The 63217-nt window shown below is 40.9% G+C and overlaps 2 protein-coding genes across 4 annotated transcripts; both read right to left on the minus strand.

Annotated features, from left to right (window-relative positions):
• Positions 1–1199: 1199 nt before the first annotated feature.
• On the minus strand, positions 1200–2575 carry NKX3-2 (NK3 homeobox 2). The gene is made up of 2 exons (XM_027891240.1): positions 2182–2575; positions 1200–1757 (listed from the first exon to the last, which is right to left on the minus strand). The coding sequence occupies exons 1-2, from the start codon at positions 2573–2575 to the stop codon at positions 1282–1284; spliced, it is 870 nt and encodes a 289-aa protein (XP_027747041.1). The 3' UTR covers positions 1200–1281.
• Positions 2576–22339: 19764 nt separating this feature from the next.
• On the minus strand, positions 22340–58912 carry BOD1L1 (biorientation of chromosomes in cell division 1 like 1). 3 transcript variants are annotated; one of them, XM_027891258.1, is made up of 25 exons: positions 58718–58912; positions 58277–58401; positions 56830–57020; positions 54914–55534; positions 54294–54440; positions 52769–52938; positions 51599–51722; positions 51103–51247; positions 50354–50429; positions 43357–49462; positions 41227–41294; positions 39688–39757; positions 37134–37177; positions 36145–36232; positions 35004–35083; positions 34263–34347; positions 33520–33593; positions 32306–32381; positions 32189–32223; positions 30209–30251; positions 27347–27384; positions 27148–27232; positions 26554–26707; positions 24784–24927; positions 22340–23717 (listed from the first exon to the last, which is right to left on the minus strand). In XM_027891258.1, exons 1-25 carry the CDS (start codon positions 58910–58912, stop codon positions 23609–23611), a joined length of 9093 nt encoding a protein of 3030 aa, XP_027747059.1. In that variant the 3' UTR covers positions 22340–23608. The 3 variants fall into 3 exon arrangements, 2 of the variants coding, with proteins under 2 accessions (XP_027747059.1, XP_027747060.1); XM_027891259.1 differs by lacking the exons at positions 39688–39757; positions 41227–41294; XR_003572055.1 differs by lacking the exons at positions 22340–23717; positions 24784–24927; positions 26554–26707; positions 32189–32223 and having other exon boundaries at positions 27163–27232.
• Between the last annotated feature and the right edge of the window lie 4305 nt (positions 58913–63217).

The following is a 63217-nucleotide window of genomic DNA, read 5'->3' on the forward strand; positions in this document are numbered from 1 at the left end:
AAAAAAAAAAAAAAAAAAAAAAAAAAAAAAAAAAAAAAAAAAAAAAAAAAAAAAAAAAAAAAAAAAAAAAAAAAAAAAAAAAAAAAAAAAAAAAAAAAAAAAAAAAAAAAAAAAAAAAAAAAAAAAAAAAAAAAAAAAAAAAAAAAAAAAAAAAAAAAAACCAAAAAAACAAGTACAGCGGGTAGCTTACAAACATTCACAATTCATTTGAAGTAAATAATCTAGTTGAGTGCACAGTGCCATTGAAAGAGAAAGGGAAAAGGAAAAAAAAGAAGGGGAAAAAAAGCAAAGAGTTACCTTGAAAAAATAGACTGGAATTATATTGCTGGGCAGATCAGAAATCCTCATCCCTGGAGGAAAGGTCTGCAGAAGAACTGTAAAAGGCACTGGTGGTATTAAAGTTTCCCATTACATCGATTTCTTAAAGAGCCTGACTAGAAATATTCACATTGAATATAAAAATAATAATAATAATAATAACAACTTTAATACATCTGGAAAGTGCGAAAAATCCGTAACTCCTCCCTCCCCGAACACGGAAAGATCTCAGGAAAAAAAGGAAAAGAAGAAGTCAGGAATTTCAATATAAGTCTCACCCTTTTGTGACATATTTATCCTTTGCCAGGGATCATGGAGTACAGGAATAACATGGGCAACAAGAGCAGGGGGGATCTGAAAGAAGCTTCCTTACATTCAGCACCATACAAGGCACACTCAGTTCGCAAGGAGTTGGAAGACCAAGGACTCAGACGACAAAAATAATCTTCCTTACAATCCACCAAGGGAGTCCTTGATCTCCTCTTTTGAGCTGCATTTGGTTTTGCAGGTTGTACATTTTTTTCTTCTTTTTTTTTTCCTCTCTTTCTCTCTCTTCACACAAGATCGAGTCTCTACCAATCCAAAGCGAAATAAAACAAACAAACAAGAAGTCTACACCAAATACAATGACAGCATGGATACCATGAACAAGTTGTGCCGAATCATGAGAGTCCTCAGCTGGTGGGGTGGGGATGGGGTGAGGGTCAGGTTGGGGTTGGCCGAGAAGTCCTATGTTGAAAGAGGAGAGGGTGAGGAGCCATCCAAAAATATTAATAATAAAAATAACAATAAAATTATAATAAATACTGTCCGAGGCACTGAGAGCTGCAGCTGGGGCTCTGGATTGGAGAAGCTGAATGGATGGATTGATGGATGGGGGGGTGGCAGAGGGTAGATGGGTTTTCTGGCTGCCAGTGTGTATGGAACGGGGGTCAGGGGCAGCGGGGTATGTATGTGTGCCCCTCACTGGGTGCCAGTGGCTGCAGCGCAGGTGGACAGAGCCCACCCGGGCAGGCAGTAGTAGGGGTAGTAGTAGGACGGCTGGAGGGAGAGCAGAGAGGGCGGCCGCAGCACCTCGCCGGGGTGGTACTGTCTCTGGTCGTCGCGCACCAGCACCTTCACGGCCACCTTCTTGGCGGCGGGGGCGGCAGCCAGGAGGTCGGCGGCCATCTGCCGCCGCTTGGTCTTGTAGCGCCGGTTCTGAAACCAGATCTTCACCTGCGTCTCTGTGAGCTTCAGCGAGGCGGCCAGGTCGGCCCGCTCGGGCCCCGACAAGTAGCGCTGGTGGTTGAAGCGCCGCTCCAGCTCGAAGACCTGCGCGTGGGAAAAGGCTGCGCGGGAGCGCTTCTTCCGCGGCTTCGGCGCTGCCGCCTCCTCCTCCCCCGGTATCAGATTCCCGCACTTGCCCGCTCCGTCCTCCTCGTCCGGGGGGCTGCGATCTGCGGGCAGGGCGAGAGCACGGCGGTGAGGGCAAGCAGGCACCGGGACAGCCGCATCCCCGCTTCTCTCGGGGCCCACACCCGCGGCCAGTCCGCAGCGACGAGGCGAGCGGGGATCCCGCCGAGCCGCTGCCCGCCCCGACAGCCCCCGTGGGGCAGCCGGGGCTCCTCGCTCTCCTTTAAGCGCTGGGCGCCCTGGCTGGCTGCGGGCTCAAGCTGGCCAAGGGCCCTCCCCGATCCGCCCTCCCTCGCCCCGCGGGACACGCTTCGGGGGCTTTTCTCCCCCGCTCGGTACATCCCGAGCCCGTCGCACAACCCCCGCGGGGCCAGCGGAAAGCCACGACCACCTCCCGCTCCCGGCCCTCCGGGACCCTCCCGCCCTCCCCACGCTGGTGCGGAGGGGCCGCACCGGAGCCGCCCCTACCTGAGACGGTGGCCGACATCTCGCTGTCGCTGAGGCCGGCGGCGTCCCGCTCCGCCGCCTCGTGGGGCTGCGCCTCCTCTGCCGGCCGCCCCCCGACCGTGGCTTCCGCGGGGCGGGCGCTGCCACCGGCGCCCTCCTCCTCGGAGCGCCGCTCGCCCTCGGGGTCCTCGCTGAGCGCCGAGTCCGAGTCCCAGCCCGCCGCCGTCCGCGGGGCCGGGGCGCGGGCGGCGGGCGCGGGGAGCGGCGGGTCCTCGGCGGCGCCGCACAGCCGCCAGCCACCGGCAGCCTCCGGGGGCGGCGGCCGCCCCGCCGCGTGGCGGGCGCGCTCCTCCTTCTTGTTGAGGATGGCCTGGATGGAGAAAGGCGTCAGGGCGTTGCCGCCGCGAACGGCCATGGCCCGGCGGCGGGGCGGCCCCGCGGGTGAGCAGCGGAGCGCTCCGCGCTTTCAGCTGGGCGACCGCATCGCCGGCCGCCGCCGCCGCGCCGGTGCCGGGCCCTGTTCTGCCGCCGGGAGGGCGGGCGCCAGCGGGGGCAGCCTCTCTGCGCCACTGCCGGCCCGCCCGCCCATAGGGCCGGGGCCGCCGGGGCCGCCGCGCTGCGCCGGGCGCCGCCGCGGGTCCCTGGCGGCGCGGGCGCTGCCTCCGCCCCGCTCTGTCCCGCCCCTGCCCGCCCTCCGCTTTTTCTGCCGGCGGCGCCGCCATCCCTCACGGCCGCCTGACAGCGCCGGCCCCGCGCCTCCCCATTGGGCAGCGCCCGCGCGGCCCGCCCGCCCATTGGCTCCCCGCCGCGCGGCGATGCGGCCCCGCGGGGCGCGCACCGCCCCTTAACCCCTTTGAGCCCGCGGCCCGGCCCGGGCGGGCCTGGGGGGCACCGACCCGCTCCGGGCACAGAGCGGCGGCCTCCGCCTGGAGGGAGTGGGAGCGGAGTTCCAGCGTGTTCCCCTCTCGCCACGCGGCTGGAGCCGCTCGAGCCGAGCCGGGCAGCGAGCCCTAAAGCCCAGCGGCGGGGAAGGGTCCGGTCCCAGCGGGGAAAGTCGCGGGGACGGGACCAACGCCACGGGCTTGCGGGCGTTGCTGCGTCCTGCCGGGGAAGGGCCCCGGGAAACCCCTTCTTTGGGGTCTGTGGCGGACCGCGGCGCCAGGCCGATGTGGGGCTCTGCGCGCTGCGAGGAGAGCGCCCAAGCCCCAGCCGCTCTCAGTGTTGGGGTGAACGTAAAACAGCCTCGGCCGGTTTTGGAAAATGGGCTTTTCACCACTGCGTTTGTTTAAAAACATGGTCGGGTTTATATTAGGGACGGTCTTCTGTCCATGGGGCTTTTAAAGCCCGTATTAGGATAACAATTTCTCTCTTAATAAAGACTCCTTTCCCTGAAACGATGCTTTCCCTGAAAGAAAACGGCCCTACACAAGAAGCTTTTTGAAACTATTATACGCATGTGAATTGTATGTGTGCGACTCGTTGCCAAAACAACAATATGCCCCCAAGCATCACGCTTTTCTTTATTTCAAATATTATTGGCATTCTCGGAACTAACAGAAAAATACCGGCAAGGGTATCAAGCAGGTACACGAGAAATTAAACTCCTGCGCTTCGCGATCCGGGGGTTTTGGTGCTGGGAGAGCCCGGCAACGTAAGGAGCTAGAGCATATAAAAAAGATTCCCGAAAAATTCGGCTTTGCTTCATGAGCCAAATTCCCAGGGTGTCATTGGGCTTCTAAACAGGCGTGTGGCCACCGCCAACACCTCCCTACTTAATGCCGCAGAGATGAGCGTCTATTTGCAGTAGACTACGAAGCGACGGTAATTGATTATCAACGACTCTGGCACGAATTAAACGTTTTCAATCATAATTCTTACCCAAAAAATAAATTAATAAAATAAACAATCCCTATTTCATACACAGCACGAAGCCAGAGAGCCCCTTTGCGGGACTGAGCGAGAACAGGCTTTGTCCTCCTGAACAAATTCAGACTGTTTTAATAACTTTGCTTGGTGTCACTCATTATCCCTTTTTACCTACGTGTTTCCAAAGAAAGCCATCGCTTCGATACCCAAGATTTCGGTGTCACGATACACTCAGAAAATATCCAAAAGGGATTTTTTTAAGAAGTGGAGGAAAACAAGGGACGTCTAGGGAAGCTGCGAGAAATCCGCTTACGAGAAGATGCGTAAGCGTGTAGGAAGGGTGCTCTGTACGGGCATTTCAAGGGGTTCTTAACAGCCAAGAGATGAAATTTGGGGTATCAGAAGAGATGCGTGGCCGCAGACATGGGGACAGAGGAAGGACTTCCAAGGGGAGAGGCTGGAGGTACGGATCGCGGCAGCGGTGGTTTGGGTTGACGGCTGGAGAGGAGCTCGGGGCACGGCAGAGATGGGGAACTCCGGGCAGGGCTGGCCGGGGCAACGTCCCGTCGTGCGTGTCTTTTTTTGGGCTGTGCTCAGGTGCGGCAGAGCGCCGAGCTGGAGGCAGAGCGGGGGGCTGCGGGGGCCGGGGAGCGGCGGGAAGGAGGACGAGGCGCTCTCTCGATGCAACCGAGCTCCGAGCTCCGGCACAGGCAGTTTCCAGCCCGCGAAGACCCTGGTTTACAAGGCTTCGTGCCCAAGCCGTTGAAAATACCTGCAGTTAGTTTACAGCGTCTGAAACTGTTTGCTAATTTATTTAGCTCTTCCTCCACCACTTCATTTTCTTTTTTTATTTCTCATTTTTTTTTTCCTCTCCTGTCTCCCAATCTATCTCTACGCCCTCTTTCCGATCAGAAAACCGCTGTTTGGGAGAGGAAATGCCTGGGAAGAGGCCGGGAGGAGAGGAGAGCGAGCGGCAGCGTGGGTAAGGCGCAGGGGATCGGTGGAGGGAGGCCGGGCAGGGCCGGCGGGCCGGAGCCGCGGCAGTCGGGGGCCAGCTGGGTGGTCCCGCCTCGCCCGGCCCCCAGCCCCGCGGAGGAGACGGGCAGCAGGAGGGAGGGAGGAAGGGAGGGAAGGATGGGGGGAGAGCGGCGGCCCGGCGCTGCTCCACGCTGGCCGCCCCGGTGGAGGAGCGCTGGCAGCCGGCTCCGGGCTGCCCTCCGCGGGGGCAGCAACCACAGGGCAGGGTCTGCCCGGCCGCGGCGTGCGGGGGGCATAGGGTCCTCTCCGAACCTGTGCGAGAGAAACTGTGTGCAAACTCTCCTCGCTGAAAAGGCTGCGAGGGGACGTAAGGAGGCAGCGGTGTAGGCAGCCGAAAGGCATGGTAGCGCCTGAAACGGAGATGTCTACTGGGGCACGATTCCCAGCTTGCCTCCACCCCTAACAAGGGCTCCGCATTTCCCGTGTCTCGCCGTTTGGAAGCGGCCAAAGGCTGTAATATACCTTGTGGGATCCGCCGTTTCACAGTCGTGTGTTACACTGAAGCGGGGAAAGCCCGAATCTCGCTGTGCCCCGTAAGTGCCTCTCCCCGCGCCCACGGAAGACCCCCGGCTCGCTGCCCCTCGCCCTCCCGCTTCCCACCGGCGGAGCCGGCCCGGCCCTGCCGGCGGCCGGGCTGCCCCACCTAGAGGCGGCCCCGCCGCACTGCCCGGGCCGGGGCTGCCCTGGGGCTGGGGCTCGGTCCCCACACTGTCGGGGGAGCCCGTCGGGTCCGTGGTGACATGGGGGCTGGGGTGGCCGCGCCGTGTGGAGACACAGGTGCAGAGGCACAGCCCTGTCCCAGTACCCAGTGATAAAGCATGGTGTGAGCCGGACAGCGGGAGCAGAGCCTGCCTGGATGCAGCGTGAGGTGGCTTCTCGCAGCCACCTGAGCCGTTTTGCTGGCCAGGTGTGAGGGAGCTCACCCACAGAAGCACTGCATCTGGCATATGGGGTGATGAAACGGGGAAGGATGTGTCCCGCTCATGGGCAGCTTATGAAAGCCTCTTTATCACATGTAAAAGTGCAAACTTAAAAAAGCCATTCTGAAGAGCACACACTTTTTACACAATATATAGCGTTGTATAAAAAGACCCAGATGTTCCCCTGGGTGGGAATGGATTGCACTGGGAAAAGGAAATGTTATAAACTTTCCTTCAGGGTAGGATTTGCCCAGTATGGGAAATTAATTAGTGGTGTAGCCTCTATGTGCCAGCTCTCCAGCAGAGCCAGGCTAGCTTTGCCCTCCAAGCTCTTCTCAGTTCTGAGGCAGGCCAAGAAGTTTCATGACCAGGGGCTACTGCCCTCTTGGCAGCACTTCCCAAAGCCTGCATGGTGGTAGGTAATACTTTTGCCATACCGCATTAGAGGTGATCTTTTTTCTCCTAGACAGAAGCTGCGTCCCCAGACTTGTTCCTAGTCTGCCTCCTAAAATACTCAGAGCAAAGCAAATCATTACTGAGTTTCCCGTGGGTCTTCCAAGGGCTTAGGTGGAAGACGGCAGTGTTACAAACAGTGCTTCCTTCTACAAGGAATTTTAATCCCCTGTGACTCTGTTGGTGATGGGGAAGATTTCGTTCATGGTTTTTACCTTGGCTGTGCTGCTCTCTGGCACCAAAGGCACATAAAAGTGTCCTGGACAACTTGCCAGTTTTGCTGGAAAATCTGTTTTTTGAACAGGCTTTGACTCTACTTCTTAAATAACAACAATTTATTTCCAACCAAATGTAACTGTAACTACAGAGTAGGTGACAGCTGTACATATCTAAACCACATTCCTACCAGGATTTCTCTGTGTATTTTGTGAGGGACCTCATGTAAGTAACTGCTGCAACACTCAGTCTTCAAACTGCTTTTTACAATTGATGTCAGGATCCTGTGTTGCTGCTGAGTTGTCAGCTGTAAGATGCTTCTGGACTTCAGTGAGAGAAGGATATACTTTCTACAATTAAGAGAAAAACTGAAATGATGTTTAGAATCCAACTGAACATGTGTAAATATAATGCTGACAATGAGAACTTTAATCTCACTACATTGACAACCTTTTAGCAAATTGGCTCAGTAGGTTTTAATAGCTGCTTTACAATCCCCTTTTCTGCTCATACTCCTTATATGGGGAAAAGCCCACGTCCTTTAAGGCTGGGAGGCTCAAACACAAACACTCCTATAGGAGTTTACAACCAAACTGAAAGGAATGCTTGAATCTTGCTGGTTGCATATATACAGTGACAAAATTTCTTCCAGTTTGATTGCTCAGAGATGCTGTTTCTGGGAAAGCCAACCCAAATCTCCCTCTTGCTGCTTCATCTTTACACTGAAAACTGAAGTGTTGGCATGCAGAATACCAAGCATGAAAACAAACCACCAACATTTCATTTTACTACACGGCAGTTTCTTCTGAATTATTCTGCCTTACAGACCCTGAAAAGGAAAAGACATACAGCCTGTCTCGCAGGAAGAAGTGAAACTGTATGGTTGTGTCTGATGCTTATTCTGCCTTACAGACCCTGAAAAGGAAAAGACATACAGACTGTCTCGCAGGAAGAAGTGAAACTGTATGGTTGTGTCTGATGCTTAGTACCAGGAGGCAATGAGCTCTGTGCTCACTGAGACCCCTATCCCACAGCCACCTTCAGGCACGACCAGCTTTTGAAATAAATCTTCTCTTTGACTCTCTCCTTATTTTTATGCTAGGTTTCCTACTACTCCAGTAATTGGCTGTATATTCCTCATTTTCTGACGTGTTTATCTGGAATAATATCTGCAATAAAACCTGGACAAGATTAGCTTGTTTACTAACAAAAAGCAAACCAGCATATCCAAATGGCTAGGTGCTTCTTATTGTAATTAATTAAAGCTTTTGTAGCTCCTGTATTTCACTTTTTATCTTTTTCATGCAATTTTAAAAGGAGGGAGCAGTCTATTTATTTGCAGTCCCTGATAGAAAAATGAAGTAGAAACAGATCAAATTACTTATGTCAGAGTAATGTATATATTAATCTTCCATGCAGTATCTGCTACATCTACTGGTTTTGAACTTTCCCTAATTATTTACTAGAACATGTTGATGACTATTCACTGTAATACAGTAGATGCATTTACTGTGTGCAAGTCTTTAGGCTTTTAAGAACACTCCTAGCATAGATTAATCATTTGATGTTTATTTGGTACAACATCATATGAGCTCCAGGTTTCCTTTACCATTGCTCTTCAACCTATATGCAAGTAATGACGTTAACTATTTTGTTTGAAATAGTTGAGCTCACTTTTAATGTATGATGGACTAACTCGATAATTAAATCAATGACTACATTGGCTTAACATTCAAATATTTTTATTGCTTCTGATGTTTAGGTAAATCATGTAAGCCTGACAGCCTCTCAGTATACTGGAACTGCTTACGTTTCTAGAATGATTTCACATCTTTGTCTAAGAGTCACCTCTTTACTGCCAGCAAATTGATAAAATTTTATATTAACTTTTCTATCTTTTTATTATTCATATCAGGAGTAGACAGCTATCAAAGGTAAAGTCTGGAAGTGTTTTGGGACTTATCAGGTATAAATTTACACAGATCACCAATTACTCAAAAATTTCAGAATCTGAGATTAGGAATCATTTGTTTCACATCCTCCTCGCACTGAGTAGGAAGCCTAACCTGTGGAGATAGAATGTGGCATTTCTGTGCCTGTCTAGAGCAGCCTCCTGCCTGCAGTGCTGGATGTTGGGCTGGTGCTCAGAGAAGCAGATCTGGCTCAGGAGCTCCAATACTGACACAGGTGTCTTAAACACAATGTGTTTCAGAGATGAGAATTGTGGAACAACCATCCTGTTTTGGATCCAGGCTGATGTGATTGAGTGCATGAGCCTAAGGGGAAATCAGAGGCGTGAGTGCACCAGGCAGTGGCAGAGGGTGATGGGTCTGGTCCCTGGGAGCACCCATCCTGCTGTTGAGAAGAGAAGGAAGACAGGCAATTTAGACCAAGCATCTCACTCTGTGGAAGCTCTGTTCTTTGAAGGGACCCCAGCCTCTCTGACAGCTCTGTTGGAAAACGAGTCCCTCAGCTCTACATGCGTTGTGACAGGGGGTCCATGCCTGTCTGCCTTGCAAGCTCAGTGTTGACTTGCCACGATCCACGCCTGATAACCTCTGGTGGAGCAGCCAAGCCAAGCAGTCTAAGTGTGGAGACCTTGGATCCAGCACTGAGTTTATGAAGTTAGGGCAATTAGCAGGTTCACTATGTGAGTTGTTTCCACTGGCAATGATTTTGTATGTACAGTGACTGTACATTTCATCTGAACACAGCTTTTACATTAAATCACTAATTCTTTTGGCTTGCCCAGTCAGAATACAAATACTTACATAAACTTCACAAATAAATTAGTGGCTCTGTTTTGTTCAGTACACCTGCAGATTTAATTGGCTGCCTGAAAATAAGTAAATGATGCAAATTGTCTGCAGGCAGTACAAGTATTTTTCATATTTTCTGTGTTCCTTAAAGAAAAGAGACTTTGAGCATGTCAGTTGTGGATGACTGCAAACAAGAACTTTATCTTGTCTTTATGATGCTCAGTTCTCTCCTCTCAGAATTTCTGTCTCCATTAGTGTTGCCTTTGCCTAAATTTAGACATTCTGAGTTAGGTTGTCTCAGGTTGTCTCCTGAGTAGGTTCTCAAGGTATTCCTGTCATAGAAGTAGGTATTTCTTGAATTTATTCTAGGCACATTTTGGGATTTACCTAATAGAAAAAAAAATTATTAAGGTAGGTGCCAGATGACAAATAAAAATGTGTAATATGAAAAAAGCAGTTTGCACCTTACCTTACATGAAGGATTAAAAATGAGATGGTTGAAGAAGTCTCCAGTAGGAAAGGATTCCTGTGACTTAGTTAAAAACTCTTGTGATGTGAGATGGACCAGCAGAAATGCAGGTAGACAAAATATCAGTTATAGATCCCTTGAAAGACCAAAAAAATCCTTTTATTTATTTAGATTTGTCACAATAAAAGAATGCAGAAATCTGCCTGCAAGTAAAACAGGGAAGTAGAGTTCTGTCTGGAAGGACATTTTGGTAATACTTCCAAGATGGAAAGTTGTGATATCCTGCACTATGACTGAGGTTATTTTTATCAGGACAAATGAGAGGTTTCTGCTCTCCCTGCTTTGGAAAGTGGTTAGTGTGTGGTGTAGCCTTCTGGTGCTTCATAATATTGTCTGCATTTTACAAGAACTGATTAACAACCCCATGCTTTTCTCCAAGTACTCTTAGTGTTCCAGCCCTGTACAAGACCATGACAAACTGCTGCCTGTAGGAATCATTAAAATACAGTGTTCAGTCAAAAATGTTGGTATCAACTGTCCTTTCATATCTCTGGGGGACTCCTGATGTGGCTATACTCCTTTCACACAATGTACACTTTTTGCAACACTCTCTGTCAAAGGCTGTTTTGCATCAGATAAGCTCCCTCATGAGAAAATACAACTCAAAAAAACGAAGTGTCCTTCTTCATAACTCCAAAACGATGTTTGCAGTACAGTTTTCTGCAAAATAAGCAACAAAGCCATTGTAGTCCAACATCCTTGTACTGTTGTGATGATAGTCTTGGTAACCGAACATCCCAGACATGGATGATGTATATGCCTATGGATCAGTCATGCCCATATTGATACTCATATCTCTGACTGTGCCCATAGTTGTCATTATGGGGACAAAAATTTACCAAAGGCAAAGGACCTTCATATACAGTAATAATTCATTGTCAGGGTTTAATTTAGCTGTATTAGTGTGTCCTCAACAGGTAACTGCTGCCATAAGATGTGTTGACCCTGAAGTCCTATGAACTGTTGGCAGGCTCTGGAAGAGCAATAGCCTGTTGACACCCTGCTGTCTATGGAGGCTATGGAAGAACTTCAACCTTTCAACCCCAAATGCCGTGCTCCTTGGTCTGCATATGGCCAAGTGCACTACTACAGCTCCTAGGGCTGATTTCTAATACACAGTGACTTCAGAAGCAGGCCTGGGCAGCTTGTGTAAGTGTTTTGGTATAAGGTAACAGTTGCTTTTACAGAGAGTATATTAAATGTCAGAACACCTGGATAACGAGATAGAGAGATCCTTTCAGTGAGGAGAAGAGAAGACTAGCAGCTACAGAACTGAGAAGTAGTTTGTCATCTACAAATCACTGCCATGACAGGGATCTGTGTATTGCTTTGTTCCAATAGCCCTCGCCCTTTGGACATGGTGTGTGGTACTGGTACTTCTAGTGAGTATCACAGTGCTATTCCACTTAATAAACTCCTTTTTAAGAAGTGTTTATTCTGAGACTCATGATAAGACCAGCCCATGAATATATTGGGATGTTATTGGCTGTAGCTCGCTTAGATACGTATCCTTTATCATGTGACTTAGCATCTGGGCTCCAGCAAACACAGAGAATTCCCCCATGCATTTTCTCCAACAGGAAGAGAATTTAATAATTTCTTAAAAGGACAGGCTTTATTTTCCCACCTGCTGGCTCAGCAGGTGTCTGATGTTGGGTCTGTCCCACTTCTTGTTTGTTGGGTCCTGGAAGCCTGGAAGGTAATTCCAGTCACATCAGAGTCATCTGCAAGGAATGAGGAATAAGGATGGCTGATGAAAAGGGGATTATGATTGTTCTAGTTGATTTTTTCACAACTTTATTCATCTTTACTCACAGAGGGTGGTACAATTAAAGGCCCCCTAAGCAGAGTCTAACCTGGTTCGATGTCAGTACCTCCATGTACTTTTGTCATCCACAAAAGTTCTTGGTAATGGCAAGAAGACTGAGAGGACGGAAGAATGGAGATGAAGAAAGGACTTTTTAAGAAATAAAAAGGAGGACAAAGGCAGGAGAGGTCATATATGTCTGAGTATGCAGCAAACTGAGGAGGGAAAGAGGAGTGGGAACAAAGAGAGGTCTGAAAGGGACCCTGTGAGAGAACTGAAGTGCATGGGAGGGGAACAAATGGACATCAAGCAGTGAAAGATGGGCCAGATGAAAAGTGAAGATAGAGGGAATTAGACTGGAAAAGTGCTAAAAAACAGGAGGATGGAAAAATGAGGGAAATGAAGGATCTAAGCAAGGAAACCAAATGGAATGGAATAGATGACTTCTATTAAACCACAAAATGTAACTTATTACACTTGAGAAAAAATGTTCCTCGGAAGTTTGGAGTGCCTATGAACATAGACCCACATTCCCAGATGGAATTTAATATTGTATCTGTAAACATAACACTAGGTTGATTTAGACCTATGAATGCTATGCTACACAGCATACTCATGGATACAGAGTTGAAAAAAGGTGCTCCTGCTGGAAGTGGTGAATCCTGCCTGTGCTGTGCAGTGCAGGAGCTCGGGAGGAGCTGCTGAATGGGCAGCTCAGGGTGCCCGAGAGCAGTGGCCCCAGGACGATCGCACGCCAGCCGCACCTTGCTCCTCTCTCGAGCCCTTGTGAATCTTGTCTAACCTCCCCCCCCGGCTCTGGGTGTTCCGGGGACAGGAGGGGGATCCTGCCCGTGCCTGCCTGTGTGCACCGTGCCCGCTGTGCTACCTGGCAGGCACCCGTTGCCATCTAGTGGCTATTGTAGGACTATCTGTGCCTGGAAAACAAGTTTTTTTCCAACCAAACTGCAACCTAGAGAAGATTCAGACGACTTGCCCCCGAGGCCTCCCGAGTGACTTGCACAGAAGCACAGGGTTTGAGATGGGGCACACCTTTCTGTAGCACACAGGGTTTGGCCTTGCTTTGCAATCAGGCAGTTACTCACCTGCCATCTACGTGTGGATTTTACATGAGGAGAAGGCTGGGAAAGTCTCAGAAACAAAGAAGACCTCAGCCCTGCTGAGCTGGCTCCCTTACAGGCAAACAGGAGCTCAGCAGCACCAGGATCTTCACCTCTCACTTTTAATGATTCTGGTCAGATTATTGTAATAAGATGAAAGTTTACTCCTATCATATTTTAGTATATTCACCCTTGCCAGATCCTAACCAGACCAAGACAAAATACTCTACTTGATGGGCAAGCACAGAGCAAATACTGGTCCAATGGATATATTTCCTGGCTTCAGATCACCCCTCTCCCCTGGTCCATGAGAATAGAAGAGATGATGCAGAAGGACAGTTTAAGACTGATGCTCTTGAGCAAAACCAAAAGTAACTGGACCTGTTTACCCTTTTAGAGACCTGCCAGTCACCTTCCCACTTTTTTTTTTTTTTTCTCAGAAGAAAAGAGTTGATAAAAGTTGAGAAAATTTGATAAAGATGTAAAAAGAGGGAGAGAAGTGAAGGAGTGGGATCTATGAAGTGTTCCCTGTGTTCACGGGTGTCTTTGAACAATCCCATCATCTCAAGAAACCAAATGGACACATCTTAAGAGAAGAATTAGGTGAACATAGTTGGAAAACTGAAATACTGCTCCCCTCCCCCCCCCATTATTTTTTTAGAAGGGAGAGAACTATGAAAGAATGGAAGACTCTTCCTTCTCTGTCTCATGGAATGCCTCAATACAGAACAACCCCACACGCATTACTGTGGTAGCATTTACTTGTCTTTATGTTCAATTGTGATGGATTATTCCATTTTGGATTATTGCCACTGTGGTATATAATGATAGTAGCAAATATTATCCAATTGTATTTTAAGTACTTAGCACTTATACCCTGAGCCTATTGCTGTTTTCAGATGAAAAGCTTCCCTAATTTTGAAAATACAACAAAACTGCATGAACATTTATTACGAGGTTGTAGTGGTAACTGGACAGTGTTTTGTTCGTGCAAGAAAAATGAAGGTCACTGTAAGTCTGTAACTGCAAAGCTTTGTGCATGTTTTATATGGCACAGCTGCCTTTCACTTTCTTGGATGCATTTGAAGAGGCTCCTTGTGTCTGCTAGCTCCAGGCTAAGGCAAACTAATGTATACATGCAAAGCATGACTGCAGGGCAAAAAATCTGAAGTCTTTGTATGAAAAAAAAATAATAGATGTTTCAACAATGGACCCTACCCTTTTATTTTAATGCAGAATTATTTCCTTGTTTTATATATTTATTTCAAAACTTAAGAAAACTTTGCTTTATGGTTTTTTTTTTCTAAATTGAGGCTTTCATGTTGTTCTTTTTTTTTTTTTCCCCCCCCCCACTGGGGAAGGAGAATATAGGAGACACTGAAAGCTGAGAACAAAAATGGATTTGACTTTTGAAAACAGAAAAGTAACAAAACTGGATCAAGAAAAATGCAAACCTTCAGGAGGTAGGACCCTGCCATAAAGAGATACGGTCATAACAGGGAAACAAAGGTACAAATTACATCAGAGAATTTCAGGTTAGGAAAAAATTTGTTTAAATCTAATCAGCAACAAGAGTTAGGTGACATGGGGACGGTGTGTGTGTATGTGTGTGTTTTGCCATCACTGGAGACGTGTAGGATCTGGTTAGACGTCACATATTTGGAACAACCTGGAGCAACCTGCCCACTGGATCAGTCAGTCTTTACCTCCTCCCATGAGAGTGGATATTGTGCAGGTGACTGGCAGAGGTGCTGGTGCCAGACCTTCCCAAGGAAATGAACTAACTCATTACAGCCTCCAGTCCCCTCTCTGGTAGTTCCACTCCACCTAGTGCTGTTGGCAAGCAGGGTATGGGAAGGGCACGATCTCCACTGCCTCCCTGGGCTCAGCAGACCTTCATACTTAAATTTGGAGGCTCCTCTTGTCCACTTTCATGCCAGTCTTTGTCCACTAGCTCTCCTCTGATCCAGAAAAGGAGCTGGCATCTCACTGGGAGTGCACGAATCCCATTTTACTTTGATTAGAGCTTCCCCAAAAGAGTATTTCTTGTGCTTGAGGGCTGCATAGAGTTCTAAGTTCAAAATTAGCTGAAAGAAGTTTTATCATCAGTTTAATTTTTTTTTTAAGTGGCTTTATGTCGTCTATTTACTTAGCCAGAAAAATCCTGGATAAATAGAGTTAAATAAGCACTTTATTACTGAGCAATTCTTAGCTCTTGTTTATATAAAAAGAGCAGAGTGAACCTATCATTGTCTGAAAGGAAAGTCACATTCCAGACCTCTGCTTGTTTTGGGCACCAAAGCGAGAATGACTATTTAATTTTAACATTTTTAAGTTTATATACTGGAACTGATATTGGAGCATCATGAATGTGATCACAGAGCATTTTTCTTTTATGTATTCCTCTTTATTCATTCATCTTATATGTGATGTTGACTTACATAAATCATTGCATACAGTGTGCGACATGTTACAACAAAATCTAGAAGAGGAAAGGACATCATTAGACTGCTGAGTTGTCCAGTCCAGTAGGACTGATAGCTTTGGTACTCCTCTGTTATTCTCAGTTACATCCTCAGTACCTGCGCAGAGGCACATCCAGTGCCTATGTTGTCTGGCTGTGTGATCAGCAAAGGTACTGAGTTTAAAAATATGTCTCAATTTTGGTCTCTTCATGTGGTTTACTAGTGAGAAAGGGTCCAAATTATTCTGAAATATATTGTAGAGCTTTTTCTACTTTAGCTGTATTCCCACCAGCCAGGTTAAGAGCTGACCTTTGTGTATGGCTTAGCTGGAGCCACATATGAACACTGTCCTTCCGTGAGGAAAAAGCCCTGAGCTGGGCTCACTGGGACTGCAGCAGGTACCTGATCTCCAAACCGAACTCATGACTGACAGAAAGTCATATTTCCCCTGTGGAAATCGTAGTGATTTTCAGTGTATTTGCTGACATTATGGATCAGGGCTCTGAGACAACTTTTCTGTGTTACAGGGTAGCTTAGTTGCTGATACAAGGCGTTGATAGTGAGGGCAGAGATGCACACCCACAGTACACCTACATCTGACATTCATTGTTAACTCTCAGCAGTTATGCATAACAATAAATAAAAGCTAAGCTAAGCTAAGCGAACAGCAAGCATGGGCATGACATTATAGTCACCAGTCCTAGCAAAGTAATTCTAGCAATTCTTCAGTACTTGCTTTTCACCTCTGCTTTCTAGTGTGTGTCTGCTATGCCCATAGCATCCTGTAAACATAATTATATTGTACTAATAAAGATCTAGATCTCAGTGCTATCAGGGACCAGCAAAGTAGCCCTCCTGCACAGCCTAGGACATTGGTTGCCTCTTTTGTAATTTCTACATCACATCCACACTGAAGTTGCAAATTTCACGAGTGATGGTTGAGAGATGTTGAAAAAAATGCTACACCAAAAGCCAGTAACATCTCCTCTCCTGGCTCCTCCTTTGCCTTTCAAGTGCCAGTATACCTTGTTGTCAACCCTAAACAAATACCCAAAATAAAACCTCATTGTTGGTGATGCTTTTTCCTTTCTATAAAGGTTTCCTTTTGAGTAACTTTCACTTAAGCTGTTTCCCAGCTAATCTAGTTGAAGATGTCCCTGCTCATTGCTGACCTTCAAAGGTCCCTTCCAACCCAAAGTAAGGTTTTCTGATTCTATGAAAACTGAGCTTCCCTGGCCTAGACTGAATCTCTAGAAAGCAGCAAGGGGAGAATTTCCACAACACTGAGGCCGCCCAGAAACAAGAGGCCTGTGATTATAAAAGGATTTACATTAATAATAATTAATATTGTGATATCTTCCTAGGAGGTAGATATGCATTGTGTGTCACACCACATCAGCAGGAATCCTTCATGGTGCCCAGGGAAGCAGTGAGGCCAACCAGGTGACTGGTGAAAGGTCTGAGCTGGACAAACAAGCCTTCAAAGTCTGTTTAACACCTAATTTGGGGTGGAAGGGGACGCCCGCTCCTGTTCAGGAGCCACAGACATGAAGTCTACCTTGACATGGAATGAGGTGGTGGTACATGTATGACCCCAACATCCATTTCCTCAATATGCTATGGAGTGGAACAGTCATCTGCAAAGTGACAGTGAGACCTTGTCCTGCTTCAGCAAGTAGGGCATGCCATGGGATATGAAATATGCTAAGAGAAGAGAAAGTAGCACCTACCTTTGGATACTGCACAGCCTCACCTTCCTGAGATGTAAGTCCTCCCATGCTCTAACCACAGCATAAAATAAGCCTTCTTCCTTTGTGTCTTTGCAAAAAAGGCCAACAAGGTTCCATCCTTGGTGAAACCTAAGCAGATAGATATCATCCTCCAGCACCACATGCTTGTCCTTGAGGAGCTGATCCTAGATGTTTCCTTCAGGCCAGTGCTGTCAACTTCCAGGACAGCTTTGTGGATTCCATCCGAGAAGCTACGCTTTGGTGCTTCATTTGGATTCCTAACTTCTTTAGGGAGCCAATTGGCCTAAATTCAGATGTTTCAACATTAGGTCTGGTTTAAACTTTAGCACAACCTCAACATATGTATCAGTTTTAGAAATGGGGCTCTGGTTTCTAAAGGAGCTTGAAAAGTCTTATCCCATATCAGAATTTAAGGCATCCCTCTAGGGATGCTTTAGGGAGGAGCTGTCACACCGTTTCAATTCATTCCACTGTTAAACCACCTGAACAGCTGAGAAGTGACACAGAATAGTATAATTAGTTTAAATTTCTCTGGCTTCACCTTGCGAAAACTGCATGACCTCTTCTTGGTACATGGTAGATGTCAAGGATCCCTGAACAGTTGGATAATTCACCCTTCTTGCAAGAAGCCTCCTTATTTTGTCACTAGAAAAGATAAACCCCACAAATCACCTCATTGTCCATTTATACACCAAAACTTGATACAGAGGTACCATAAATGAACGGGAGAGCTAATGGTGCACCTGGATGATCAACATAAGGGCACTCCAATCCATGGTACAAGGGTAGGGTGATTTCACAGCCCCTCTCTGCCACATGGCCATCTTCTTTTTGCAGGCAGTAGTATTTGCACAGCCCTATAGGCAGCTAGTTTAGTTTTTAACGTGGTCAGTTTACTAATCTACAGTTTTGTTTTGTAGAGGTAATTTCAAGATTCCTGGTCCAGCAGTCAACTCAGTATTGGCATGAAGGAAGGCACTGGCCAAGAGGTAGAAGAGGGAAGGTGAAAAGTGCCTTGCAGTCACAGCTTGATCATGAAACCCCACCCTAGGCTAATTAATTGCACAGTCAGTGCCAAAAATCTATTCCTGCCCTACTAAGTTACGGCCATTTCAAACCATATTTTTCTTCCCTGGTTGTTTGGCAAGAGTGTTATGTTCCTAGCTTTAAATACAGCTATCTAGGGACTCCCAGAGAGACATTTATTTTTATTATGTTTTTCTTTTGGACTTTATTTGCAAAGCCAAGGATAAGAACTAAAAAGCTGAGATTTGAAAGAGAAAGGGGGCTTAAATCAGAAATATCCTTTCAAGGAATTCTAGTGAAACATCAGAATCTTGAAATAAAGACTAGAATGTAGATAAGATTTTCCTTGGTGTTTAAACTTTCGTGTTTTAGTAGAAAAAACCCCACTCTGTTTGAAACAGGCCCCAGATTTTTGAGAAGCTGATGGAAGTAATGAAGTGTGATGTACATAGCTGGGACAAGGAATACACAGGAAGAAGCGAGCACAGTATCTTTAAGAAGCTGCCAAGACCTGCAGAAGGCTGACATGGGCAATTTCCTCTGAATGAAGCTACAAGCAAATGAAACAGATGGAAGGCTGTTGAAATTGAAGGTATGAGGCTTCTGAGCTACAGATGAAATGAACAAGCAGGCAATGTTGAGAATAGCAGAGTTACCAAGAGTTTGAGGTAGGTGTGTGCTATCTGCATGTTCACATCACATGTTCACACTGAAAATTGTAATGGGAAGTGAACAAAAACATACCAGCTACGTTCACTCTTTAAAATATAAACTGGTAGCTTTAAGAAAATAAAACACTGCTTTGGAAGTCACTCTGCATTCCAGCTTCAGGGCAGCAACTCTCTTCAGACCAGTGACTCTCAACATCACAGACACACACCATCTCTTCCAAAAACAAGGGAGTGACAGAAGTCTTTGGTAGCAAATGACCTTTTCCTAATGCAGAACTTGATACAGACTTTGGCCACTTTTAGTGCAGACATCTAAGCTGGTGTTGGACTTGCATCACAGTGAATACCCTGTTCATTGTCACTGAACAGGAGCACTTGCTGCTCACAGTTGCCAAGTTTTATGGGACAAATTTTTACTGATTTTCTGTACAGATGAAGGCAGCTCACAACAGTGAGTAGCCTCTGAGAAATCGGGGCCAGAGGTTGTCCTGTACAGGATGGTCTTGGAACATAGGTTAAGAGAGAAGAAACAGTAGATTTGTGTTTGGGATGGATGCCAGAAATTAACCCTTGCCTCCCCTGAGAACTAGGTGCGTTACTAGAGAAGCTGTTGGGGTAGAAAACTGAGGTATTCAGAGATCTGCCAGCATCAGCAAAAACCTTTCCCCAGTTGCTGAGTGCCCTTACTGACTTTGGATTAGGTTCTAGAGGGAAATTTCACCAGTTGCAAGAGTTACAAGCTTGCCAGACCCCATCAAAAAATGAAAACTGCAAATGAACTTTTACTGGTGACTCTTTACTGGTTTAAAAAAACGCCACCACGAAGAAAAACAGCTGAACAAAATCCATTTGTGTGATTTAATATCTATATAGTACATAACCCCATAGTATTTTAGGTTGATAAATGTAAAGATGTGTAAATAGCACTAGAAATATGAAGAGATACTGAGAGGTGGCCAACAGTCAGCTGGTAACATGGGTGGCTGAGGTATGGTAAGCAGGACTCAAATTCCTAGTCTGTAAACTCAGCAGTTCAACTCCATCTCTCCCAAACCGCTTTCAGGACATTCTGTTTCATCGCGGTGCAGGATGATTTTTTTCCTGACCTCTCTAAATTTGCACAGGTTAGGAAAGTATCATTGCTTTATACATGTATCAAGATTCAAGCTGGATTAGGAGCCTAACTTCCAAATAAGAGGCATGTGCGTGACTGTGGGGAAAGACTGGAGTCTTCCCATGTGTCCTCCTGCCCTCCCCCTCCTTGCAATTGTCTTTGATGGGCCTACATATGGGCCTATATGATGGGCATTTGATATAATTTGCCCTAAGATAAGAACACCAGGTGGGAATTGCAGGAGGAACTGTCTGGATGTTCACATAATGAAGGCATTCCAGAGACAAGGGAGCTATGATGACTGTCATTGACTTTGGTAAACCTGGGCTGCAAAAGGGCAGAAAATGCTGCCAGAGATGGACGTCCTGGTTCTGGCCACGAGAGTTAATTTTTTGCAATAGTCTTGAGGGGACATGGCTATGACCCACTGGTTATTCTATATCACGTCAAATCATTGCCAGGGCATGGGAAATGGACTCCAGTCTGGGGAGAAGGGACTCTTGCTGGTCATGGTGTAACATCAAACCTGAATACAGGGAACAATCACTTTTGGATGTGTGCACAGGTAAAAGCACTGAGATCCAGTCACATATGGAAATAAAATCCTAAAGTAGCTCCCACAGGTGTTTTGTTACTTTGCCATTGTGCATTTGGCAAGGACAAAGAGTGTAAACCTCTACATTTCTAGTTGGACCTGCTTACATTATAACATTTTAGACCAGTTTATCTTATACACTGCATGGGCAATATTTACATACTATCTTGGCAATAAATTTATTCATAATCATCCACATAATCAGCATCATAGTTCTCATGCCTGACTGAGAATCTTCTCTCTACTACTCTGCCACAATGTGACTCCTGCTGTATCCAAGGGAAAGACAATTCTTCTCCCCCTCCCTGTTTTCTGATCAGGAAGGACTTGGAGAGACAGAAGGTACTGAAAGACCTAGAAAACTGTTAACATTCAATCATAGAATCATTAAGGTTGGAAAAGATCTCCAAGATCATTGAGTCCGACCTATGACCAACCACTACGTGAACTAAACCATCGAGGCATTTCTGGAGTGCTTCCTGCTACAGTGACTCCACCACCTCCCTGGGCAGCCCATTCCAATGCCCAACCACACTTTCAGCGAAGGAATTCTTCCTGATACCCAGACTGAACCTCCCAAGTTATGCTTAATTACAGTAGACAACAACTGCCGCTGCAAAGTATAAGTATAGTAGTAATTTAGATGACCCTTAGAAAGTACTTGTAATTTGAGACTACTATGCAAAAAAAAAAAAAAAAAAAAAATTACAAATAGGGATTGACAGTGATTGTGGCCTGGCAGAAATGTCTATTTTGCTGATGAGGAAGAAGCTGCCAGTGAATAAAATATGTGAAAGCTGAAAATTTATGGAACTGGCAGTTTTTACCCTCCCTTTAAGGAAAAGCGGCTCTCCTGCTGAAAGATAATTCCTTTAATGCCTTTGTATTATGGAATAATTTAATCAGATACACTGCCTAAACAAGATGTTCCTAAACGTTATCCATCACTAAGGGGAAGGACAGTAGATCTTCCAGGAGCTTAGCTTAAAGAGACTGGCACTGATCTTCAGAGCTGTATTTCTCTACTGAAATCATTAGACAGTAGCCAGTCAAAAGGATCTGCCACAAAGCTGGAGCTTGCCTTGTCAATCACTATAATCCATCAGCAGAGCTGTGCCTGTGGAAGAGGCAACCACAAACTGTACCACGGCAGGAGAGGTACTACCAGCAGAGAGAAGAATAAATGATAACAACTTATAGTGTGCAATGGGGGGCTTCCTTAGGAACCTCCTGAGCAACGTCAGTACTGAATTCAGGTTTAAGGAAACAAATGGAACAGATGCAGGGAAGGACTCCAAATCCAACCTACAAGACTGTATATGCACCCTTTGCAAAACAAGCAGTTCTTGTTGAGCCTCACAGAACAAAGGCTGAGATGACATCTACAGCTTTGGTCTATACATACTGCAGGGGGTGAAGGGAAAGAAAAAACAGGAAAGAAAAAAAAGACTCAACTTATCCTACAACTGCACACAAAGAAGTGCATACACATTAGTATCAGTAATATATAGGAATTTATCAAGCAGTATGTTAACAAGGTATGTATTAGTATGGCAGCAGAGTTAAGGTAGAAAGCAAAACGAGTTACTATTCAGAGCAAAGATATCTTTCTAGACTAATTTGCTTAGAAAAATATTATGTGTGCAGTTGCTTTTAACAGAGTGCTAAGCCAGGTAAACAGTTACACACTTTCCCTACCATTAATACACCTAAAATATAAGCACCTGTAAACATTTTTTAAAGACCCTAACCAGGTAAAACTTATAGACTCCAACCACACACATTGATAAAAACAAGTTCCACAACCAAACAATTAAAGGAAAATAAAATATGGCAACTCAGTTTTTTTGGCAAACATTTTATAATTTTTATATAAAAATCTCAGTAAGAAACCTAGCAGAATATCTGACGGAAACATCTGCCTTACAACAAGTTCAAAAAAACCTCACAAAAAAATAAAGAGAAATAAAGAAAAAAAAAAGTAAAATTCCACCCCCCAAAATATTTTTTAATTATAAACCAGAATATCAACAAAACACTTAAAATAATCTCAGATTGTTTGGCAATTCATCACATCATAACAAGAGACACATTTGATCATAAGAAAAGTTTAACTTTATATACAACTTCACTTGAACATTTGCTCTTACCAGAGTTAATATACATTAAAAAAAGATTCTGGCAATAATACCAGCTTCTATTTTTAATACCTGTGTATAAAATGTAACATAAAATGCTGAAGCTCTATAGTTAGGAGAAGTGACATTTGATTTCAATGGGTCCCTCTTTGTTGAAAAAGAGAAATACTGAAAGAACAAGTGTTTAGTTGCAAAATAAAACTGTTTCATTTTAGGGTGGTGTTGGCTGTGAATAAATCTAACCTAACACTATTTATCTCTTGAGGTCGGTAGTAAATTTACAAATGAAAATATAATCTAGTTAGATTACATTTTAAATTTCATACTTTGTCACAAATGTGAACAGAAAGGAGCCAAGTCCCTTTCACTATGCTAAACTACTTTAATGCATGCGAGAAAAATACTTTACCAACTGTCTGAGCATGTTTTAGAGAACTTCAGACTTTAGACAGTCCTGGGGGAGCAGAGGGGAAGTTTCCTACTGACATCTGCATAGAATGTAAAATATATAATTAAAAAACCCTAAGGTATATACTAAAGTTTACAGACCAATGCTTTCCATATAATAAATAAAATGTCCATCATTGATTAGATTCATACACAGTAAAATACAACCTATTTTTACAAGTTTATGTACAAAGTGTATTAGTAGGCACATGGGTGCCTTATGGGTTGGAAGCATTTGCATTAGCATGTCACATTGGGAAACTCCAACTTTCCAAGTCAGTGATAAAATATATAACTACTTTGTTTTTCATTCAGATACAAAGTAAACTTATTTTTCATCTGAAATAAATGTACATAATATTCTGTATAAACAATAGTTTATAAAGCTGTTTAAAATGTAACTTAAAAGTACTGCATTGTTTAACTTAGAGCTCTGAAACAAGCACGTGCAAATCCCTTTGCTTTAAAAAAAAATAGAAGCACAGATGTTTTTTTTCCTTTTGACTTTTCCAGGAAGAGTACTAGCTGGTAGAGACTATCGTTTTGCTTTCTTTACTGGTGTTTCTTCTGTTTTCTGCTGGCCTTTTCTCCGTACCACTGTTGGGCTGTCCTCCCTTTTACGCTTTGCAGACTGCACCTTTAACCTGAAAAGCATTATTAACAATTATTTTAACAATGCTAGGGTCTGTAAAACAAAAAGAGTGGTCAGGCACAATTCTCTTTAGAGGATTGAACTCAACTGTCCATCTCTGATGAACTACAAGGATACATTATTTAAAAGTTTACTACTAAAACACTCACATGCTCCCATCACATCCTAACAGGACACTGTGTACTAACAATTCTGTATTTTGAAGAGTGCTCCATATGTAAAATTTGGGGCTAGAACTCTCCTTCCTTCTCTTTCTTTGGAAAGATTTGTGGGTTATAGCAGAATATAATGGACTGCATTACCTTGTACCCTGTCTCACAAAGACATAACAGTGGCAACAGCAGCTCAAGTCTTGCATACACAAGAGGGAGTAAAAGGCAGAGGTCATGTTCCCTTACCTCTATTTAAGCACCCACCTCTAAGCTCACCACATTTCAGATGCAACTGGCTTAAACTCTTGGCCATTCTAACCATTCAAAGAAATGAACATGAGGTGAACTTTGACAGCCCATCAGTGAACGATACACATGTCCCAGGTTCAGTTTGAAGACACTGATACATTTCCCAGAGGACGACAGATACATCTGGCATATAACACATTAAAAAGTGTACCAGGAATGGAGGGAAAGGGAGGTATACTCAAAACTTGATATGAGGACTCTCAGAGTTTCTCCTCTTTTTATCTGCTAAATTTAGGATTTTTTTTTTAAGCATTAGAATCATGTCATCATATTTGGTTTTAGCCTCTGAACTACTGATGTTCTACCCCCCACCTGGGAAGGAATCACAGCTGAAGTTAAAATAGTGAATAACACCATTTTCAGATTCTACCAAGAGGTTTCTGAAGATGTAAAGAAGAAAAAAATCTAGTCTTCCAAATGTTAAAGAAAGGAAGAAAAAGAAAAAACATAAACAGAAGAAAATCCTTTAAAAGCTTTTATGTATCACAAAACTGGACTGCTGTTCAGATTTTGAAACAGTGTACTACATATAAGGAAAGGATCAATGTAGTGGCTTCCAAAACAAATACTTGAAGTGGATTCAACTTTAATACTTACTGTGTCAATGGAGGAGATTTATTAACTTTTGTATCACTTGGAGATCTTTTTTTAGCTGCTAGTTTCTGTTGTTTTCTAGGAGAAACTGAACTTGGACTGCTGCCTTTAGAAGTTGCACGTGTGGTTGGCTTGCTGGGCTGTTTTCTGTAATACAAAAGAATGATGAATGCATATATAACAAAATACTTTTACTAAGTCACTTTCTTCTTGCATTCCAAGTGCAGAAAATTTAGACTGTGCAGCATTTGCAACAAGTATATAAAAGTTGCCAAAAGAACAGTGAAAAAACCGTATTTGCTGCTTCAAGACAAACTTCAATGCCAAGCTTCAAATGGTTATTTTACTGACAATATTTAGCAATTAACTAAATAAAAATACTCATTCTGAGTCTGCAATAATTTTGGAACATAAGTGTCCATACTTAAAAAAACAACTTGTTATGAATTCACTCGTATGAGCTTTGGTATCCACTACTTCAGAAACACAAAAAACTTGTTACTGACAATTAACTTCATAGTTTGGAAAACAGGTTACTTAAGTCAGAGAAACTGTTAATCAAGCAATGCTGAAAATGAAGCATCATCCCCTTTTACAGAATTATTCCCAAATGCTACTTATAAAATGCAGACTGTATGTAGCACCTTAAGGTAGAGATGCTTTGTTACAACTGGAGCTAGAAAGGCAGCACTGGAAATCTGAGACACAACCCCAAATCTATAAAAAGTAGATGTTTCCATAAGCAATCAGAATAAAACCACTAGTATCTAAACCTTTATTACAATTATAGAGTTAACAATTATGTGAGACTAATGGAAGTTCCTCTGCCTTTACCAAAACAAAACTATTGTTTACTAAATGGTAAACTTTCAGAGTTTTTATTTTAATGAAGATCATGTAACTGCTTTCTGATTTAGCTCCGAAATTATCAGTTCAAGAACATAGTGCAAACTGTGCTTCAAGGCCCAAGGGCAAATGTATAATATAACATAAAACATATCTTCAAGAGTGAAGTAAATCTGGTCAATTTAAAGAAACCTCACACTAACATAAAAAAATAGCCTGCACTTCAATTCTGTTCTGGAAGGCAGCAACTTAAAGCAGAACTTTCCAAAACTGCTATCTTTCATTGATTCCCAAATAAAATCAAGAGGATGAGCTTTGCTAGAATTGAGTTTGCCTACAAAAAGGGTAGACCTGTGCCAAGGGAGATGAGAACAGCTTCATAGAAACAGAACTCTTGCTACCACACCAGCCTTTTACAGTAAGATTGCTCTCCAAGTTTGCATATAACCACACTAGTATTTAAATCCTCCAGCACTGCAGATTCATGTATTTAAAAAACAGAAGCTTACATGGATAATTGTATTTTCACATTGTTCCAACTCCAAATACTAAATGGTGAATTGCAGAGTCAAGTCAGATGTCCTACTTTTACCTATCAGAACTAAGTCTCCTTAGACTCAGCTTCTGAGGCACCACTAGGATGAAGACTGCAAACAAGACCAACTCTTACCTTCTTACATACTCAAGTATGCCTTTTTGAGACCCTACAGTTTCCCCCCACCGCTTGCCTTTTGTCTCTTCATCCCTAGGAAAGCCATACTAGAAGTAGAATCAAAATTATTTGGGAAGCTCTCATTTAAATTTAAATTTACAGTAAATAAAAAAAAGACAAAAAAGGAAAGTAACAACCTCTTCCCTGAAACAAACCCCACAACAACTAAGAACAATGTAGAAAAAAGCTTGCTATTGGTGTCTCTACACAGTTACCTTTGAGCCTCTAACCTTGTGGCTGATCTAGTTGTGGCCCTGGAATGTGCATCATCATCTTCCTCAACACCTTCTTCCTCAGCTTCCTCTTGCTCTTTCAGTTCATCTTCGGAAGATGTTAATTTCCGACGTTTTTTCTCTGACTCCAGTGTTTCTGTCCAGGCAAAAGTTTACACATGTGCTATAATTTTCCAAAAGCCCTCCAAAACGACACGAACACTTAACTTAGAAAAGGTATTCTAGTCACAAATCCCATTTTCAGTAATTTTCCATTTCCTTTATGCTTCAACATTTTTAATTCACACTTGTTTGACTTAATCTAGCTAACACATTCACCATAGTTTACTTACACAGCTCATAGCCAGAATTCATAGAAAATTCATGAGGCTTTATAGAAGCATCTGGGATGTAGCAATTCTGACATGAGATTACAGCAATTTACACATATTTACATAATATTTACCCTAGCTGTAACTCAATGATTTTTCCTCAAGAAAGGAAAACTGAATAAAGCTTATCTTGTTGCTTTAATAAACAGATAGGCACAGTAATATCTTCTCATTCTTATGGAGTAGCACAGTTTCATGCTTTTACCAGTTTCCTCTGACTGAACCAGAGAATGCCTGGACTTTCTTCCCCTTTTACGCACAGCCATTTCTGCCTTCTCAGCTTCATCTTCCTGAAAAAACAAAATGGAAGCAAGTAAGTCAAGAACAATTTACTTTACATAGAAGATAGACATTTTTCATTACATACTGCTTATAGATTTACAAATTAAAATGGTTGCACTTACATTTGTTGTTTCTCTCTTATCGGATACGTCTGTACCTAAAAAGAAAGGAAAGAACAAAACTTAATCCTGAACTTCAAATCTTTCACCCATCAATTTAAATGGGAATTCTTTCACAGTCTGTCAACTTTGCATAAACATCACTGAAGATCAGAAAACATTTAAAGTCTCTTTTTTTAATATAGAATATGGCTTTCTTGTATTTTTTTTTATATACAGAGACTGGGACAATGATTAAGTTTTTTTTTAGTACTAAGGTTTTATATGACTGACAGTTTTTACTGCTTCATTGCATATGCTGTTTTGTTTTCATGGAAGAGCAAAGGTTACTCACCCCCTTTTAATTACTGTCAACCAATTACAGAATCAAAGAAAAATTTGGAAGGGGTCTCTAGAGGTCATCTAGTCCAACCTCCTGTTCAAAGCACGGCTAAATTAATTTATCTGATCAAGATCTTGTTCAGTCCAATTTTGAAAGTCTCCAAGTACGTGGTTCCTCCAGGCAATCTGTTCTAGTGCTCAACTGTGCCCATGGTGAAGCACCAAGATGGCTGTAGCTCAAGAAGACACTATTTAAAACCTGTCTAATAGCTGGTATGCAAATTACACGACTCTCTGTTGAAGTACTTCTTATTTACAATTCAGTAATTTTTACTGACTGGCCTGTGTATGTTAAAACACATTTATAACTCTGCAACTCATGTCTCAACTTGGCCTCTCTATGTGGTTAACATTTCAACTCTATGATAAGATACAGATTATTTTACAAAGCTTTTGAGCTTTGTCAAATGGAATTATGTCTAACACTGCAAGGTTAAAAATCCTTAGCAACAGAAGGAAAGAAGCAACTGAAATAAAAGAAAGTTTTTATATGTTTTTCCCTCTCATGAAATTGCTGTGTTTTTGTGAAAAGCTATGCAAAAGATGACACAAACTCTAAACCTGTCACCAATTAGACTGATAGAAAAACAAAACGGCATCAATGCAACGGATCTAAAATAGATCTCAAAGAGCAGAACTGTATTCTTAAGTTCAAACAAAAGCTTTCTAGCACTCCTTTGGTAAGTTACAGGGAAAAACATTTCCACAAAAGCAAATTAAATAAAACACAAATATGTTTAGGTATTTAGTAAGTGCAATAAAACACAGTACTGTCCAGTGTATTAAGCTCTTCACACAATGTAACTACATTCCTAACACAACCAGCAATTATTAGTTCTGTTGTGTTCAAAAGACAGAGACTTCAATATTCTGGTACAGTTTGGCAAATTTGTAGCAAGTGGGTGTTTGACTGAAGAATACTCCATCTAGGTCCAAGACATGCCTTTCTTAACAGACACAACCCTAAGATGTGAAATGTAGTACTTTTGCCTACAGATAAGCATAAAAATAATAAGATGTAGTATTTAAAAATCTTACTAATTTTAGAGCAGCTACTGCTGATTAGTGCTAATTTAATTAGTTTCAAGTTCAGTGTCCATGTTATGGGAGAATGCTGCCTTCAGAAAACAGATGTCTCTTGACTTCATCTGCTGTACTGACCAAAAAGAAACTCTCTGCACCCCACTTCAAAGGCGGGACTGTCCCTGTCACAAACACCCAGAAATCACCAGATTAAGTGACCCGCACAGAGGGATTCTACTTTGCTTTCTCTTCACTGCCAGCAGTTTTCAAATGTTTTTGTCATATGATTGCTAACAGAGGATGAAAAGTTTAACAGTGTATTTAATCTACTTTATACACTCTTTTTAACATCACTGTGACATCAACACCCTTTTACCTGGAAAATGGAATTAAGGAGAGACACAGTCAAGTGTCTCTCCTTTTGAATAAAAAGCAAACCAGAATGCAGGTTGACTCCTTTGTTACATTCTTGTTTTTTCTCTTTGCATTGATAAAAGCCAAGTACCACCCAACCAGCTAATCCTTCAGAGACAATTCTGAATCATATGGATTAAAGCTGACATTTGAACACATGTGGAGAAAATAGGAAATAGTTCATATATGCAGTGCAGCCAGATTAATATCTCTGTAGAAACAAACTTTTGGAAACTCTAGATTTGTTTTCCAAGTTTATTGCATGTTTATATTTATTTACAAACCATTTTTTAACCTGCCTTTCACGTTCATCTGCTTCCTGCAATGAGTTTTAAAGTCTTTTTTATGAATGGCCATAATTAAAACAATATGTTTGAACAACCAGTGCAGTTCAGACTCTATACATAAGAAAAATTAGGAAAGCAATAGAAAAGTATTTCACTTATTTGATTTTAATTTGAAGTGCCAAAAGTACATTTCTGAGTCAAGCTAAGTAATCATCTTCTAATGATCTCACAGCAGTTGTGAAAGCGGAAAGACATCCCCTCAAGATACCACTAAGTTCTTTAGACACACATCCACAGCCACAGATAGGCCAATTAACTGCACAAAATTTTAAAATTTTAAGAGTTAATGTAGTGTGATTAATAGTCACTGTATGAAAGAAAACCAGCAGAAATGGAAAACAGTCACTAGAAACAAGTCTGACGGGGTAGCTACCTTTCTCTGAAGCTCTGCCATGTGGCTAACCACACAAGTTAGTTTTTTGGTATATTCTTCTATGCATCAATCAGCACTTAACAGTGCTCTGCATCTTTGAACTAAGTTCTTATCAAACTGCTCTTTTTCAAAATTTAAAACTTGGTAGCAATTAAGGACAAGTCTTCAATTCCTCTGTTTACTCAGATGTTTTCGTTCATGAATAACACTGACTGCCAGAGATGATGTTTAGGAACGACACACATGATTTTCTTTTTCTTGAAAACCCTCTTCTATTTCTTCCATCTTTTGTTTTATATGGTAAAGCACATATCATTTTCTTACCAGTTTGAGGTGTTTTCCCTCTATTTGCAAAGGTAGAAAACTGCAGCTGAAAATAAAAAAAGTGGGTGTCTTAATTTAAAGAAAATCAGAAAAATCCAGCATTGTATTACGTAATCACAGAAACTTGCTTACATGCATTGCAGAACTTATCTGTCAATCTAGAAAACGTGAACACTCTAATGAGCACCACAAAGATTGTACTGACTTAAACAGTAGGATACATTTTTCCATTTCTGATAAAAATCAGAAACAAGTCATCCCATAAACAAATCACAACAGTTTCAGTAACCTAATTGACACTAAAGTCATTGCAGTAAAAGACACAAAACGTAAAAGCACTTTCAGTCAAATACATTTCTGAAAATTTAATTATCATCAATACAGAAAAGTTTAGTACAGTCACTTGATGTAATCACACCAAGAGATTTACGGAATTACAAATCACAAGAATTTTTAATTTACTCAGAATGCAAAAACACTATGTATAATTACACAATCTCCTGTGATGGCTGTCCAAAAATCCTATTCTTTCATCACTTAACAACTCTACTAGGATGCCTGTTCTTCCTCTGAAGTAGCACCACGTTCCCAAAGCAGCCCTGAGGAAACTGGCATGCAAAGGCAGTATCTCACCTTACACAACCCTTATCACAGGTGGGGGCTCAGACGTGCTCCTCCCAGAGCCAGCCTGTAACTGACTGACACCAATCACTCATCACTAAGAGGTACGTGACCTTTAAAATAGTTAAACCAGAACAAGATGGTTCTGTTCCAGTACTGAGGGTGCCAAGGTATGTCTGAGTGTGATTTAAAAATTAGTTTTAATTCTTAACTGAACAAAAAACCCCCCGAAAAACAACCAAGCAAAAGCCAATCCAAAACATCAAAACAGAAAAACCAAATACCAAAGCCCACATCAGTTCAAATTACATTTCATTAAATTAATATTGGGGGGGGGGGAGGGCAGAATCAATTAGGAAACATTAGGAATTTTGAAACAAAACTCCAGCAGTCCTGTAGAATGGACAGGACTCAAAGGGCTGCCTGAAATGCTGTGAGGACAGAGCAAGCAGTGACAAAAACCGCTGCTATCCATATCCCAGATGAATTTCCAAGATTTCCAACAGCCATGCCAGCCGGTGCTTCATCAGGCAAGCAGGTAGAAAACACAAATTGCAAGACAATTTTGTTTTTAAAATCATCCCTTTTCTACCCAAGAACGCTGATCCTGATATACAGGAATTCCCAAGGGAGAAGCCTTCCACTAGAATAAATCCAACTAGTTGTACTCCACAAATATGCCTGATCCATTGCTACCCTGTGTTGTAATCCAGTGGGATTGCAGAAACAATACCAACTGAACACTTTCTTAGCAGTGAATGTACTTCACAAGGGTTAAGAAATTAAACTCCTGCTGAGCTTTAAAAGACAGAGGTATGTTTCATGAGCTCTTAAGTTACCAACCAACATGTTTCTGTCTCTTGAATGAACTGTAATGTTGCAACAAAGGTAACACAACTGCTTTACATAATATTTTGTTTTACAGCTATTAAGAGACTGTTATGAGCTATTATTATGATACGTTCATTAGAGGGAAAAAAAAATCAAGTTTTTGAAACAAAGTCACCCTTTCTCTTCAGGACAAAATTAACTCTCAGCACAAATTAAAAGACGTGTGCACACAATCAAAATTTCACCCTGCCCACAGGTATACATTGCCAGACAGTGTAACAGTTGAGATTTGTATTAAGTGAAAGAAGCTTGAAGCTGATAGGTTTTTTGCTACATCTGACTTAATACTATATGTTGTTTAAAAAGCTCAGCTATATTAGGAGATGCTACTAATAGTTTTTGCTTGCTTAGACTGAACTCAATTACCAAGTTTTTCGTAAGATGTTTCTCAACTGCTGTTAACTGTTAAACAGATAAATGGCTCTTGAATTACTGTGTTTAAATGCACCCAAACAAAATAAAGGCACTTACATTCCCAGTGCTCATATCAGCTTTTGACTCCCCACCTGAGGGAAGAAATATGAGTTCAGAACTTGAATGTGTCACTAATTTCCTTGTTTTTCCACACAGGTGTTATGAACTACTTACCACCAGGTTGTACTGCTTCAAGAGGGTATTTACGAGGCCGTCCCCTTTTCCTTTTCACTATTACAGGCTGATTTTCCTATTAAAAGTAAAGGACAAACATATTTTAGTTACTGAAATTGACGTTTAGCATTTGAGCAATACAATGCAAAGACTGCTGATAACTGAATTCTTAATGTGATGGGGCAGAAGTGCTGCTTGTCACTTAAAAAATACAGATGAGGCAGCTTTCACAGGAAGAGACACAGCCTTTTGTGAAATCAACTAATATAGCTGAACAGAAACAAAACAACTCCCAATTATGCGAAATTCTCTGTGGCTGAGCTCAGGCACAAAGCATGCCTGAGAATGAAGTGCCTTCTCCCTTCCCCGCAATGCTCTCACAAATGCTGCTGCCTTGCCCTATACAAGAACTCCAAATTTTGTATCTTGTCAGCCCCTTTCCTCAGTGCCACACAGCACAGGCTACACCCTGTAACAGTTGAGCAGGAGCTATAGTTTAAGCTTTGAAAGACAACTTGAAGTAACAAATATGGTCAGATGTTTAGACTGCAAAATCCCCAATAACAGACTATTACATTTACGAAGATTAAATGCCTCATTCAGCATTTACTGAGGTGTAGCAGTATCTCCCCCCAAAGGGTTCCTAGTGACTCAAGCCTTGAGTGAACAAACAAAACCATATTCTTTTTCTTCCCCTTCCAAATCTGAGGCAAAAAAACCCAAATTATGAAACCCAACACATTTATAAGATCAGCATCGATTTTCATCTCTAGGGTTCAGACACTTGTCTACAACCATCACTGCAGATTACCAAGTGATAATGTATATTAAAACAGCTAAAAGATCATATTTTTGTAAAGCCAAGTCATATTTGTTAGTGATTAAACTGTTCACATTAATTACAAGATTCTCAGAGAACATGATCACTATACAATACAACTCTACAGAACTGCTTTTTAGACAATTTTAAGTACTATTAAGTGTATGAAGGGAGTTACACTTCAATAATCAGCCACTGATGCTTTATGGTCTGTCAGTTTATACTTTGTGACAAAGAGCTACATGAGTCTTTGGTACTTGAGAGTACTGAAAAATTTCCACAACTATTTCTATGGAGGTGAAGTCATAGTTTTAATATTGCTGTCAACAAAATTTAAAGTAGTTATTGTCAGTGTGAACCTGCACTATCTCAGTTAGTCGATAAAACCACTCACCTCTGGAGAATTTTCATTTAGTTCTAGACAGCGCTTTTTATTTTCAGACATCTCCTGTTCGATGGTAAATTCATCTTCACACATGCAAACAGAAAAAGTTGTATACCTTTGCTTTATTAGGTAAAGAAAAAGGTACAAGCCAAAACCTCTGCACTGAAAACAATTTCATTCTCTAGCCTGAAACTCCCTAAAACCACTCATCAGATACCAATACTGTAGATACACCATCTTTTATTATTTATTTTAGTGCAATTCATAAGTCAACTACAACAGTGCAATTTGCATGCTCTTTCCTAGTTGTTTTCTCAATAGAAACGAACAGGATTGATGACGGTGAATTTTGATGGTGAATATATAACAGATTTTTACACAAAAGGACAACTCCTGCTTGTGTTCAGAGCTAGGAGAAGTTCTTGTCACATAATCCTGACTGTGCTATTTTTCCATCTACCTGTTTTTTTCCAGGTTTATTTCCAATTAGCTTTCCTACCCAAGGTACATACTGAAACAATAATGGCGTGAATGGGTGACAGCACAGCAGAAACTTCAAAACTTCTCTCACCATTAAAGAACTAAGATTAATGCATTACTTGATAGCAGTAGTAGAACAGACATCAACTAGAGAATATATGCAAGTGTTTGCTGGGATCAAGTTCGTAATTTCTCTCAAAATCATTCAAATGAAAAGAAATTAGCCTTTAGTATGGGTTCAGAAAATCTACCACAGTGGGCAGTTTCATTACCTTTTTCTTCTGCAGTACTTTTAGGAGGTGTACTCATTACATCAATTTCTTTGGACGCTTCTGCTGTATCTCCTGAAATAACGTCCTACATTATTTTGAAACAAAAAAGGAAAGAGAATCTTACCATAAATTAATGATCTTTGTCAGCTACTTACACTAAAAAAACACCACAGCCCAATATACGAGTATTTTACTCACCAAGATTTTGTCTCTAAAACACTTTGATGCTGAGAAGCTTTATCAAAAATCAGTGGCTATGCCAGTCCCAAAAATTCTCCATGTACTCTTTAAAAAGACATCTATTTTGTCCTGAATTCCTGTTTTGACTTAGCAGGGATCAGTGCAAACCCAGAACTCAGGAGAAGTCCAACACCCTCTTGAGGATCTCAGATCAGTATGATCGCGTAGATGCTGAACTGACCGCACAGCTGGGATCCAGCAAAGCTCCATGGTACTCTAAGCTCCAAACTATTGTGCAAATCAGCCCACCACAGCTCAAAGGGATACAACAGACCCCTGCCTTTTTTTTTTGTTTGTTTGGTTTGGCTTTTTTACAGTCTCCCCCTTGAAAAAGTAACATTTTCTATTCAGTTATTTTGTATTCAAGATAACGTAAAAGTAGTTTACAGATAATAATGAAAACATCTCCCAAAATAAACTCCTATAGAAATAAATACTTAGATTTTAATCTTATTTACATTGCAGTTGCAGAACATTAAAAAAAAAAATTCTTGAAAATACCTTCACGTTATCAGGTTTTGTTTTGGAACACTGACTTTGTTCATCATCTTTTCTGACATCCTGAGCAATCAGCTGGTTGCCTGCAAAACCAAGTAACAACTGAAGTGTCAAAAAAAGTGTCTTCAGCATTTGTCATATTTTCATGCTGCTTTTATATCAGCTCATTATTACTGAGATTCAAAAGTCTGAAGAGCAGCATCTCACAGAAATAGGAACATGAGTTACTCTAACCACTCTTCGAAAAGAGAAGACAAAACAATTCCAAAAGAGAATTCCATCTTTCTTGTATGTTACAGGTGTGGTTTGTTAGTTTGTTTTTAAAGATAAGCTCAAAATCGAAATTTGAAAGGTACCACACCAAGAAACAGAGTATCAGCTTCAACTTCAACTCACCCAGAGACAGAGAAAGCAGTTAATGCTATGGGGGACACTAATGAATACATGACTAATTACTCGCTCATCTAATCAAAATTCTTAAAAGAATAAAAACTGTTATAAAAAAATAATACTAATAACTTTACTGGCTTTTTTTCCTCTTAAATTGTTCTGATGGTGAAAAGACAAAAGCAGTTAAAGCCAGAGTTTAAATAGATATTACACAGTCTCAATTACTATGACAGCAAAGTGCTTAACTTATTTCTAAGTTAACTTCATCTAAATTTAACTTAAAAATGTTTATGCCATTCAGTGGACTGAATTCCTTCTCACTTTTTGCTTCTAGACAAATAAAAGGTTACACTAAAACTCAGCTCTTTTTAAACTAAGAGAAGGAAGCATCCAGTCCCAAAATCTATTGAGTGTTTAGATTTTCCTCTAATGATCAGCTTCCTTCCCTTTGTTTTATTTTAGAAGGATAAAATCAGTAATTATTTTAAAGACAATACAAAAATTCTTGTTCCCTTACAATTGAAAAAGTTATAATATTCTTCTGTGCAGTAATTAAATTTGTTAGAATATTTTTATCAAATATATAAAGTGTAATATTAAAAAACTGTTTTGAGAGGATAAATTGCTTTGAAGTTTGGAATTCCTCATATTCCATTCTTTCCTCCAAAATATCATTTTATGGCCTAACAGCAGTAGAACTTCATTTTGCAGCAGAGAAGCTCTGCACAAATTCATGTAGTTCTGTATCACTTACATTTTTCTTTACCCACTGCTTCTGAAGATTTACATTGTGTTCCTCTAGATCTATGTTCTTCAGTTATCTGGGTATCCAAGTTTTCCACCTACACATAAACCACAAGAAAGGTAACTCCTTAACTTCTTTTTTCCCCATAAAATTTATAAACAGACTGGAGAAACATTTTCCTTCATGCTACTTTAAAGAACAACATGCATTAAAATGGAAAACAGCAGTTTACAAAAGGAATTTATTCCTAGAGCTCTAGTTACATTACTTCTACAGAACAGCACCACGAAAGAATTTCTAACTTGTAGTATTTTCAGAATTTGATCAATATTTTTACTGAAAAAAAGTCCCAGAATTAATTAAGCACCCTACTAAGTGTTTTAAATGCAGTTTATCGTGGCAAATCACTCAAAATATTTCTGAATTTTAAAGGACACTCTCCTAGGTGCAGGAACAATAGAAGTATCTCACTAGCAGCAAAAATGTGGCTAACCAGCATTACAATACAGTAATAAACAAATTTACTACTCAAGTTTAAGAAACCACAAATACATTTTCAGTTTCCTAGCTGCATTAAATATCTTGTTTCTGCTCCATAACTAACTTTGCAACTTTCCCAGTTATCCCTTTTATACTTGTGAGTTCCTCCGAAATCACAGCAGACTGTACTAAAACAGCATGTTTCTAGTTGTGACCAAAAGTTCCAAGAATAATCCCAACTTTTTTCCCCTCCATGCTCATGGAGGACAAGCAAGCTTATCTTTTCTGCCAGTTAACAGTCTTGAAATAGTCACAGACTGTGGAACAACAATACAAGATTTATTTACTGGCAAATTTGAAAGAATAATTAGACATCAACCTACACAGCTGCACAGTCTCAATATACATAGCATATACAAAAATATTATTTTCCTTTAGAGAATATATAATGTAAATAGAAGTAAATGCAAGTACGAAAAAAGCAGCACAGAGAGTAAATTTAAAAAACAAGAACTTACATGTGAAGCTTCTCTTTCTAAAGCAACATTCCTTTGCAGCAAATCTATTAAAAAACAATTACAACACAATCAGAAAGGTTAAGCAAGAGCAAAGCATCACAGTTATCTTCCACTTCACCTCTCTGACAGGATTCCAGAGAACCTGAAACTATATAAAGCTTACTTTCAATGTTGGAAATAAGAGACATCCAATCATCTTCTCTTTAACAAATGCACAAACAAAACAAGAGTGTGTATTTCTAATGCACAGGATAACTGATACATAATCACTTTATGACTGAAATACAGGCAATCAAGGGGCTTTCATCTTTGAAATGTATGATGATTTTGACATTTCAAATACAGTTCTACCATTTGAATGAATCAGAATTTCATCCATCAGAACCTTAGATGCTGGATCATGGGATGAAGTAAAATATGACCAAAACTATGCTCTAACATGCTTCCAGAGAAGTAAAGTTTGCATAATTGTACTGATGAGACATGTGGTTGATCGAGTGCACATAATGAAATTGTCCAACTGCTAGACTGTACTATAACTCTGACAAACTGGAGCCTTAGCCTTCCATATCACAAAAATAGGGAAAATAACTATGAGTGCTGATTAATGGTCTGGACTTCTGAAAAAATTCCACAACTTCCAATGCCTAAAGAGTACCATAAAGAAGCTGCTCTATTGAGCCTTCTTAAAATCTGATTAATAAAAGCACTAAATTAATAATTTAAAAAAGCTGCTAAAGCATTCCAAGCAGCTTTCCTTTCAGCTGTAGTAAGAACATAAACCTATAATCCAATAAAAAACTCTTTTTTATATACAGTTTCATACAATTCGTAGGTTATTTCTTCAATCTACATGTTTTAGCAACAATTCTTCCACAGCTATACTGCTGAGTTGCACATCCTTCAATTTTTAAGGCAATGTCAAATGAAGAGCTAGTTCCTACCCACTCAAACAGCAGTGATTAGTTTACATTCCAAAGAATCTTGGACTACTAAACTACTGTGTCTGCTGTTCATACTCCTGACAGGACACACATTTGTCTTTTAAACAACTTCCTTTTACGTACGTTGAGCTGTATGTATATATGCATGCATATATACATGTAAGAGAGATTATTGTGGAGGAGAAAAAGAACAAACTCTCTACCAAGAGCTACAAAGCATTATTCTTCAGTCTGTGTCATATCCAACATGATTTACACAACAAATGGATTTTTGTGAAACATTTTACAAGAAACAAGATTATCACAGCTAGTTCAATCTGTACATTTTAAATCTTAAGTACTGTCTGTCTGGGAGACTGAGTGATGGAAAGTGGCACAGTATTACAGGCACTTCAAAGAAACCTCAGAGTACAGAAAAAACTGGTTCAAATTTTAGATTTGCTGTCCTGAAGTCCACATTCTTCTAACCCAGTCTCAGGTTTACATTTTCTTTCTTGTGAATAGAGTCTCTTATCACCCAGACAAATATACACCACCATGAAACCAGTTATGTGAATCTGACCTACCCTGAGAATAAAAAAGAATTACAGAGTTTTATACCCATGCTCATATGTCAACTTACTCTTATTTTCATCTTCTATTTAGTAAATGCTTATTTTGGTTTGCATGTCTAAAAATTTAGTAATGAAATTAACAGTGTTTCCTTTCATAGCATTTAGGCTGTCAGCTGCAACTTTCCATAAGAGGAGATGCATCTTTCACCTCCCTGGACAATATATGCAGCAGTAATGCTGGTACCTCTTGGGATTCATTTTAGTTCTGCTTGTTACTCCAATAACTGAGGATTAACTCTCACCAGGTAGTGTTGTAAACGTATCTGTAGCCCATCTGGAACACAAAATCCATCAAAATGGACATAAAGCAGGTATTTGTTTCTGCTTTAACAGGAAAGCCAAATAAATGCAGCACAATGTGGTTTTGGGACAAATGGATTCTTGTTTTCCTTTGGTCCTGCTTAAGATTAGTTTAATACATGGAAAAGGAATTACTGAGTTGACTAATTGAGATTTCTAGCTAGATGATTACCTATAACTGCTCTTCAAATTTCAGTGGATGGCCACAAAGATTTCAAACTTTGGAGAGGAAAAAAGAAAAAAAAAACCCAAAACTTTCTGTAAAGCCTCTGTGAACTGTCATACAGTACTTAATATTGTCATATCGTTACAGGGCTTGTCACAACACCCAAAAAAACAGGATATTCTAAATCCATAAGGAAGAAAGCCATTCTTTGGGGAACATTCTGTATCTTTCCTGGGCAAATGTTTTTCAGTATTTATTGATTTTAAATAGAATGTTAGCAGCCTACTTTTTTAAAATCCTAAATGCTCTCCACCTTTCTTTCACCATATTATTGGAAGAAAAGTCTGACCCTCCTTCTTTATCACAAACCAAATTCAAAGCCAACTGAATGCCTAGAAACATTTCAAGAAGATTCCTGAAGGCTTTCTTCACTTTCACTACACATAGTATATAACAAATCTGCAACCCTCCCATCACAACCAATAGTATTTTCAGCATGAAAAGTAAGTTACTATCAGTATAAAAATCACCTTTTTGCAATTCTTTAGTAGGAAGATCCACGCATCCCTCTTCACTTCTTGCACTTTCGGGCTGTTGTGACTAAATACAAAAATTAAAAGAGACAAGTATAGCAGACATTCAGAACAAGCACATCTCACTCCCCTCCCTCATGCCATGATGAACATTGTCTTATGATCTACAGAAGTCTTCAAAAGCTTTATTAAGACATCAGTACAAATATTAATAAGGAACACTGTCACAGCTAAGTCACATTACTGTTCAACAGTGGCCTTTAAGAGTTAACATTAGTACCAGAGATCAGTTTAAAAAAGCAGATCTCAAGAGAAATCTCAGGAAATCCAGGTGCAATATGAGTTCCAAATACAAACAATATTCTAGAAATGTTCACATAGAAAAAAAGAAAGAATCTGCAGTGTATAACAAGGTACAATTAACTCTTCTCAACTCATGTTTTGGGTAGATTGGTTTGCTTGTTTAAAAAAAACCCAAAACAATCAGGTTGCAGATCACCTCTGAGTTACTGCTGCATGGATAATGCTGTATGGAGCTAAATGTATTTAAGTCTGATCTGGACACCGTAAATTCAGCTACAGTTCCATATTACTTGGCTGTACTGACTCTAGAACCATGTTATGCTGGTAAACAGTATAGCTGTTTGCAGGTGGAACTCAAGTCTAATCAATAAATCCCACCAGACTGAAGTTAACTGGGATTTTCCTGAAGTGCATTCCAGGCATCAAAACCGTGGTTCAGAAATACTCAGCTGGTTTAACGAGAACCTGCTGCCGGAAGCCCTGTGGAGACTCACCCTTTCATAGATGCTTGGGAGTCTCTGAACCATGTTATGCCTCAAAAAGCATATTTTTAGAGTTTGGCAAGATATGAATATATGGAGACACTTCTGTATCTTCACGCAGAATTAACCCTTGTGGAATCCTGGCTATTATGGATCACAGCCCAGACAAACAGACTCAGTTTTGGTCTTACAGAAGCTGTAGGTGACCACGAGCCCCAACACCCTGATTATGCAGGGTGATTATGCACTCTTCTGTAACAGCAGATAACGGGACTGTAGTTATCAGAAAGGAACAGCACCAAGTGATCCTCAAACACGGAGAATGGCAAGGAACTGATGCAATGAGATGAAATGAACAGCAGTGTGTGTTTACTGCTTCAAAGAACTAAACTAATACCTCCCAGCTGTAAGAGCCTGGGCGTGTATGACTGTTTTACAAGCACTATCACAGCCAACATGCACACAGTACAATCAATTTTTAAAAAAGTAAGCTTGGATGTTGTGGTCACAGAAGGAGCATGGCTGAGGGAGGGAATTAGTTCTAACACAGAAGAACATGGACAGCCCACGATTTAAACGCCAGCTGCCTAGAAAAGTACAGTGGAATAATTTGAAAAATGGTTCCTTCGAAGTTTTGCACTTCAAATGCCATTTTTGCTGCACAAAAATCAAAAGGTACAGTAAGAAACCATAGAAAGATGTATAATAATACAAGAAACAGAAGAGTAAAAATTTTCAAAATAATAAATACCTTGTCAGTTCTTAAGTTATTTTCAAATTCTAGTTCTTCTGCCAACTTTGGTAAAGCTGCATTATTGCCTAATGAAATACAAAATATGTTAAAATTATCAGGTTACATTATGCTGTGTTTATCTCATGCTACAGTAGAATGCTATTTCTCAGTACCACCTCATGAATACACCACATGAATTTAAACCCTTCCTGTAGACAGTGGAAACAATAGCAAGTCTGTTTGCAGGAAAACAGCTCAATAAAACTCCAAACCGGCATCTGCAAGAACACAAGTACTTCTATGTTTTCCTTAAATACAAAAGGCTTGGAAAATATGGGCTATTCAGGATTTACCACAACGTGCTTGTGAATTCTGACTTTGGCTTTTTTTTCTTGCTTTTCCTTTAAAAAGAAACTGTCAACAGCTTTGTCAGATCAAATAATAAATAGTAAACTACCTCTGTCTTCATGAATGAAGACCTAAGAGTTAATACTAAGGACAATATTTTGCTGTGACAGTTAGATCGAAATCCATAAGCCCTAGAACCATAACCTCTGAAATCCTCCAATTTCTATAGAGACTGAAAACTTGGTAGCTCTTGTTAGTATCAACATAATTTCAGAAATATCTTAACCCCCCACCCATTTCATTCCCCAGGGGAACAGTTGTATGCTTATAACATCTGAAACACAGGCCACGGCAGACAGTATCTCCACATGACTTCTACAGCCTTTTTTGAAACCTACTTCAGAAGCCTGTTTATACAGCTTTTCCTAAACAAAAAGAAACAGTTATAACGTGACAATTCACCAGCGATGCACGTGAAGTCATTAAGCTGTGGTTTCAATACACAGAATGAGTACCATTACCCCTGGTACCTACAGAGGCTACATCAATGGACAACAAGGATTGAGGGAAGCACCGAGACAGAAATACTTCACTGTGTGGCAGTTTACACTGTCAGGGGTCACACTTGTGTGAACACCAAAAAGCATTTTTTAAACTTACTAGATTAGCCTCTTTCCCCAACAAATTCATAAGATCCCAAAATCTGCAGAGAGAGCTTTCTCAAACCCAACATCATTAAAACTACAGAAAAAAAGCCAATTTTTGAGAAACTGGACCTAAACTCAAGTTATAAAATGGTTTTGAAATAATAGCAATGACAGATATGAGAAGGAAAAGGCTTTACATGTAGAACTTGATCAGCACCATTCCACCTCCTATAGTAGAAACAGATTCTTCTAGTATTTTTCTATGGTTTAATTTCTCCAAAATTTATAATGAAGTCATAATCATGACTGTGGCATCTACAGAATTTATTAATTTTCATAAACTTGGTGCTTCAGCTACTCTGGAGAGTTAAAGAGGAGAAAAGTTGAAAATAGCAGGATGTTTATTACACGGTATTTTAGGAACTAGCAACCATGCAAGTTCATTTCAAATGTTAGCTTCCGGAAAAATGGATCTGGATAGACAACATAATATCCTTAATGCCATATGCTACAGTAAGTTTTCTGTTTAAAATAGACATCTATTATCATTGTTCACTTAAAGTACTTGCTTAGGATAACTGCCTGATTCCTTTGTAACCTGAAGGAAGTGTATTAAAAAGACAAAGTTCAGTGTAAGACAATGAATTTGAACATGACCGTTAAATAACCACTCAGAGAAAATCTGCAGTTATCATTATGGATGGTCGCTATTAACCTTCAAAATTGCTACAAAGTTACATTTCTAAAATGAACATACATCTAAGTGAAATGCATCCTCTTTCCTAAAAAACATTTTTGAATTTCACAACACATTAGTAACAAACCCACCTGTAGCTCCACAAAAATTACCTCTTGCAAACTACTTCATATATTAGCTTACAATTTTAAGTTGATGTATTTTAGTAATTTCTTTGCACTCTAATAATGTTTTCCAACACAACTCAGATAATTGTGCTCAGTCTATACTTCCAGAATCATGTGCTTATTTAAATATTTGTCACTAATTCTTATATATATTATTATTAATAGCTATTTTGTAAACAAGAAAGCAATGAGGTATACTTGAACAGTGCAAGTTACTTCTAACTATAATAATGGTAAAATGCATCTACTTATGACAGCTTTAAGAATGTAAAAAAAAAATAATCCTCACCTGCATTACTTTTTTGAAAAGTAATTTCAGTGCCAGTACCATCTAATTTGACCAAGTTCGTTTTATCACCACCGCCACATGGCTCTTCTACATGTAACAAAGGGAGGCCACTTTTTTGCCCTAATTCTGCTTCTATTACTTCACCACGGTTGGTGTTTACAGTCACTTCATTTGCAGGAACTAAGGAAAGAGCCTGTGCCTTAGGCAGGGAAGTCCTTATTTCAGAAAAGTCACTTTCTAAAAGCAAGTTTGAGTTCAATTTACAGTTTACATTCTTTAGAGTTTCACTCTCTACCACTGTTTCGGAAATCACAGAAGAGAGTTCTGATGTAACATCCCCGTGCAAAACATCTTCAGCTTGCTCGCCATCCTCACGTGCCTCTGAGGAAGGACTCTCAGCAGTCTCTGTACTAATCTCCACGCAAAGGGCTTCATCTACACTCATGAGGTTCACTGAATTTTCATCAGTTTCTGTGATTTCACTCTCTACTGTGGTCTGAGGTGCTGTTGACTCCGCACCCACACCACTCTCACTTGTCTCACTCTCCCCACCAATGGCAAGCAAAGAATTCCTGCTGGGAATTCTACAGGCCTCCTCTGGGGCTGTAGTTGATAGGATGCATTCAATCTGGTTAGCAGTATTAAAAATTTCTTCACTTTTGTCTTTTACTTCTGTACTCTCACCAGCAAGCTGACTTTCTTCTATGACTGTAAAAGTGAAGAGACTATCACATTCTTCCATTGTGCTCAGGGTGATCACTGCCCCCTCCTCCTTATCTCCTTCACTTGAAGCAGTGTGTTGATCTTCATTGTCGGTGGTGACCCTTAGCACAGGAGCTCCACATTCTCCCACAAAAATCACAGAACCTTTGTTTTTCCCCTCTGCATCAAAAGCAGCTAGTCCAAACTGTTCATCTACAGTTGCAGTGGTCTCCACAATCTTACATTCCTCTGATGCATTTGGAGAAAGAATGGCATCTTCATCTCCTTCTGCTACAATGAGCTGACTTTCAGCTTGTGGTGCTGCACTGATCAGGACTATCTCACATTCTTCTGTCATGCTTGTAGTGATCATTGCAGCTTCGTACCTTCCTTCTGTTTCTGAAGTAGCGAGTTTGTTTTCATCTTGCATAGCTGCACTTGACATAGGAGCTTCATAACATTCTGCTGTACTTGTAGAGATGATTACTGTTTCATTTTTTGACTCTGTGTCTGACAGGTGTTGAATCGCCTCTTCTGTGACTTCACCTGACATAACGATTACCTGTTCTTCCATAACACTTGTGGAAATCATAGCACACTCATCTTTTTCTTCCTTGCCACTAGCAGTTGGATGACTTTCATCATCATCATCTCCTCCTGTACTGGATTCACTAGGCATGGGAACCTCATACATTTCCGTATCTACAGAAACCACAGCATTCTCATTTATTTCTTCTGTTTTCCCAGAGGGGAGTTGACCATCATATTCAATAGCTGCACTTGACATAGGAGCCTCAAATTCCTCCACAATACTGGTGGAAATCATAGTGCACTCATCTTTCTCCTGCTTACTGCTAAAAGTATGCACGCACTCTCTAAGCTCTGTAGCTGTACTAGGCATAGGCACTTCTGTGTCTTCAGGGTCTATTAAGATCATAGAGCTTTCCCCACTTTCATTTGCTCTTGCAATAGCAAGGGGACCTTCTTCAGCATCTACTCCTGAATGTAAGGGAGCATCTTCCACTGTACTAGTAGAGATGATATCACCTTTTACTTTTACTTCTCTGTCACCAGAAATAACAGAAGTCTCATCTTCCTTTGGACCTGCACTACTTATAGACGCATCAAGCCCTCTGCTGTCAAAGGAAGCCATGGCAGTCTCACGTTTGTCTTCAGCACCAAACTGGGCCTTATCTTGCATGGCCATAGCACTCGTCATGGGACCCTCATATTCCTCAGCAACTAAGGGAAGCAAGGTACCTTCATGCTTTGCTGTATGCGCTGCCAAGGCACCCTCATCTGCAGCACCTGCACTTGTTACACTGCTTTCAACAATCCCCTTATCATTTTTACAGTTCGTGCCAGAATTGGCTTCTTTCTCTGCACTTGTCATGCTGTCAACAGTCAGTTTATTTGTATTTGTGCCAGCCACTCCAGATTCAGCTTCCATTTGTTCAGCAGCTACGCAGATAATGGAACTTTCACCTTCATCTGCACCTATACAAACCAGTGCATTTTCACTTTCCATTCCTGTACAAGTAGAAGCATGCTCATTTTCTTCATTTCCTCTTCCCGTACTGGTCACAATGTCCTCACCCTCCTCATCCTCTTCTTTTGAGCCTGTACTAGTCACAAAACCCTCATCATCACATAGACCTACACTAGCTGTAGTGATATTGGCTTCTTCCTTTGCCCTTAAGCTGTCCATTAGACTTTCACATTTTTCAGCTTCTAAACAAACTGCAAATCCCTCATTGCTGTCTTCTAGCCCTGTGCAGACTACTGAAATTTCAGCATCATCTTCTGGAGTTATGCCTGTGCTGGTCACTGTGCTTTCACCATTTACAGTATCCTCCAATTTGTCACCACTAGTTCCAGTAGTGGCACTGTTATTCATGATCACTGGAATACTTGCACCAGTTACAGCACTTTCTCCTTGGGTATCTGTACCACTCACAGAGCAGATGATGAAGTTATGACCTCTTTCTTCTGCACCTGTGCAAGTCACAGTACCTTCGTGTTCTTTCACTTGGCCAGCTGTCACACTGCCCCTAAATTCACCTGAACTGTCACCACTGGTTGACCCTTCACCTGCTTCTGTCCCTGCACTAGTTACAGCCCCATCGCTCTCCACTTCACCTAAGCAGGATACAGAACTTTCAAGTTTGCCTGTATCTACACAAGTCGAGGTCTTACGCTCTTCTTCAGAGCCTGCACTAGTCACAGCATCATCTTTTTCTTCTGCTCCAGCACTATTCACAGTGTCTTCGATTTCTACTCCACTTGCATTGACTGAATCCTTATCACTTTCTTCTGCATCAACCATGGTACAGTCACCATTTTCTTCTCCTTCTGTGCTTGTTAGAAAACTTTCACTTTCTGCTAATCCTTCAGTGACAACACTGCCACCGCCTTCTTCAGCTGCTGCAACAGTACAGTCACCAGCATCTGTTCCTGTGATGAAACTGCAGCCCTCACTACTTTTTACCCATATGCCTGTTGTAAAACCTTCATCAGCCTCTATGCTTGTGCAGATTTCTGCCACCTCACTTTCCCCTGAGCAAGTGATTGTAGCATCACTGCCCTTTTCAGAATGTGATGCACCCTCAGTTCTTTCTTCTGTACTGGTCGCCATTGCAGTGCTCTCAATGATCTTTTCTGTGCTAGTTCCTATCACAGTAGCTGGAGTTGTTTGTAGGCTGCTAGGTTTACTACTTCCAGCACTGGTACCTACTCCATTGCTTTCATTTTTGTCTTCCCTGCCAACCAGACTATTCCCTTCCTGTCCATTGGCTGTAACAGAGTCTTTGACAGTTTCCTCAGGAACTCCTTCAGGCACAAACACAGAAGAAGACTGTATCAGACCATCACTGTCATGCACCTCATTATTTTCCACATTATTCACCATTGCGCTTCTTTCTCCCTTTGTGGAAGGATTTCTATTCAAGCGCTCTCTTTCTTTTCTTCTGAGGGGAAGTACTTTTGTTGTTACATCTCTACAATCTTCAGTTATATTAGACATCAAGTTTTCTTCTTTAATTTTCAACTCCCTGTCCTGAGAGCTTTCTGACTTCGCTGCTTCATTATAGTCTTCTTGACTAAGTAACCCAGCTGTACTGTCTTCCATTGCCTCTTCATCAGGCTGGGGTACCTTGTTATCTTTTCCTGTTCTGTTTGTCATGGTGTTGTCACCATCATCTATCATGACAGAACTTGGCACGGCACTATCTTGCTCCATGCACACAACCTGTGCTCCATCATTTTTCAAAGTGTAAGTGTCTTTCAATAAAGAAGTCCCACCAGAATTATGGCATTCTTTAGACATACTACCTAAGGAATCTGTAAAATCTGAGATATCCATATCCATGGACTTTGCATCAGCAGCATCTTCTCTGGAAGAATTAATTGCTAAAGGAACATCATCTGAATTAGAATTTAGCACAGTTTTTGAATTCTTTGGTCTTTTGCTATCTTTTGAAGCTTGATCTTTACTGGGCACATTGCGCAAGATTCTACCACTTGTTTCATACACAACACTCCTTTTAGAAGCCCCTTTTTTACTGGGTCCTTGATCCATGGAAGCTTGTTTGGACAAAGTTTCTAAGGCACCAACTTGTTTATTAGTAATAGCTTCTTGTTCAGTAGTTTTTTCAGCTGCGGGCAGAAATTGTGATTCACGGGTTTCAGGATCTGCCAAGCTGTGTTTTATTCCCTTATTTGAAGTAGAGCGAGATACTCTTTCTTTTGCTGCATTCTTGACATCTGCGGCTTGGACCGAGTTTTGAATGTTTTTTCCTTCGATGTTGGATGTTTGCTGTACTTTTGTTTGTTTCAAATCCAGTTCCATCAGCTCTTCTGCATGACCAGAATCATTATTCATAGTTGCCTTTTGAGAGGCTGGAGCCTGGCTGCTTTCAGTTGTGCTGGTCGACTGCATTTCCTCCTTAAGTGAATCTTGGTTTGATGTACTGCCTTTTCTGTTTTCACAGGATATCTTCCTGCTTTGTTTTTTATCCATCGCCACAGTGACATTCAATACCTTTTCATGCCCACTGTCCACTTCTTTAGTACCTTTATCTTCTGATTTGATGCTCTCTTCCTTCTTCTTTATTTCCTTGTTGCTGTGCTTTAAGTTTCTGCTTTTGTGACCTTCAGCAGAGAACCTTCTTTCTAGCTTGGAATTACTTACATCTTTATCACCTCTAGATTTTTCTTTTATGGAACCCTTTTCTCCAGAATGTAGCTTAACTCTGTGACTTAAGTCTTTTTGTGATCCCTGAGTTGACTGTGTGCCACTCACAAGCTCAGACTCGGCACCACTCTCCTCAAACCCTTTGTCTTCATTCTTGGATTTGTGTTGTTTATCCGAATCACCGTCTTCCAGGTTCTTATCTTTGTCTACTTTCTGTCCAGTCTCTTGTTTTGTTAAATTTTCCTGTAATTCTGTTTCAGACACTTTGACCTGTTTACTATGACTCTTTGACTTTGACTTAAACAAAATCTTGTCTTCTGCAAGGCTCTTGGATCTTCGTCTATCTTTATGAACGCCATCCTCATGTTTTAAATTACAATCAGAGTTAGTTGCTTCTACGTCATGTTTATCTTCTGAGTAGCTTTCGCTCCTTCTGTGTGATGCAGAAGCAAGTTGCTTTGAGGCACTTAGGGAATCCTTTTGTGGTTTAGAATCACTCAGGGACCTTTTGGTCTTGCATTCTGCTCTTGATTTTTCTGTTGAGAGATGTCTGTCTTTTTTATTTTCTTTCCGCAGCAATTCTTCAGCTTTTAGGGTTGATTCAGAAGTGGTTTTCCCATCTTTTCCTGTTACTGATATTTTCCGTTCACTTCGGTGTTTACTTTTCCTTTCAGATTTGTCATCTGAGGAAATCTTTACTTGTTGATTATGTTTCTGGCCACTATCCTCTCCTTTCAAATTTCTTTCAGATGAATGGAGTTCAACATCTTCATTTGATTTATGGATACCATCTCCTTTATGTTTGTGCTTTAAAGAAAGTTTATCTTCTAAACCAGTTCTTTCCTTTTCATTTTTCTCTCTGTAAGACTTGGCTTCTTTTTTGGCAGCATTTCTTGTATGTTGAATTTCTGTGTCGGTATCTTTTTTGGGGTGTTTTTCATTTTTAGATATGGATTTCTGCTTCTGTGGTTCTTCACTATTGACTTCTGCTCTATCTGACTGTCTTTTTGGATCCCTTGTTTCACTGTCCTGCTGGGCTCCTTCGGCCTGAAGAGAAGTGGAGGGTTTTCTTCTATGTTCTTTTTCTGCTTTAGAATCACTTTTGCTTTCCTCAGTTGAATGCCCCCACTCTGAAAGTCTTCTAAGTTGTTTAGGTGTTTCACTTTTCCCATGATTATGCTTCAGTTCTTTGGAAGAATTTTTTTCACAAGTCTGCAAAAGATATTTTTTTATATATATAAGTAAATGTTACACAGTTCCTTCACTACGTGACTGAACAGAACTGCTAAGGACTCTATAAAAACTGTACACTAGAGGATACACTTAACAGTGTAATAAAAAAATCACCTAAAATATAGTTAGTAAAAAATTGAATCTTGCCATTTTCATTTCAACTATCTGTCATTGTGGAAAAATCCAAAGGAAGAGAAGTTAACCCTAAGCAGACTGTCTGAACTTTACTATTTTTTCTGTATAAGATGATTTTTCTTTCTAAAATGATTTAAACAGATTTTTAAATGGACAATCACAATTTCAAGTACTCTGTAATTTACTTCAAGCAGCCATTATGCTGTTAAAACAAAACCATAACTAAAAAAACCAAAACTAAAAAACACACCAAAACCTACAAAAGACAAATCTAGACTTCTGTTTGAACTTCCAAATGCTACCTGTTTTTTATTTAAATAATGTTGTAAATAACAATTCTTGCCATAAAAATTCTTTCCTTTAGCATTTGGACCACATTCAGTTTAACTTTCCAGTGAGAAGTTTAAATTGATCAAGCTCCTGCTCTTTTTTTAAAACCCAACCTACGTTACAGATTAGGGCTTAAAACTCATCTTGTGTTCTACTACAACATGCATCAGCACTGAATCACAGACCATGTATTTCAGTGGGTACCGGAATTCAGAAAGCACTACTACAGCAATGTCAGACCACTAATACAACTGAAAGAACTCTCAGGGAAAAAACAATTAATGAGAATGAAAGTACTTACACGCAGTTTAGTTTGGACATATGTAAAAGTTAATTATAATTAACACAAAAGTTAATTACAATTAAAAAGGAAGACCATAAAGTTTTTATTTGTGAGACACATACTTCATTTGTCTTTTGCACTTCTTTAGAATCTTCTTCAGAGGGCTCATATTTCTTTCTGCAGCCATCTTCAGCACGCCTGAAACATGTATTTGAACAATTTAATAAAGGAATATTGCTATCAGCCTAACATTAGTTTATAAACTTTCTGCTTTGAACGCTGGAGGCAAGAGAAAAATGCCTACTAAAAATATGGAAACAGAACTTTATCACCCAACTTCTGACTAACCAATTTGCCCAGGCCTTTTTCTCTTGTAAAATTATGTGTATCAACTTACAAAATATTCTCGGATATCAGAGCTTTAAAGCAGTATGAGTATGACAATATTAGTACTGCTGTTGTCCCTGCAGAATGGGTAAGAGCTCTCCTTGACCCATGTATACCAGTATGTAGTTATGTACACAGGTACATATCTACATAAAACACCAGTTTTAAGTTGAAGCCAAGTTGACTTGCATATCAGATGCACAAGCATGTAAAAGCTCTCTAATCTCATACCTTTATTACCATTCTGTCTATGAAAAGCCAATAAAGACTGCTACTGCTGTCTGAGCTGCAATATATTTTAGCAGTCATAATTTGATTTTCTGCCTGAACTTCATGCTTATTCGTATAAGCATGTAACAAAATTATGTAAATATCTAAAATTATAATAGAGAACTGTTGAAGTCAATAAGGGTAAGCACAGAGTTGCAATCTGCAAAAATGAATATTCAAAACTTTAACTCCTTTTGAGAAAATACATAAATACCTTGAATCTCTTTTTCTTTTTCTGCTCAAGGCCACTTTTTTTTCTAAAAATTTCTGTTCTTTAAGCACATCTTTAATGCTGGTACCAGTAGCTTTTGACTCCAGACTTCTTGATGAAGGTTCTTCTGAGTGCAAGCCACTTTTTCCTAAAATAATACACAAATGGTGAAATACATAAGCATGTCATTATATTACTGTTTCACCTATAAGCATGAGTGAAAGCTGTACAGAGAATAATAATGTGTTGCAGAGAACACCAGCGTCTCTAGGTATTCACTGAGTTTACGCAGTGCAATGATATATGAAAAAGTGGAGATGAAATTTCATATTAATAATTTGCTTTATAGATTTTTCTTTTACATCACTGTTTAAACTGGGTTATTAAGAGAAGGAAATGACTAGAGACCTATGACCATTATTAAAAGCTGAAAGTTTTCTTTCTAGAGAGTAAGTTAGAAGAGGGTGGTGGGGACTAATCATACCTTTACTTCTCATACCTTTAGCATTTTGATTTCCAGTTTTTAGGGATTTTGTTTTTTCTGCAGCCTTCTGTTTCCGTTTTTCTTCAAGTCTCTCTCTGTTAATTTGTCTTCTTAGGAGTCTCTCTTCTTTTTCTTTGGCCTAGAGATACAAAACCAAGGAAAACAATAATTACCATTAGGTCAAAGAGCATTCTTTGACTACAAATGTAAGTTTTAAACCCACAGAAAACAGAGCATGGTAGTTTGTGATGTGAAATTAGCTGAGTTCCAAGTTTCAATGCTGCTTAACACTGCAGATTGAGGTTATGAAGCTTTCTCAAAGAACATACATTATTTTTAATTATATAAAATATTAATATATAATACTATATGTATAATATAGTAATTATGTAATTATAATACATAATATATATACATACTAAGTATATATTATATACACACTACCATAAATATATTATATTTATAACTATATTTACCTGGCCAAAGGAGAAAATCTAAAAGCACTGCTGCCCTCTCTTCTGCGTGTTGGTCCATCTTCCACAGAACAGAGTGCACATGCTTAAATCTCTTTCCATTCTCAGTGGCTGCAGACTCACTACAAACTACTGATTTCATGGACATCAAGAACTACACTTTTTTTAAAGAGTTGGTGTAATGAAGTAGCCTGCAGTACTCAATATAAGCCTGACCTACTCAACATTCCACTGAAGGAAGAGTATAGGTAAATATGGGCTACTTTGTCCACCCAAATTTTCATTATATATGTTAAATCTACTGAAGACCAGATTTTTCATAAGTGCAGCAGTTCTTACACTCCCCATCAATCACTCAGTTGAGAAAGAATTCACCTATTGTGATTCTGTGAAGACACTGCATGTAATTAGCAAATGCTCTGTCAACATCAAAAGACTGTTTATTTTGGAAGAGGGGAAAGACAGAGAAAAGTGTGTCATTGCTTTCACCACCAGAAACCTTCAAACTATAACCAGCAGTGCAGAGCACTGTGCTGCACAGCAGATTGTGCCATACTGACAGACACCTGAAGAAAGGGCAGTTGTAACACAAGGGGAAAAAAACCCACAGTGAGAAGGAAGAGAAGACTCCACAGCTCCCCCTCACAAACTGCCACCAAATCAGAAGTGGAAATTCTGCTCTACAAAGAGCAGTAACAAACTGCACACTTACAATGGACTGACGGAGTTGTTCCACAGTTCGTTCATCATCAGAGTCACTGAAGTATTTGGAGTACAGGAAAGGCTTGTGAACGTACGCGTTGCGAACAGGTTTGGCTTTCCCATCGCTCAGCTCATTAGCGTGAGGCTTTGTCTTATTTGGACCCTTTTTCTCCTCTTCATCTAAAGTGAGATGTAGAGATATATAAAGAGTAGAGATATATTGATAAATTAGGGCAGTATTTTCAACACAACTTTTGAGGAGGCAAAGTTACTCAAAATGTATTAACAATTATTTACTCTAAAAACATAAACAGTTAAAAAAACTTAAACTCTTTTACCATCAAAAGATTGTGAAAAAAATGAAAGGTGCATTCATGGGTTTGCGTACATTGAGCCAAAAACTTGCAAGACACAAACCCCACAATAAACAGGGATAGAACAACTGGGCTTGTAATGCCATTGCCCTTTTACATACAGTATTTTGTAGTTAACTACACATAAGAAGTCAGAATGTAATTTCTGCTATTTATTAAATTACGCTTCTCCCCAGACCAAAAAAATGGTACAGTACCTGAATACCTAAACACTATATAGGTTTACTGAAATAAATAAACAAAACACTGTTGTTTACACTCATATAGGTATTAATCAAGTATAAATAAATTTATTTCTGTTTTATCAGGATTATTAGAAATAGTGCAAAACCACTTGTGCTCCATACCGTACAGATTATTTCTATTCCTGAAACATACTTAAGGCTTGGGACCTTTTCACAAATATGCAGTCATAACTGAACAACATCTGTCATGTTTCAAGGTAAGAGCAAAGCCAGAGAATATGCAAGTAATTCAGTGCCTCTAAATAATATTCTTAGATGAGAAAAGGTAAGCTGTGAGTATACTAGAGAGAATTCATTCAGGTACTAAGGCACTCTGCATTATAAAGTGGGAAGTCTTACTAAGTGCAGAGGTCACGTCTGCAGAAATCAGTCTGAGGTCTGTACTAGACAAGGGGAACACAAAAAGGTAACCCAGTCAGCCAAATGATTTGGTGTTTCTGAATTTTTAAGGCTAGATCCACTACTATTCCTTCTACTGTGGTCAAGTAGAATTTGGACATTCCTGCAGTCCTAAAGCTCTAAAATCAACCTGATCTGCAAAGCCAGCTACAATCACTACCCCGAGGTCACAAAGCACTCCAATATTACACCAAGTTCTTGGCAGCATGGCGGGGAAAAAGACCCAGAGAGAGTGACATATTCACCATTAAGTGCTTTTGTCATCTATAGAATACTGTAGCATAAATAAGATTTACAATGTTTAAGAATATACCAAACTATTACAAAATAATCGAAAACTTAATGCACTACATGTCTTTTTCAACTGCACACATACTATCCATTCCACAGTCAAATTCTTTCTCATACGTAAGTACAGTAAAACACACTGCAAACCCTCACATCTATGATATGATGCACTTAACAATAGCATTACGTACTCCTTTCTTGCTGCTTAACAATCTAATTATTTTACCACCTGATGTGATCTCCCCCTCTTCAGTACTGTCAGAAAGTACAGGCTCCTCTTCACTCTCTTCTTCAAAGGAAGAAAGGTCACTGGTGTGGACAGAGCTGACCGTGATGTCACTGAGTACATCCATATCTGAATCTATGAAAGAATTTTCTTGCAAAGGAAAAAATAGAAACAAAGAGCTGTAATGCAGCACACTGTATTTGTGAAACTTTTTTTTATCAAAACAGTAATTTTATCACTGAGAACAACACTATCTTAACAACTAGGAATAAGGAAACAAAATTATAACACCGTAATTAAATGTTATTAGGCTAACTCTGGTTTACTCAAAACAAGAATTACCCTGAGGTACAACTATAAACTTTAAAATGAAGACTGGAATTGCTAAGACAACTTGACAGATTAAGGCAGATGACCAATCACACACTTGTGGAATCAAAGCTCCTCCGATTCCTAATTCCAGTGCCTCAGTTAAGAGATATGGACAAGCCCAACTGTGGCTAGCAATACAAATTTATCAGAAAACTTACATTCCAAATATACTTCTAATTCAACTCCTGAATACACTTAAAAAATCCCACCTCATATTCATATTTTGAGGAAGAGCATTGCCCACACCATACCTTCTTTAGTTTCTTTTGTGCTTTCAGTTGTTTTATGTTTATTGCTATTTTTTTCTGGAACTAGCTGTTTCACTGGTTCTGATTCTTTTGCTTGCTTTTCTTCTTTTGACTTTGTAGTATCATCGCTTTTCTTTGAATGGTCAGACTTCTTGTCAAGCTTTTCCTTCTTTTCTTTTCTTCTTTCACTTTTTTCACTGCTGTCTGGTTTCTTGTCAAATTTATCCAATAATTTACTCTTTTGATCTTCACCTTCCTGTTGAATGTCTTTACTTGTAAAAGTCAAAACATTAGTATCCTTTGTGGAATTTTTTATTTCTTCACTTTGGCAGGGAAGTTCATTTAACTCTTCACACTTTGCAAGAGTTTCAGCCCCTTCTCCTGAAAGGTCACAAATTGTTTTCTCTCTGTCTGGCAAGTCCTCCACGTTTTTCTCTTTATCAGTGCTACCATCCACACTCTGCTGAGATGAGAGTTTTTTTGCAACTTTGTCATTGTTCTTGGAATTTGAGGTCTCTGTTGAAGCCCTGGCAGCACTCGCTTCTTGGTTAAGAGAAGTTATTGTTTCCAAAATGGACATTGCATCACTAGCTACGTTAGCACTAGGAGCTGTAGCAGAAACACCTCGAAGAGTAAGAAAGAACAGAGTTTTACTTCACCCTAGTTTATGTAATTCTGTTCAGACAGAATGTTAAACAAGTGCAAAGAAACAAACTAATTATTGTCTATAAAACATGCATAATTAACTATTTCACTGATTTTGCATTGAGATATTTTGGTTAAAAAAAAAAAAGACCAACCAGACAAAAAACTCCTCTAAGCTGCATTCCTGCAGCAATTATCATGGGATTACCAGGGATTCATTCTGCTCTGTGACATACCTCTGTTCCTGAGGTCTGCTAGGGAATGTAGGGCTTGTCAACTGGAAGGATGTTCTGAACACAATCTTTGTTCATCTTTATCAATATCCCAACTGGGATGATGACTCTGTATGTATTTTTAATATATATGCATACATATATATATATGTATAGAGAATATAGATATGCATTCTCTCTCTGTACTTATGTACACACACACATACTGCAGCAGATAGTCTGCATCTCATACATCTAATATCTCCATAAAAGTCACGGAAAATGGACTTAGCACATTGATTATGCAACAACCATACTATCAGATATACCTTACCACTTTTCCATCCTCTTAGAACCACCTCTGAAGATGGATGGGAAAAGGTTAAGTGGACTAGCACTAAGAGTTGCAGTTGGCTTGTTAACCCACGTTAAAGGAAGTGGGCCTCACAGGAAAAAGGTCTGGATTTAAATAAAGGGTCTGGTTACAAATAGATGGACTGCTGTGGAATATCTGAAGATGTGAAAGAACGGACAGTTACCTGTAGGAGTGTTTAGAAGTTGATACAGGCAACATAAATAAAAACCAGAAGAAAAACTGTTGTGTTGATAAACAAACTAAAGATTGGCTGACTTACAGCACAACTTAAGCTCCTGAGAGGACCTTACGCATTCAAACTTTAAGGTACACAGCAACTACACTAAGACAGGGAACTGGCTCTTAGGTAATTTTTTTTCCAATCTACCAATGGATAGAAAAATTGAATAATTCTTCTCTTATCTATGTTTGAGGGCCAAATCCTGAGACCAACTTTTCTCCCTACAGTAAACTGATTCCTTGTAATCTCAAGCAAAAGTGATGGTGGCATGGTCATAACAGGGTGACATCTCTTCTGCCTTGTACCTTTATACATACAGTAACAGATTAGTGTTATGGTACTGCCTGGAGCTCAGCTTGCTAATACTGATGCTAACAATGTCATGCCAGCAGCAAACCTAATCAATGTTTTTGCTCTCTTAAAATCCTCTTTTGTTAACAGACTGCTCAGAGAAATGATAGAATACCTTGTACTGTAACAGAAGCATCTGCTTTCTCCTCACTTGGAGCTGTACTGGACCCTGTCTCGTCTTTGTGATTCAATGTGGCTAAAAATTCATGGACAGCTTTTTCCACCTGAGGTCTGAATGTGTGGTTGATCTTTGGGTCCACAACCTGAGAAATAATTCTGTCAATTCCAGATTCCAACATTCCAGACCTGGAACAAAGTTACGGGAATTAGTAAGAAAAATGTATGACCATTTGGATGCAACGTAAACACTCGTAAGAAACTCCAGGGAAGCATTAATGTTTGCTGAGCATCACTGCAGCTAAGGATTTAGCCTATGCCCTATCTGTAAGGAAAAAAGTGCTGGAGAAACAAAACAATCCAAGCACATGGAATTAACACAACAATACAGCCTGCTGTTGAATTATTACTGGTTACTCCGATAAATGTTATTTAATTGCAAAAGCCACTTGCGGAAAAAATTAAGAAGAAACCTGATATGATCAATTCCCATAGCAGAAAAGAGAGAAATTATAGAAGGTATGAGGGACAAATAGCTACTAGACCACTAACTGCCACCCTAAGCTACTTTCTGCCCAGTAGAGCTCAGCAAGTTCTGAAGCTTAACAGAACACCCTTAATCTCCAGTAAAATAAAATAAATGGCAATAGAAAGCTTTGTATCTGTATCAATGCCTTTAGACCCCTGTAATCTTTTGTGGGACACATACTGTCCCTTGTCCTCACTGCTTCTTTAACAACAAACAACATCCACTCCCCTCCCTACAAACCAAACAACTCCTCAGTACAAGTTATCAATGGCACCACCACAGCATAACTGAGTAAGTTTGTTCCTATATCCCTGGTTTGATCCAATTCAATGACCAAACTCACGGTACTTTGAAGAAATTTCCTAATGTTTCTTATGACTCTAAAGATTTGAGAAGAAAAACTGGAGGAACCTTCATGAAATAATGTAATATCAGGTAAGTGTTTGACATAATTTTAACATAACACCAGTTCCTAAAAGCGTCCTCTCTGTCCAGCTAGATTTACATACAGGTTTTGTTTTCTGACTCTGTGACTCTGCTCAGCTTAGTTTGTCAAATACATTTAATTTTCCTTAGCTCTAAACATGGTAAGTGCAACTTTATTAATATCTCCCTTGAAAGAAAAAGTAAAGGTAGGCTTTAGCTAGGGGGTTACATTCCAAGTCAAAATCAAGGTTTCCACCCCTGCAGCATATTGGATCAGATAAGAAAATATCTGCAGTCTAATTCTGACTAACGTTGATGGCAAGTTACTACCTGAAGTAATGCCGTATTTTAAAGGTTACAAAAAACAACATAATGAAAGCTTCTTCAGCAGTTTCTCTGAGCGAAGGAGACACTTTACATTGACCCAGAGTCTCCATCACCTATCATGGTACAGGAGGACGTTCACAGAAACCCCACGGCTGTCACTTACTTGAGAACCTGCTGCCTAATGTTATTTCTCAGCTGGTTCTTGTTGAGATGAGGACTCCAAGTGTGAGTCGCCAAATGATTGGAAACAAAGTTGTCAACGCGCTGTCTCAGATTCTGGTAGGCAGGCTAGAAAGCAACAGCAGAGAGGTTGGACTGGAGCAGTTGGACGAGCGGCTGGTTATCCCCCCAGAGGCCAGCCTGCTGCCGTCGGACACCCCCGGTCCCCTGCAGGCGCCGCCGCTCCCCGGCGGCGATGGCAGCGCGTTAAACGCGGTGTCTACCGCGGACTCCGCGCCGGGCCGGCCGTGTGCGCGTCCCGCCGGACACGCCGCGCTCCCGCCGAGCCGCCCCGGCTCTGCCCTGGCCCGGCCCGGCCCTGACCTGCCCGAGCCCGGGGCGCCGGGACCACCCTGAGGCGCCGTCGCCGCCCGCCCGCCCGCACCTTGGTGTCCACGTCGGCCAGGCAGTCGCGGCGGAACTGGTCGAAGAGCCCCTGGCTCTTGAGGTGGTTCACGATCATGGAGACCAGCTCGGGCTCGGCCGCGCCGCCCCCCGCGCCGGCCCCGGCCCCCGGCAGCGGCGGTGGCTGCTGCGGGGGCGGCGGCGGTGGCGGCGGGGGCTGCGGGTTGGTGGCCATGGGGGCGGCGGGCGCTGCCGGCGCTGCCGGGCGGACCCCGCGACGGGGCTGCTCACCGAGCCGCGGCGGCGCTGGCCCCGGAAGCGGAAGGGGACGGCGGGAGGAAGCGGCGCGCGGCGCGGGGGGGGCGGGGGCGCCGCCGGCGGGAGCGGCGCCATCGGCGCGGGGCGGCACTGCCGGGGCGCGCGCGGGCGAGGGGGGATGTTGCGGGGCGGGGCCGCGCGCGGGCCTCGCGGCCGAGAGACCTCGACCCGCCGGGCCGGGGCTGGGAGGGCTGGGGAGGATGGGGGGGAGAGAGAGAGGAGCGGCCGAGGCGGAGCTCGGCCCCCGCCCGCCTCGCCCCCGGTGCCCGGCGCGGCGCGGCCGGCGCTGGGCGCTGCGGGCACGGCAGGGGCGCGCCCCCCACCCTGGCCGCCCGGCGCCGCTGCTGCGCTCCCGGCCGCGCCCCCTCGGCCCCGCCCCGCGCCCCGCCCCTTCCTGCGCCCGCCGCCATCGCCGTGCGGGCGGCGCCGCGCGCTTCCTCCCGCGGGCGGGGGCGGGGCCGGGACGAGCCCCGGGAGCGGCGGCTGCTCCATCCTGAGCGGGACTGGGGCATCGACACCGTCTGTGCGCCGGGTCCGCGGCTTAGAGCTCCATTATCGCCCCTGGGCCAGGCGGGCCGGAGAATTCTGTGAATTCTGTGACATTTAAAATACTTTTGTTTAAACATGCCGCCTTTACATGTCAGTGTTTTTTTTTTTTTTTTGTGTAATAGACGTTTTAAGGGCGTCTCCTGTTGGCTGGTTACTTTTTTTTCTTTGGTTGTTTTTTTTTTTATTTATTTTATTTTTTTATTTTGTGCCACTTGTGTGCGTCTCAGCGTTACGGTCATAACTCTCCAGTGTGCTGAGGTGGGAGATTCAAATTAGATACTTGAAAAAATTTTTTTCGTTGTAAGCGTGGTCAGGCATTGGAATGGATTGCCCAGGGAGGTGGTGAAGTCACCACCATTCCCGGAGGTGTTTAAGGGGTGTCTGAATCTGGCTCTGGGGGATGTGGTTACAGTGATGGTGCTGGTTGATGGTCTCTTTCAACCTTGATGATTCAGTGGTTCTATATGCTGCCCTGAGGTTGTCACTCTCGAGTATCTGCTGTTTTCATTGCCTCTGAAGTTGAATTCAGTGCAGACTCTGGTCTGGTGGTTTCCTGTATGACTAAAACAGGACCCCAGAGGCAGCAAACAAAATCTGGAAATAGAGAAATTTCATTATATCTGAAACAGTAGGTGTGGGACAGTGTCTGCCCTACTGCTCTTTTGCCTCTCCAGGCTTTTCTTGACAGATCTTAAATCTTCTCCTACCTCCTAGATTCTTCTTGCCTTTAGATTCTTCTTGCCTGGACTCCTAAAGGATGGGTAAGGATGAAAAGAAGTTCAAAAATGTACTTAAAAATAGGAAAAGTGACTGGACTTGGCAGTAATAGTATTTTCGTTGTACAAATTTTGGGGCACAAATATCTTGTCCAGCTACAAACATTAAGAATTGCCCTTTTCAGTAATTATTAAAAATCAATTTGATTGTAAAGGCAAGTGTGCCAGGATTGTCGCTGCAGACTTCAATGCATGTTAGAAGTGTAAATCTGGATACTAGTTTTCCTCTTGTAAACTAAATACTCCTAGGCTGTTTGGAGCTCCACAGAAGGAAACAAATCTGAGAGGTATTTTTAAAGTATTGCGAGATTTTAATATCTGGATTTAAAAAAATTAAAATTAGTGTTTTAAAACAATTTGGCCTCTATTTGTTTAGTTTCATATTTTCTACATAGACATCTAGAAGGAGTAAAGCATCAAAGGTTAAGAAGGGTGGGGAATCTGCATCCTGGAGCCTGGTACAAACCCCACTGGTACATCCTAATGTGCTATCTACTGACTCTTGTTGCATTTCTTCTCAATAAAGAAAGTACCTTCACTGCTGCCTAAAGATCATGTAGCAGTAAAGGAGAAAGGGCAGAAGTGAAGGGTGTCATTTTAGTAAATGCATCTCTTTAATATTAGGCTTTACTGAGAAATTAACATTTTCAGCATTTTGTATGCTGAGGCAAATGCAAGGCATTTTGGTCTGTTCTTCTCCCCCAATCAACGGGGTTGCAGAAGATGTAAAAAAAATATATTAGTCTTTATTTTAACAGCACAAGCAAGATTCCTGACTTGCAGAAGGATTCACACCATTCACACACAAGGTATCACAGACAACCTGGAAGAGCTGTCGCCTTTTTATTTATGTCAGTGAACGCACTCTGAAGGATGCATATGATGGAGCAGGAATGCATTAATGAGGTTGGGGAATTTAAAGGCTATCAGGGATCAGTTATGCCCAGTGGTCTGAAACTATTGCAATGAGCAGTCCATACTGAAATTGATTCAACAGCTGAATGTAAAAAATAGTTCAGTGCTCTGAATTAGCACCCATCCCATGTTTATGCAACTTACAGAGTGTTGCAGGCTTATGGGATATCTTACTTATCAAAGGAAATATCTTCATCCTGACTGCTGAGTGAAAATGGCTTTGTTGCAAAGGAAACTAGAAGATTCCTGAAAATAAACAAAACAGGAGTTTGAATTAAACAGAAATCAGCCCTTTGTTGTTGATTTATTTTAAGGATGCTTAGATATGATTACATGAAGTCTTGTAAATAAAAAGATATTTATTGGTTGCACTATAGTATAGCTATACTAAGAATTATGAATGTATGGCTAACTGTTGTTACAACTGTTATTTGATATAGTCACTTAGGGATGCCTGATATCCAGTGCTAGTAAAAAATGTTTTTATTTGTGAGATAACAGGTTGAAAAAGATTCAGTAGATAGATAATTAACAGAAATGGTTAGGAGTGAATATAAAGGACTTGAGATTTTTTTCAGTAATTTGTCATTCTGAATTGAGTACTCTCCTTGTTTACTTTCATAGCCCCAGTTAATTTTCCTAAATTTTCACATGCTTCATAAATTCCCTTATGCTTGGAACAATTTTTTTCCCAGACAGACCCAAGAGTACCTTTCCTTTTGCTTTTTTCATATTCACCTTGTTCCTCAATTTTTAGTTATATTGACGGTTGGATTACATATAGTTTCTATTTAGCTCAAGTCTCGCTGCAGATTTTCTGGACATTGAATTGTACTTTTTTTTAAAGTAATTTGGAGTATTTCTGGTGTTAAAATCTGCAATCCCTAATCGTAGTATGAGAATCTTCATTTTATACGCTGGGTTCCAACTGCAGTGCATTTTACTTTGGAACTTTGAGTGAAATGTTTTTGTTTTTAAAAAGTCACATTACTGTTATTTATTCATTTTTTCATATACTGCAACCTGTATCCCCTGCTATGCGTATTTCCAAACTGGTGATGACTACAGTTGCTTTTGCATTCTCTTTTAGTAAATAGTTTAATTTTTAAATATTTTTGACATATATTTAATGTGAGAAGTCTCAGCAAGTTTCTTAATATCATCTTACTTAATAAGGTAGCATCTTACTTAATAAGGTAGATAACAGATATTTCTGAGTTCCAGCTGCCATTCCTAAATTTCAGGCAACATTTAAATTGCTGAAGAAATACTAAGATATGAGGCAGAAAAAGGGAGATGCATATGATATTGTGGGAACAAAAAGTTTTCATGGCTGCAAGAGGAGACTGGACAAGTACACAGGGAAAATGCTTGTGGCCCAAAATGTACCTTCACTGTGTGTTGCCAGGGGCTAGGAGGGTATTTGTTCTCTTCCTAGCTCTAGGCTTGCTTTTGGTCTCCCTGAGTCTGACACTGGACTGTAAGGCTGGGCAGACTCATTTCAGCCTTTGCTGTCATGGCAGCAGAGCCACACAGCTTGTGGTTGCAGATTAACATCTTTTTTTCTCAGGTTATAGTTGCATAATCGGGGACGTAAATGGCATGATTCTGAAACAGAAAATCTGTTCCTAAATATAATGTATGTAATAAGACACAATGTTGAATTTGGAAATGTTGTTTCTCGTAGTAGCGCAAGTCAAAATAAAGCACCTGCAGCAGCTCCTTCTTTTTTATTTAGACAGTGTTGCAGAATTCTCTGGATGCCTACCACAAGCATCAAATTCGGAGTTGCCAACATGCCCAGCTGATTCTATGAGTGCTAGTAGAATTAAACTCTATTAAAGCCAGTTCATACCATAGTTGATAAAAGGGGTAACTTGGTAGGTTAGCTAATGTTTTCATGTTTTCCAAGTCGGCTTTTTCTGTTTGGGTTTTCTTGCCTTTTTTTTTTTTTTTTTTTTTTTTTTTTTTTTTTTTTTTTT

Source organism: Empidonax traillii, unplaced genomic scaffold, assembly GCF_003031625.1.
Source record: "Empidonax traillii isolate 1590-97213 ecotype Southwest subspecies unplaced genomic scaffold, ASM303162v1 scaffold312:size2399984, whole genome shotgun sequence".
In the NCBI taxonomy this organism is placed as follows: Eukaryota; Metazoa; Chordata; class Aves; order Passeriformes; family Tyrannidae; genus Empidonax; species Empidonax traillii.

Excerpts from the sequence above, each read along its gene's own strand:
- BOD1L1 (XM_027891258.1), bottom strand. The coding sequence starts at position 58,912 with ATGGCCACCAACCCGCAGCCCCCGCCGCCACCGCCGCCGCCCCCGCAG. Across the intron at positions 50,430-51,102 it reads AAAAGAAAAAGAGATTCAAG|GCGTGCTGAAGATGGCTGCA; the intron begins GTATTTATGTAT and ends TACATGTTTCAG. Across the intron at positions 35,084-36,144 it reads AGCAGTGGGTAAAGAAAAAT|GCAACCAGCTGATTGCTCAG; the intron begins GTAAGTGATACA and ends TTGGTTTTGCAG.
- NKX3-2 (XM_027891240.1), bottom strand. The coding sequence starts at position 2,575 with ATGGCCGTTCGCGGCGGCAACGCCCTGACGCCTTTCTCCATCCAGGCC. Across the intron at positions 1,758-2,181 it reads GATGTCGGCCACCGTCTCAG|ATCGCAGCCCCCCGGACGAG; the intron begins GTAGGGGCGGCT and ends CCCTGCCCGCAG.